Source organism: Labeo rohita, chromosome 18 (assembly GCF_022985175.1).
Source record: "Labeo rohita strain BAU-BD-2019 chromosome 18, IGBB_LRoh.1.0, whole genome shotgun sequence".
Lineage (NCBI taxonomy): Eukaryota > Metazoa > Chordata > Actinopteri > Cypriniformes > Cyprinidae > Labeo > Labeo rohita.
The window spans coordinates 15016627-15088715 of record NC_066886.1 but is presented as its reverse complement, the minus strand read 5'-3'; the positions used below and the strand labels follow the sequence as shown (position 1 = coordinate 15088715).

The 72089-nt window shown below is 36.3% G+C and overlaps 2 long non-coding RNA genes across 2 annotated transcripts; one reads left to right on the top strand and one right to left on the bottom strand.

Annotated features, from left to right (window-relative positions):
* The first annotated feature begins 28044 nt into the window (after positions 1-28044).
* On the top strand, positions 28045-32535 carry LOC127180386 (uncharacterized). Its single transcript, XR_007829633.1, has 3 exons — positions 28045-28254; positions 30136-30285; positions 30903-32535. It is a non-coding gene; the product is annotated as an uncharacterized LOC127180386 (long non-coding RNA).
* LOC127180387 (uncharacterized) lies at positions 30995-46323 on the bottom strand. Its single transcript, XR_007829634.1, has 3 exons — positions 46180-46323; positions 42820-42917; positions 30995-31086 (listed from the first exon to the last, which is right to left on the bottom strand). It is a non-coding gene; the product is annotated as an uncharacterized LOC127180387 (long non-coding RNA).
* Positions 46324-72089: the final 25766 nt, after the last annotated feature.

Sequence of the window (72089 nt, the reverse complement as noted above, 5' to 3'; positions counted from 1 at the left end):
GCTTTGAGATAGGCTATCATATGCTCGCTTGTGTTGTTCGTATGATGAGCTCGACGAAGGAAGAGCCAGCAATTGGTTTCCATAGCGACCTCCAAAGAGCAGCGATAATAAGCAAAGCATAGACCCCCACTCCCTTAGAAAAAAAAAAAAAAAGACAATTTAACGTCTGTGTTGTTCCTTCACGTCACTTGAGTATCAACATATTTCTGTTTCATTATATTTATTGCCCCTCATAAGATTTGCTGAATATAGAGGGGGACCTGTCCATAATTCCAGCCCTCAGATTTATATCAGTTTATATGAGAGAAACTCTCGTCACGATCTTAGCGTTTTGGCTTTTCAAATAATGAGGTACTTTGGAGAACTTTTGTCTGACGCCATCTATATATTTGCTGCAAATTGCGTGGAATGTTCTGTAACTGAGCAATTAAACAACAATTTAACGTGGCTTAGTCTAGTACATAAGCTATTTTCTTTTATTTTCACAAGTGTTTTAAGCAAATGCTTGTATTTTCGATAATTTTAATATTAATAGCTATTAGGCCTACATGTTTTAACAAAACCGCCAAATTCATGATCGGGTCAGTCTTGACTTTTAATTTGTTTAAAATATATCATTCTAAAACTGAGCCATAAAAATACTGGTACTGGTTACTTAAAACATACCATGCTTCATTGCGATGTATGTGCATTTTTGCCTGTCCGTCTGTCTTTGTTATTTTGAATAAAGTGCTTTAAAATAGACTTGCTGCTCTCGGCTCGGTGGGTTCCTCTCTCTAAATGTTAGAAAATTGTGCCATCTACCCGCTATTCACAGAACTGTCACTTCCAGGACCTCCCGAGACCTTGAGCCAACTTTAACACAAAGGGAGAGACTGAGGGGGTTGGTGAGATGCTTCGAAGTGTAGTCTGTTCAGTCTGGGCTAAAACAAGCATTAAATCAATAACATTAAGCTTGATATATTATTTTAGTATAACTTATGGACCAAACTAAGGGGAGGGATTACATCACTGCACGGGCTATACAAACCATTAGGCATCCCATCCCCCATTATGGTTTTTAAAAACATTTTTCCCAAAACATTTTCTGTTCTGCTCCATTCATACAATAATGTGTCAAATCCCTGAGGGTGAAGAAAGTTCTGCTATTTTTATTATTAGGCTACCAAGTCAGATCACAACATAATAACGCAGATAACATTAAAAGTATAAAACACAATAACGCTGATACAATCATTTTTTATGTTACTCAAGCTGTTTATAATCCTAATAATATTTCCGTTTTGTCATACATACGTCATCTTCAATGAAACATCACAAAGTCTATGATAAAGTTTTTTTTCTTCCATCGGTTTGTTTGGAGCAAAGGAGCAGGTCACATACTGATCTTTAGCACAGTTTCAAATAGACGGGTTAATTCTTGATTCATTCATTAGCATTCCCAGTGCACGGGTTCCTCTCAGACATCTGTCTAGTATACCACACGTCTTTACAATGACTTCCATTCACTGTTTCTTGAGAAAAACACACATCCTGAGCATTCTACATTTTGGTTACCTTCTTGCGCCAAACATTTGGTAGGTTTTTAGATAATGATTGTGTACTAACCTCCAAGTATTTCGTCCACGTTAAAGCAACGTTAAGTTAACAACTCGGGTAAGTGAAATAGGCCTACCGTAGAAAGGGAGAACATAGGTTAACATTAAAGAAAAAAAGGGACAGGGTGCTTACAATTTACTTTACACATGCATAGCCTATGTATCGTTGATTTTTTTTTTCTTTTTTTAACTCAACATATATTTTTTAAATAGTGTACCGTCTTTGTATTGATAAGGTAGTGTCATTAATAATCGGCAACTTAACTAACAACTTGAACCCAACGACTTACATTCTGAGTTCAGTCGCAAGATTTATCTTTTGTCTGAAGCGCCCATATGTACCATCGCTTCAAGTCGATAACATCCTGTTTATTTTCTGACTGAGAAATGCAAGGATTTAAAGACTTGGACATATAAGGGTATAGAGGAAAACATTAGCGAACAACGTCAACAAAATTTGATACCTGTGTAAAGCGGCCTTCTACCGACTGCACACGCTGTGTCTGCCGCTAGAGTAAAACGCTGGTCTGAGTCAGTGAACTCACTTTACTGAGCAAGAGAAAGGAACCAATAGGAGGAGAGAGAAAGATCTGAAGCGCAAACGTAAAGACAGTCATAATACCATCTAAACTAATATGCAGAACTTGGATTTTAGTAAATGCAAACCTGTTCTTACACTGGTTAGGAAATAATTAACGATAATCAGTTTTAAAAGGAAATTACTTTTACAGAGAGAACTTTTTGAAAGCTAGAACTGCATTTAGTATGTTTATATTTATAAATCGCACTTGCTGACGAATGCAAGTTTTTGGAAAGCGTGGAAAGCGTTCGAAGATATGATTTAAAAAAACAAAAAATAGGATGTGGGGTCAGATTATAATAATGATCTAACATTTTTCTTTGTGGTAACATCACAAATTTCAGAGTGATCAGATTAAAAAATACTGCTAGTGCTGCTACTTTATTATTAATATTATTATTATTATTATTATTACTGGTGGTGTTATTGATATCGTTATGGAGAAAATAATTTTCATGATTGATACTATTTTTCAGTGTGTGTGTATTTGTTTTGTAATATTTTGATGTTAAGCGTCTCAGTAGTATTAACCCCCTGAGTATACGAATAACAAGTGTAAATTCTTGTAGCTTAATATATAAAAGTGTTTGCATCTACTGAACAGACACCCGTTTACAAAACGAAAACAGGCTTTCCCTTAGTTTCTGACAACTATGAAATGTGCTCTTTAAAAAATGTTCGAGATGAAAAGCGTTGTGATCAAACAAAGAAACGGGGAATCATCATAGAATAAACCGTGCTAGTTCACTGCTGAAATGACGTTACTTATCATTTAATGAATGACTGATTAATTAAATATTATTGTATATTTTTATTGCTGCTTTTGGGGTATCATTCACTGTGTTATTTAAAGATGTGTAACACACATACGGGATTTTACGTACGACACCTCTCACGTACACGTGCTTTATTAGGTTAGAACACGGTAACTCAACCGTCAAAATGTATTTCTAAGATAAGTGTTTCAACACGATGAAAATATCAAATCCCCTTAACACAGGAGTGTAAAAAGACACCGAGCGACGAAGGCCTTGGATATCTTTGTCCTCGACCGCTGACTGTTATTCTTTCTTCTCCATCTCTCCGTAAAGAGCCATGGCTTTCTCTTAGAAGTGCTAAGTACAGTTTGAAAATCAAATGCACCGAAAACTTGGCTATCACGACGTCTTTTCAAACACAACTGACAAACGCATGTTTTTGCTCTGATTTTAAAATTGACGTTAATTACACAAGTTGTGAACTCACCTTTGAATATAAGTTAAGTGATTAGACAGATCAGATTCAAAATCCACAGCATTTGAACAATATAAATAAATTGATAAATTAAAAAAAAGAAATCAAAATAAGTATACGTTTTTTTTATTATTAATATTACTTCGTTTTTAAATTTATATAGGGCATCCTTAAAACAAAATAGCATAATCTTTCCTCCATCAAATTAGCAGCTGGAAACAGGAGATGTTCCCCTATATATCTTGAATTTTGTGCGGCAGCATCAGTTTGAGATGTACACCTAAACATCTGAACACTGAGTGCACAGTGATAGCCTACTTAGAAAGACACAGACCCCGACACCCGCGCCATCGCTTTCATGATAGCGGGCGATGTCAGTTCTGGAGACACATGCTCCCTGTTTCTTTTTTCAAGATCATTAGCGGCCCCCTCCAGCTACAATCCTTGCATGGATTGAACAATAAGACACGGGTGCATTAAATTCTCAAGCACTGCTGCCAGTCATGCTGAGAGAGGTAAGCATGTTGTCGACTTCAGTATAGGGATGCTTTAAAAAAGAAAATACAGCTCAAATAGTGCAGGGAAAATAAAATGAAGGGAAATATAGAGATTTATTTGTACGTAAGAAAAAAAACACACTAATATATACTAATATGTATTAATTTAGAGAGCAAGCTCTGCAAATTTAGGTTTGAACTGGGTTTCGCTTTGCTGTGTGCATCAAAAACCCAAGCAACAGAGGTTAATCAGACATGTTTTTTTCCACAGAGGGTGCTGTTTTACATTTAAAAGCAAGATGGCGCTATTTTGTTCATCTGTCAAAAGAGAGGTTCCTTTACTACCCGCTGGTTTTGTCACACATGTCTAAGTTATCAGACATTGTCAGTTTTATTGGTTAACGTTGATATCACAGTAATCAGAAATGTATTAAGTATCAGGCAAAATATCAAGGTTTATTTATTTATTTATTTTTTTCAAGATTCTGTTTGTAACTCATGCGTATTGCATTTGAGTCTGAAAACTATACGTGTACCACAAATAAATAAAAAATCTGTAAATTTTATAGATATTTTGTAAATTGTTGTTTGTAATTTATAATAAATCAGTTTATTTAAGGTATTAAAATGTACTTGAAATGTGATACTGTAAACATAGCAATGGCTTTTACATACATCGCTAAAGTCTCTTACTTAAAGACTATTGCCTTCCTTTTCAATTCATGTACATTTATTTATTTATTGCATATGCTATTTACATTTTTGTTTTGCTGACTTTTTTTTTTTTCATGCTTCTTCGGTTTCCCATGTGTTTGTACATTCGGTTAACTTGATGTTTAATGTTGCATTTTTCCTCATTATTTTGTTTTTCAAAAATACATTTGGTTTTGTAAGATAATTCACATGAATTGTGGGATTTTGGAGAAGGAATGCGTGCTGTTTATTATAGTGATATAATAAACAGTATCATGTGTGACAATTGGATGACTTGGATTTTATTGGGAATCTGATAAAACATTTTGAAAAAAAAAACACTGTAGATAATAAAACAACAAAAACAACTTAGGAATAAAGAACTGTAACGTTTTTATACAGACGTGGAAACTTTATAAATGTACGGTTGATACCCTATAATAATTCTCGATTATAATAAATGTATTATTATTATTATTATTAATATTATTTATTCAAGTTTCAAAAATGTTATGAACATTTTAATACTCAAACTTAGTAAACCTGTTTAATTTTTTGTTAAATCTTTTCCTTTTGACTACAGCACACAATAATTCGGTCATTTAAATTTAAATTAAAGTATAATTGAATTTCAGTATATATTTACTGAAACTAACTCAAACGTAATTGTGTCATAGCGTCAGGCGTCCATGCGGACAGGTTTAGAAACAAAGGTACACAATTTACAAGCAAGCAGATTTCTAAATATGATTGACCTCCACGATCGACCCACTGAACTCGTTTTTTTCTTAGCTGTCTTCTCACGTCCACTAACAACTGCAAGTATTTTTATATAATGTATTTACAACTGATCGTTTGTTTTTTATAAATAATTTTAATTCTTATTTTATTACACATTTTTATTAACAATTGATAAATATTGTAATTTGTAATGTTTCTGAAATTGATAGATTATAATTATAATTATTGTTATATTATATTATTATTACATTAGTGTAACTTAGTTTTGCCCTTCTTTTTCTCCGTTGTATGTACAAAATTATTACCGGAGATTTTATATATAAACTCTAATAATAATTATCATAATAATAATAATCATAAGTATTATTATTATTATTATACTATCAGTACTATATGCTTTAATCAGACAAGCAATATCATGCTGCTTTTACGCATTTTAACACAATAGTAGACATGTTAGTTGAGACAGAGAATCTGGGTCTGTCTTGAGAATTTTAGACCGAATCTTCAATCTCGTTCCTTTATGTCTTGCCCAGTTCTCTGAACTTTATCGCTAAATGTAAACAGTTTGTCAGTTTGGAAATAATCTTCTTTACTTTTTTATTAGTATAAAAATTCAATCTCCCAAGCTTAGATTAGGCAGATGAGATTTTTTTTTCATTCCTTGTCACTGGTTGGGCCAGACTTCGGAGGACAATAATGTGGCAATTGTGGATGCTATGTGACCCATAAAATTTGAGGGTGGCTATTCTGGCTTTGGTATATAATTATGCAAAACACTTTGTATAAAGACTTGCCATCCGATCTAATGATAGGGCCTACAGTCTCATTTCAAAAGAGGGAGGGTCCCACAACATATTCACCCTTAAAAACAGGGAGGGAAACCTGCATTCTGATAATTCAAGGTATACTACAAACTAACAGCAATAATCAAGTCACTGTGTACTTCGTTTGTATGAAGGTATAAGTGCAGTTGTTTCAGTAATTACAATAATAGAAGAAACCAAAAACACAATACAATTGCTTTTTAATTATGTAACGAACACTAAATATTCAACACACCAAAAACTTGAGATGTTTTTTTATACCCAAAACAGGAGGCAGTTGCAAACGCATTGTGTCTTATACTATTTTGCTGTTAAATGAAAAGCAACCACATAATAGTGAAATAAACGAAATAATAGATTATTGTTTATATTAATATTATCATATAATATATGTATCCCACATGAACCCCAAGCTCTTCTTTTCAGCAATTCAAAGACAACTTCAAAAATTAGTGTCGGCTTTCCTGCAAACCACAATCCAAACACCACCTTTACTTGCGTTGAAGGTTCTGTTAAAATTATCTTGTGTCCCAAACCAGTTAGAAATACGTTATTAAGCAAAACTAAAGTGCATCTTTTTGGGAGCTGTCAGGTCCAAGGGTGCTGAACTAAGGCCTAAAGTTTCGTTTGCTTCTCCAGGGATTTACCTCCGCAACACGAAAATACTTATCTTGTTGCTGAAAGCAAAAAAAAAAAAAAAAAAAAAAAAAAACTGAATGTAATAGATTTTTTTTCATTTATTTATTTATCTATTTATTTATTTAGGAAAAACAAGGTTTCGGACATTCGGATTTTTACAAGGGCCCTCTGCATTCGCATTCTCACTACAGTGACTATTCATTTAGGGAAACGTTTGTTGCATTTGTAGATTATCTGGGTTGAAGCATTAGCACACAAAAATAGCTACTTTTCATACTTTTACGCAACATGCAGTATGTGATTGTTACAGATTTGAAGCAGATTTTAATTCACCATTGGAGGAAATAGAGGAGGAGGAAGAAACAGTCGGAGACGTTTATTTACACAAATTTAATTTATTTATTCCTCCCTTTCCTTCCTTTCTTCCTTTCTTCATTCATCCAACAGAAAACTTGTTTAATCACGCTTCAGTGAGATTTTAAGCATACATTTATTGCACAATTATATTCATCAAAGTATGCCTACATACAATTTTAGATTATTCTGTTTTGGAATTCAGGCCTATCGTGTTATGCAGACCGGTAAGTATCCTTTTAAGGCCGATTTTTTTTTTTTTTTTTTTTTTTCAACCCTTTTGATTCTCAGAAATAGCATACCTTAGTTTTCAGTTATACTGATGTAAAAACATCAGTATTTTTTGTCCGTTTGTTTCGGATACACCAAGGCAAGGAAAACCTGCTTTCAAATGGCACTTACCTTAAAATAATAATAATAGTACTTTGATAACGATGCTTTTGGAGTTTTTTGAAAGTTACGTATGGTATATTCAAAGCTTCGTGAAACCGGACCTTAGTAACCTGTTCAAAATTTGTCATGAGGACGTGTAGTAATAATTATTAGTTTTATTACAAGTAATTATTATTTGTGCTGTCTACATGGTATTTTATGTGTATGCACATTTAAACACTTGTGCTGACCGGCAGAGGTGTGAATCTGAGAGCTTTTCTACCAAATGAAGTGGCGGCAGAGAGAGAAATAAAGAGATGTGCAGCTGTCAGGGGTCAGGCGAGCTGAGATTGCTTCCAGAGATCCTTTGAAAAAATCACACGTTTGAAGGCTTAGTGCTGTGCTGCCTTCGCATTTCAAGCTCAGATCAGTGAAATAAAGGAGAGAAAAAGAGAGGGGGAGAGAAAGAGAGAGAGGCAGACCGAGAGAATAAGACAGATATCCGCTAAAGAATTCATGATGAACAGAGGATTGGTCTGGAAAGAGACATTTTGGGAAACGAGAGAGGATCCGTGTTTTGCTCAATAGAGAACAGAGATGATCATTTTTACTATTACAAGCAATGTAGCCTGTAACACAATTAAAGGAGCGCTGTTTAATTATGCTGAGCCTCAGTGAGTCTGTGTGGGTGTTTGAAGAGTGTGAAAAGTATAGAGCACAAAAATAAGCGCTGAATGCTATCTAATTAACTATAAATGACGAAATAATTTATCACATGCACTTACACGCAACACTGGACAACTCACGACAGTGAATTTGTGCACACCCCTTTCCAAAAGTGCATACTATGCATGATTTTTTTTTTTTTAAATAATGATTATTATTATTCTGTCTCACTTATTGTTTGCCACTGGGACAATCAAATAAAGGTCAACGTCACAAAAACATGTACGTTGTAATTTGAGCCGCAATTTACGTAATTTATTAATCGAAATCAAATATAGTCTGGTTATGACTGATAACTGGCATACAGATTACTTGGAGGTATTTTGCCTTATATCATTATACCGGAATTAGAAAATACTAGAAGGAACAGAGCACATATATGCAATTTATAGCTGGAAATTTACTACGCTCACAGTAAGTGAAAATACAGACCAACAAAAAAACAAAAAACGAATTAACACTCCAGGTTTGATTTATGACCCTCTTCTGCTTTTATACAGGTCGTTCTGCAATCTATCGGGGGAAAAGCCAACAAATGAAAGCATTTTGTTTCTACTATCATTTTCTGGAGAGAGAAAAAAAAAGTCTTTGCTCTGTAATTTACCTGGGAGACTATTTACTGTATTATCTGTAGTATATGTACTGTATTATATGATCAACGACAACAATAATAGGAATGATACTATTAAATAATATTTATTTATTTATTTAGCACTCATTCATTCGTTTGCTGAACTAATAAATAAAAATTAATCATTTGTAATGGAAAGAATATTTCGGAAAAAGTGGGGGGGAAATACCTGCGCAAGTGGGAGAAGTTTACAGTTTTACAATTACAATTTTATAGCTGTTTAGTGATTTGCTTTAAAGTTGTAACGCATTTTTTTAATCATCGCTTAACAAAGATTTCCCGAAATGTTTTTCTTTCTCCCGTGTGAATACGTGATAGACAGGGTAAGATTTAAAAATGGTCCATTGACACCGCGCTCTTATTTTCATGCTCAACGTTAAGTCCTCAATGACTTCATGACACCTTCCCACATATGGTCGTCGCACAACATGCCACTAGCTTTGCTCCTTGGGCTGTGCCATTGGTTGACAAGTCTATTAAGGGGATGACAGGCGTAGAAGCCCATTTACACCATAGGTCTCCTACCCAGACCTATACTGACACATGTGAAGATGTAGACATAGACCTTGACCCCTGTCAAAGCTCTTGTGCACGACTTACTTTTGATATTTTGATAACATCAGAGAGCCTTCTGCAGGGCCAGCCTGAGCATGTCTATATCTTTTGTGCCCATGTTGAATGGGTGGCTGTGTTCCACTGTTCTTTAAGATGTCGTCCAGATCAGTTCTAACACACATCAGTGTACTTTGAATGATGTGAAATTGGCACCTCTTGTTATTGTAGATGACAATACTGATATGAATATTCACTCCGGAGAAGCCATTTCTTTCTTTTCATTTTCCCACACAACCTCCCCCCCCTTCTAAGCCTCAAGCAGTCCTACCATATCTCCCATTAAAACAGTGACAGGTGCCATTAGTTTATGTTTTGCATGTTTTTGTTCTGTCCTGTGGTTTGGTGGAGATGTGGAACATGTAAATCCCCCAACATAGATTTGTAATCATTACAGTCTTTGGACATCCACACATTCATGGTTGCTGCTTCACTTTCCACCTTGACAAGGAGAAAAGACTAAGAGAATAAGTTATTTTTCTTCATGACCATTTTTTTGATTAAGTTATTTTGGACATTAAACAAACCAGATGATAATGGACAGCTGCTGAGATTGATAGGTAGAAGGTAGAATTTTTTTTTTAACTTTAAGCAAGATGTTACTAATGGATTTTACACTAAATTGTAAATAAATAGTTAAAAGACTTTCAATAACAACTCTGCTCTTCTAATAAGCTCTCAAGTCTCTTCCCAGTCCTGTAATAGACTGACAAATAAATATAGGAGAAGAAAGAAAACAAAAATGGTATTTAAACCTTTGTGTTCACTGTGATATTCATCTGGGGGGAAAAACGTTTGTCAACGCAAAATAATGGAAAATATCGTGCTATTTGCAATATTTGAGTGCCATATAAAGTTAAAGACTAAACGAGTGGTTAATTCTGTCATCATTAACTCACCTTCATTAATTCCAAACATGCAAGACTTTCTTTCTCCTGTGGAAAAAAGAAGATATTTTGAAAAATATTAATTTCCCTGTCCATACACTTAAAGTTGAAGAGGTCCAAACGTACAAAATCAATTAAAACATTTTTAACAGTGCCAAAAAAAAAAAAAAAAAAAAAACACTCCTTAGCCTATATTTAATGACCTGAAGACTGATATGTTCAGAAAAGTAAGTTTATTAGGCACCTGATACTGTTATATAAAAAGAAATTTGCAAACTTTTTAATTAGGGAATTACTTTTGTACTCTGAAGTTGGAATGAGATGCCTCTGCCTCTTTCTTGGGACTGCCTGGAGTTGTTCCATCAGCCCAAACACGGAGACCCCTTGCAGACAGTATGTGTTGTGCAGCTCTGATCTGGGCTATGACAGGGTACTCTAACAATATTAGTCTGTCGAACATGCTGGCCGAGCTGCCACTTTCAATTTGCCCGTGACCTCTTGGCCAAAAAATGGGGGAGAAGTGGCAGAATGCAGGACTGAAAGCTGGTATTATTTGTCTGACAGCTTCACTCATCTGGAAGTAATGCAAAATGCAATTCATATTTACACTCCATGACCTTGTGCTAGAGGAACAGAGCTATCTACATGCAGACCAATGAAGCAGAGTGCAGTGGAGTGCAGATCATTCCTCAAAATAAATTTGTCAGAATGTTCTTTTCCTTATCATTATCACAAACTGAAGTTACACAAAAGGGCTTCGACTGATGTGCTGGGTTGCGAACATTTAGGTCAGTGCATGTCATTACAGTGGCAGGAAAAGGAACTGACAAACCATCTTAAACACCAGGACTTCCACCTGCAACTCCAACAAACATTTATTGTCACAAATTAATGTGTTTCTGTTATCCAGTACAACTGTAAAACTGAAGAATAGAAATCTGGAAGTAATGGAAGTCATTTTACATCAAAAAAACAAGTACAATGTACTTGTAGTGTTCATGTGGGATACGGATAAGATTAGGGACAGGTTTGGTGGTATAGGTAGGTGCAATGTAAAAACATGTATGCACACAATTATTAATGTAAATGTAAGTACATAGTACTTAAGGCCACCAGTAGAAAGTGGGGCTAATTTTTTGTTTGTTTGTTTCATATTTGTGACTCTGAACCACAAAACCAGTCTTAAGTAGCATGGGTATATTTGTAACAATAGCCAAAAATACATTGTATGGGTCAAAATTATTGATTTTTCTTTTATTGCAAAAATCATTAGGATGTTAAGTAAAGATCATGTTCCACAAAAATATTTTGTAAATTTCCTACCATAAATAAATCAGAACTTAATTTTTGATTAGTAATATGCATTAAGAACTTCATCTGGACAACTTTAAAAGTGATTTTGTCAAGAATTTTTTGCACCCTCAGATTGCAGATTTTCAAATAAACATTGTCCTAACCTAACAAACTATACATTAATGGAAAGCTTATTTATTCAGCTTTTAAATTTCTCTATGTTGCTTAAGTTCCTTAAAACCACATTTCAAAGTGCACCTGAGACCTAAACCAAACCATTCTGTCAAAAAGTTCACAAATATTATTTAAATAAATCATCGCTTTAGAATTATAAGGCATTCTATAATTATCTGCATTCTGAGCACTTCTGAGATATTGAGTTTCAAAGTTTTTGCGTTCCATAGACTTCTGTAGATAGAACCATTTTTGTTTTCTAATAAAAGGCTAAAAATCTACACAGCTTAGGAAAGAAACATTGCATAATGTAAATAAGTTGTCACTGAATAAGAATATGTAAATAACTAAATTTATTGCCTTAAGGCAATGAATTACATTTGTTTATTGTACATTTTAAGTAATGTAAGTACTGTATGTGTTGAGGACATCAAATGGAAAAAAAAAAAAAACATTTTAAGCTCCAGCACATTTCAAGGTCAGTATTTATTTTATTTTTAAAAAGCTGTTTTGTTTTTTAATAGAATAGATGCATTCGAAGTTAAATTAAATGCATCTATAACATGAATAGCAACATAGAAATAATATCTTCACAATACTGAGGAAAAGTGTAATTTTATTCTCATGAGACACAGGGTTTTTCAGCAACTTTTAAAACAATGATGGCATAACTGTTCCAGTGCCTTAAGTAAGCATTTACTAGACAGAATATATTATTTGCAGCTAGACTTATTTTTTTTTCTAATGGAAACATTCTATTATTGTTATTTACATGGTAATAAGAAATAAAACTGCATATATTTACTTATTTAAATCCACAGGCCTTGTCCCCTGCCTGCCCTTATAATCCCCTGGCATGTGTCTGTGACATCACATGGCTACTGGCTCCAAGTTCCCGTCCCCCTGCAACTGTCGTTAACTCTACGAACAAATGAAAAATGACTGGGAGACTCATTGGCTCCCACCAATGACCTTGGGTATTATTAGAATGACCTCTCTTTGGCTTGACCAAAAAACCTTTTGATATCATTGCTGGAAGTGCACGAAATGATGGCCTCGCTGCCGTTGGGAAAACCAGAGCAATACGTGGAGGGGGAAGGGAAGAAAAGACCGGCTGAGCGCTTGGTGTTGTGTAAAAGTATATCTCTTTCTCCAGTTGCCGCCGCATAAATACTTAATTAGGGGACACAACCTGAGTTATTGTGCTCACCATCGTCTTGACCCTCTTTAACGACGACAAGCAATATTTTGGTTTTACATTGCAATGGGATGAGAGGAAATGTTACAGAGCAAAAGCACTTTCGTTGATCTGGATTTGTGTCACAGCCAGTGGCTTGACAGTACTTTGACTGTACAGTGGTCAAGTGCAGCAGGGGGAGGCGCATCGGTACACCGGTTCGAGCTAAAAGAGGAGATGTGGTTATATTGGAATGGCAGTGTCGAGAAAAAACAGGAAGCTAGAGCCCATGTTTCACAGCCTCTGTGTGGCGCAGGTCCAGGAGGAATCACTGCAGGTCACTGACGGTGGGTGGAAGTCCTGCCCACGCAGCAGCACGTGCACAGATGTTTTACAGCCTTGTGATACAGCAGACATATCAAAATATGTGAAAAAAAAAGGATGAGGCGTGATAAGTGCCAATGGTTATTTGAAGCCTGTACTTTCTAGGATCAAGATTATTCATTTCTTTCTAACAAGAATGTTATAAATGATTACATTAGAAAATATTACAAATTTAAAGAAAGAAAAAAGAGAAAGGGAAAAGGCTCAAGAAGAAGATATTTTAAATCAGAGGGGGTAGCTAGCAGGAGGGTCCTACAATTGTAATGACATTATTTCTTTTTAAGTGCTCGGGATATTTCAATCAGGCAGGGTGCAATTTGTTTCTCTTCAGATCTTTAAAAGACATGGGCAATGTGTTAAGATGATGAGAATCGTAAAGCAAACTGATTATTGTAAGCCTAAACACAGGTTATGGCAATAAACTACATCTTTTTGAAAAGTAAAAATATGCATCTGTACTCTTTTAGAAAAAAAAAAAAAAAAAAGCTGTCACTGGGACAGTACCCAGTACTCATTTGTACCTAAAGTGTACAGATAGATAGACAGATAGATAGATAGATAGACAGATCGACAGAGTTAAATGTTTCTTATGTGGAAGCAAAGGCACGGTGATGATTCTGTCTTTGAGGTGAAATGGAAGAGTACAGGGAGAAAGAGAACGACTGATATATGAGGTTGTCCCTTGTCCCCACTTCTGTCATTTGGAAATAAATCTGATGCCCTTTGGACTTTAACTCCGTACAAAAAGGGCAGTTTATTACAGGCTATGACGAGCAGACGAGAGACAGGAGCATTGGGAAAATGACAAGTGGAATGAGAAACGCTGGATGTTTAGGAGAGAGACCGGAGAGGGCTGGAGATTACTTCAAATGATAGCTATAAGCGTGGGATTCTTTGATGTAATCAGTTCTCTAAGTCCAAGGGCTTTCCATCATCACAATCTTCAAGCGCAGATTGGGAGATGTTGGGGCCCCTATACATGAGCTATCGCGTTTAGGAACTCGATTTTAGAAGCCCATCACTGCTCGTTCTTATATCGATCAAAAATGAGATATCCCAGCAGAATATTTTATGTTCACGGGCATGACTGGCGAGTTTGAGATATTTAGTGGTTATAGATAGTTTCATATTACTCTCTGTGTTGCAATCTGTAGTGTTCACGTTCGTGCATTGAAACGCACTTATAAAAAGAAGTCAATAGGTGCACCAAAGCTTGCAAGTCAAAGTCCGTCTTGTTTGGTTTATTAAGGGGCTGAAGGTACTTAAAAAGACAATTAATCCGACATGCATAAAACAAATTAGTTGCTAATAGTCACATTTTATTTATATGAATATTTCTTTGTAGGCAGAACAAAATTCAGTACCATTTTATTTATTTTTAAGGCAATGACAGTATGATTTGAATTACTCTGACACAAAGTAATATTTATATGAATTCCTTTATATGAATATTTATGTAAACGTTTGTTACATTTTAGCACACACGATTAAATGTTTTCTCCCCCAGGTTTGGTACCGTACCACATTTTGATTTCACGTATCATTTTCACGGTGTCAGAATGTGTGCAGCATCCATTTTACGTGGATGTGCTTTTACCAGGGACAAACTTCACGTTTTCATCACATGATCATCGCAGTGTAATAGTCATTTAAACAGGTCACACGCTGTCAGACAGGTGGCTGCATCCCCCTCAGGGAGAGTGTTTCTCTACACTGCAGGTGGATCGCACACCTCTGAAAGGGCCAATAAGGTTATTTTCCTGTAGAAGAATTTACTATGGCATTTTACATTAAAACGTAGATCTAAAATATTAGATCTCCTGTCTGATCGTCAATATTTAGAAATTATTAGTTTTATATTATGCATTATTTTCCCTCTAACACCCTTAAAAACGGCCTCTTAAATTACTTCTATCTTCATCAAGAATATTCGGTGACACTTTAGAATAGGTAACACTTACTATCAAGTATGACTTTTCCGTCAATAAATTCCCAATTCGCTGCTTATTAATAGTTAGTAAGGTAGTTGTTAAGTTTAGGATTAGGGGTGTAGAATAAGGTCATGTAGAACATGGCATTAATATGTGCTTAATTAGTTCTGATAAATTGCTAATATTCTATTAATATGCATGCTAATAAGCAACTAGTTAAGAGACCGTAAAATAAAGTGTTACCGAAAAGTCTTGTTATCAAACTTTTTTTTTGAGACCTTATGTGGCTTTTTGGAGAATTAAAAAAGTTTTCACATTTTATGTTAATCACATCCGTTCCCGGGTTCTTTAAAGCACATACATACTTTTTTATTTAAGGGATAAGACAATAAAAAGTTTTTCTCTGCAGAAAAGTTCTCTTAAGACGTCTGATTGATCTTTTTTAGTTCTAATTGGGACCTTTTCCCCTTCCCTCATGAAAGTTCATCGGATTTATCGCTTGTCTAGTTATTTATTTGAACGTTTCTTTTAAAATATGCAATTTAAACATTTTGTCTCTCTAAACCCATCTAGTTCTCAAATTAAAGACCAGACACATGATTTATATTTGGGGGTGGCTCGTGAAACCGTCGGAATAAGTTTAAAGGGCAAAATGATCAGATTGGCTGCATGTATGTTTTCCCACCTCTTTACCTCCCTCTCTCCTTTCTTCATGCTTCCCAATTTGTCCTTTATTGAACCTTTGTCTTCAGTGCATCTGCTCGCAGTTAATTAAAATTTGAAGGGGTCACTGTTCTGACTTCAGGCTGCTTGCCGCCCTCCTTCCAGCAGCTTTCACATGAGCAAACTTCACAGGTGTAACACTGTGGCTAACAGCTGTTCAGGGACACTTACAGCACCTTTAAGTACAAGAGAGGAACACTAATGCTTCCCTTCTCTCTGGCAACAATTCAGACTGCCCTCAACCTCTGCCAGCATGACTGAGTGTACTCTCCATCTCACTATTTTGCCTTGTTCGTGGCTTTCTCTTGCTCATTTAAAATACGGGATGTTACACCAGAAAATTAGAAGGAAAGGGTAATTCAAAAATTCATTTTCACAAACGAACATAATAGTCTTGTACGCGAAAAAAAATCCTCCCTTTTACAGTTTCACCATAAAAGCGGCGTTTACTGCCAGCAATACATTCCATTAGCATCATCTTTTAGTTTTTTTTTTTTTTCTTTTTTTTTTCCATCTGCGACATTGGCGCGTATTGAAACACATTTTTCGTCTGTACGTCTGCTTTTAAACCATGTGTCTCAAACTTTGATATAATATTATCGTAATTATCTGCTACAAATTAAAGTAATTTAATCCACCACTTATCTAGTGAGCATCAATTTAGGTTGATAATCAGATTTACTCAAAATAATTTTTATGCAATTTCCGAACACCAGTCCCCATCCTCTTTTTAATTAAACAGAAAATATAGAAGTAATAGGCCAGATGACGATATTTTATTTAATAATGATAATACTAATAATTATTAGACGTATTAGTATAGTTTATTTGTTATTTTTGCGTAATAAGACAGTTATAGCAATAGCTTTTTGTTATGACATAAATTAGCATAGATAATTTTGTCGATATTATGAAATACCAAAAATGGCTAAATGTCTGAGCTGAGGATCACACTGCCATAGATACATTTTATTACTTCTGCATGCTAGTACATTTTAAAATTGGTTTTTGTGCTCTAATTAACAGACGCAGACAAGCGTCCTTTCCCCTCTCATCTGTGCAAACGATAATTTCCCTTTAACGGTTGTTTAGATTTTGTATGATTTTGCGCTTAGATCAAACTCGTTTTTTAAAAAATCTTAAATATTGTGGTTTTCAAAACCTTACCTGTCTGAAACAAATAATGTAATAATGCGAAATAGCAAATGACTAAGTAGTTAGTGATATGTAATTAAGACTACTTTACATGATGGAAAAAAAGCAAAACTTGAATAAACTTATTTTTAAAATGTAACTATGTATGTTTTCATTATATAAACCATAATCATCATTACCACCAGCACCATCATCGTCATCATCTCAGCTATCAACATCATCACATTATCATAATTATAATCACAGCTTGTCTGGTCTTAATCTATGTTGAAGATTGCCTCCTTAGACTCATTTCTCGTCATTAACTCTTTATTTACCACATTTTATTACCTCATCAGAAGTCATTCATTTTGATATGTGCAGATGATCCACAACATAATATTCACCAGGACACACAAAGATGTAGAGGGGGAGTCGTTAAAGTGCCCTGAAAATGATGGTGTGTAGCTGCCACCGCCATGCCAAAACCATAGTAATTGAATCATCCCTCCAATTCTGTTTGATAGAGCAGTCAGAAATTGGTCTGGATAACAGAGGCAGCTTTGAAAGCAGTGATGGATACTATTGTCCAATTTTGACCCTCTATTAACACGGCTTCTCAGCATCTGGATCTTTTCACCCCCTCCCACCACCAAGGCAGAAGGGCCAACCAATTTCTGTCAACACACCCAGCTCCACCGCTCTTATCCTTTCTCGACCCAGCTTTACCCCACCATCGCAGGAAGGAAAAGGCATGTAACGTCCTTTCCCCTCTCTGTCCTGCAAACGATTATTTCCCCTTAACGGTTAATCAGATTTGATCTGTTTCACTGTGCAGTTTTTCCATTTTGGAATGATAATGTAGTTGAATTTTCAACTAAATTCATTTGTGTGTCCCGCTCTTGTTTATTCGTAATTAGAAAAAAATGAAGCAAAAGGGTTAAAATAAAAGAAAACAGAACAGAAGATTTTTCCTTATCCATGACCACCAAACAAATATTCTTCGCATCATTTAATTGGAGATGAAAGCGCTGTAAAGAGAATGAGTGGGGAGGGAAAAAAGAGAAGGATGACCTTCTGGGTGACAGACATAGGTTGGAGGGTGGCATTTTATTGTGAGCCTCTCACTGAAAAGGAAGAAAAGGAGAGGACCAGTCAATTTAACGCAAGGACCAAGAGAGCAAGAGGGTTGCTAAGAGACGGGAGATGCTGCACAACTTCCATCGGGAGGCAGGCTCTGACCTTATGCAAATGCGGCTCCCCAAATCTTTTGTGGCAAAGGCAGCAAATTCCCCTTGCCGTGTCACCAATACCTGGCATCAAGCCTTCCCTTTCAGGCCATTCTCTCACCAGAGAAAAGAGACCGGCACAGTTGAAAAAGAAGATGATGAGCCTCTCTGACAGACAGTAAGAAAACATGCTTTTGTGATGTTTTGCTGTTGGTTTTTAATGTGGGAATAGGGTGTGCATGGGAAATTTACAATACTCGCGTTCTGCACATTAGGTGCGCGGCATACGAAGCTTTCACAATGAACACATGCCTCCAAATGTCAGCTAGCCCCTAAGCCCCAGTAAGCGACATGTCCAAGGCTAAAAGCACCCACTCCCATTACATTCTCAAATTGCATCTCTTCAAGCTCTCTAAAAGCTCTATGAAGGCACATTAATGTATCCAAGCAATCAGACATGTGCCAGGCTTAGGCAGGCATGCAATAATTTGTGGCATGTTATTAGATCATATCAGAGCAGAGAAAGGGGGAGTATGCAGAGTATTCATATAATTACCCGTATATGGACCGAGAGTGGATGTCTGCCTCGTAGTCGCTTCTGAATTATATGAATGCGTAATGCGCTTTAGTCTCAGACTATAAAATAAATAGAATTTTTCTCTCTAGGCAGAGATGCCATTTCCATATGAAATACTGAGCTCAGCAACAGCTAAAATAAAGGTTGGAAATGAAAAAAAAAAGACACATCTAAAGGCATCTGGAGACAGTTACGTGCCAAACTGTTATACCTGCTATCCAATAGCTACTATTCAGTCGGTCTAGCTCAAACCAGCAGCTAATATAAAAGGTCATTATCTATCTTGATTACTTTTTTCTTGCTCAGATGAATATTCCAGGTTCAGTACAAGTCAAGCTCAGCTGGCAGCATTTATAACATAATGCGGATTACCACAAAAATAATTTCAACCCCCTTTGTTTTCTTTAAAAAACAAAAATCACACTGTAAACAGCACACACTGTAAAACCCAATAAGTTAAGGTAATATTTCAGTATTCAATATTATAAATACAATATTTATTAGTACTGTAAACGTCCTTTGAGTCCACAAAAAGAGAAAATTTCAAAATATTAAAGTAAGCTATAAACTGACTTAATTTCAAAATTTACTCTTCTTTAACAGTTGAAAGCAAAGCATGCTTGAAACATAAATAAGCTCTAACTAACTGAGTTCTGCTAAATATAATCACATATTGAGTTTACATAACTTTTGACAATTAAGAACAATGAACTTTGAAATATTGTTTCATTCAGTAAAACTGACTGTTGCATTTTGCAATTTTAAGGATTTAACAGCAGAAATTTGAAGATTATAATTTTACAATTATTATTAAGATGTAGAGTTCTCATTTGTGTGGGGATTTTAGAGGATTGTCATGATGACAAAGTTATTAGATAAACCTAACTAAGTGATTTTACATTTACAAGTTGGCCATTCGCTATGTATCCATATACACTACCAGTCAAAAGTTTTTGAACAGTAAGATTTTTTATGTTTTTGTAAGACGTCTCTTCTGCTCACCAAGCCTGCATTTATTTGATCCAAAGCATAGCAAAAACAGTAAAATTCTGAAATATTTTTACTATTTAAAATAACTGTTTTCTATTTGAATATATTTTAAAATGTAATTTATTCCTGTGATCAAAGCTAAATTTTCAGCATCATTACTCCAGTCTGCAGTGTCACATGATCCTTTAGAAATCATTCTAATATGCAGATTTGCTGTTCAAGAAACATTTTATTATTAATTATTATTATTGTTGTTGTTGTTGTTATCAATATTTAAAACAGTTGACTACATTTTTTTCAGGATTCTTAGATTCAAAGATCAGCATTTATCTGAAAAAAAAAAAGCTTTTGTAACATTATACACTACCATTCAAAAACTTGGTGTCATTATTATTATTATTATTATTATTATTATTTTTTATTTTATTTTTTATTTTATTTTATTATTATTTTTTTTTTTTTTGCAAAGAAATGATAGATTTTTTTTTTTTTTTGCAAAAATACTTTAAATTGATCAAAAGTGATAATAAAGACATTTATAATGTTACAAACATTTCTATTTCAGGTAAATGCTGTTCTTCTGAACTTTCCATTCATTAAAGAAACCTGAAGAAAATCTACTTGCTGTTTTCAACATAATAATAATGATAAATGTTTTTTGAGCAGCAAATTAGAATATTAGAATGATTTCTGAAGGATCATGTGACTGGAGTAATGATGCTAAAAAATCAGCATTAAAATCACAGGAATAAACTACATTTTAAAATATATTCAAATAGAAAACAAATATTTGAAATAGTAAAAATATTTTAATTTTCGACTGTTTTTGCTGTAATTTGGATCAAATAAATGCAGGGTTGGTGAGCAGAAGAGACTTCTTTAAAAACCATTAATATCTTACTGTTTAAAAACCTTCGACTGGTATTTTTTGATTTGATTTGATTTGATTTGATTAGATTTTTTAAAAAAAAATGTGGTAATAAAATACTGTTGACTATACATTTGTTTTGTTTTATTTTATTAAAGGAGAGATGAGTCAAAAAAAAAAATATATATATATATATATATATATATATATATTGTGGTAATAAAATACTGTTGACTGAGCTTAACTTTATATTGAACCAAGAACATTACTGTAATTTCATTCACATCATTATTTTTGTAAACAATACTTGGTAATATCAGATGGTTCATATTTTCATATAAGCTGCCCTGAACGTTTAATAAACAAGCATCAAATGCAATTAGCAAGAGACTGCTGATTACTTTGCCTTGACACAAACATACTAACATGCGATACATCTGTGTCTGCCCTCAGGCCGACAACTCTCTCTTTCTCTTTGTGTGTCTGTGCTTTCTCTACAGCTTTCTTGCTATCTCTGCCCAATCTCCACTGGGCATTGTTACATCAGTCTTCATAATCTGTTTGAGCAGTAGCATTGAGGTTCAGGGGTTACCTCTGACACTTGTCTCTCCAACAGGCAAACAAGCAACACCACATCTACCTGCTAAGACCTTGAAAACCAACAAGGCCCCAGAGACGACTGAAGACAGCTGACAATGGAGGAGGCTGAGTCTGAGAAACATCTTCACGAGGAAAGGCTGATACTGTACTGCATGTTATTGTATGAAATGCAATGTTCACACTAGGTACCAGAGTTCCAAGAGCAAGGGAGGAAAGAGAAAGTGAAAGAGGAAAACAGAGAAACAGCGCGAGATTGGAGGAGAGCTTGTAAAATAATGACAGCCAGAGGGCCAGAGGGGTTACAACCTTTTGAGAAGGCTGTATCGGGTTGTATCAGGTTATCTGAAGTGGTCACTGATAATGCCTTTCACACATGCTTCGTTTGATACCTTTTGCTGGCTGAGAGAGTGGCTTAATCAATACCTGCAGTGGATCAGTGCTCTGGGGTTACTATATGGCCAGCTCGCCACCGGCTCAGCAACATTCAAGAGCCAGCTAATTGAGCTTTGTCATTTCACCAGGTCAACCTGAAAATAGCACATCCATTCATCAACCTTTATCTGTGGCAGAGACCTATCTTTCCACAGCTGTTCTCTCTGCATCTGCTTCTTTCTACCGTGATGTTTCATCGATCTCATCATACATCACTCCCGCCATCAAAGGAATTATTGGGCTGAATCTTCAAATGACTTCTCCAACTCCAGTGTCAAATCATCCTGTAATGATGTGTTTGTCCATTCAAAAGCCGCAAATAAGCATGTGTACCGAGGAGGAGATTTAAAAGAGATGTGTAATTTACTTTCAACAGGCCTACATTAAAATTGTGGACATTTCCCTCTGAAAAGGGAAAAATTCTCTGAGCACTTCAGAATAAATTCACAACTAATAGATAGATAGATAGATATACAGATAGACAGATTTTGAGGTAAATGTGTTCAAAAATCTAAAAATCTGTGTGTAACTAAGGAATGTTTTTCTGCAATAAAGCACACTTTTTTTGGGTGTTATTCCATAAAATTGAGTTTTTATGTATACAACTGTTCACAACTGTGCTAGCTAACCATGTGCTGATTAACATCTTTGAGGAAGGTTCAAAAGTATCTAAAGATTCAAAAGACCGAAACAGTCACAACCGAAACATTTAGTGAATGTTCGGTAGTGACATCATTGTTTTTTCGGTGTTATTCCATAAAATGTAGTTTTTATGTGTACATGTGTTCAAAACTGTGCAAGCTAAATATGTGCTGATTACCATCTTTGAGCTGGGCTCAAAAGTACCTAAAATTTTCACTGCTGAAACAGTCACTACCAAAACATTTGGTGAAGTTTTGGTAGTGACGTCATTGTTTTTTGGGTGTTATTCTATAAAACTGAGTTTTTATGTGTATACAACTGCTCAGAACTGTGCTAGCTAACCATGTGCTGATTAACATCTTTGAGGAAGGTTCAAAAGTATCTAAAGACTCAAAAGACCGAAACAGTCACAACCAAAACATTTAGTGAACGTTCGGTAGTGACATCATTGTTTTTTCGGTGTTATTCCATAAAATGTAGTTTTTATGTGTACATATGTTCAAAACTGTGCAAGCTAAATATGTGCTGAATTCCATCTTTGAACTGGGCTCAAAAGTATCTCAAATTTTCACTACTGAAACAGTCACTACCAAAACATTTGGTGAAGTTGCAGTAGTGACGTCATTGTTTTTTGGGTGTTATTCCATAAAACTGAGTTTTTATATGCATACAACTGCTCAGAACTGTGCTAGCTAACCATGTGCTGATTAGCATCTTTAAGGTAGGCTCAAAAATATCTAAAATTGTCACTACTGGAACAGTCATGACCAAAACGTCATCAATGTCAGAATTATTTCGGTAGTGACAAAAGGGAACACATAATCCTTTATTTGGAGAATATAAACAACATTTTACTACAGTTATGCAAATATTTAGTATTTAAACATGTTTTATTATTGTTTTAGTATGTGAGTTAAAATTCTGTAATGTGATACGGTCACTAACAAAACATTAGCCTACTGTCATTACCGAAAATGTGCAGTCACGACCGAGACGTGGGATGTTTTGTCAAAAATAAAGAGTACTGAATTATCAGCTAAAATGTTGTGATAGTGTTTGGTTCAGTGTATATTCAAACTAATAAATCCTTAACTTTGAAATCAGTATGATCAACTTGCCTTTTACAAAGAAAAAATGGACTCAAAATCTCACAAATCACACTTAATTTTTTTTTTTTTTAATTATAATTGTTATTGATTTATCTTTGAAAATGTTTTGATAAAAAAGCAAAAATATATATTTACATAGTAGGTGTCAACAAAATCTTAATAGGTCAGTATAACCCTTCGTATTAAATTATACATTGCTTTGTTTCGGTAGTGACAAATTTGGGGAGAGGAAAAATATTCCAAAACTTTCTGAAAATGTAATATGAGAATAAACAGCACAGTTACTAGAACTGTGTACCTTGGATATTATACGATTTGCATACATACAAAATTTGTGGAAAAAGACAAGAAAAATGTCAAAACTCTGACTTAGAACTACTACTAACTACTCCTTAGAATACAGAGCATTTTAATAATGTAGTGATGTTATACATAAATTTGTGTTAGGGGAAAAACCCTCCAACAATATTTTATTAATGTTTAAACTAGGGCTTGCAAACGATTAATCAATACAAAATAAAAGTTTGAGTTTGCCTAATATATGTGTGTGTACTGCGTGTAATTATTATGTATATATAAATACAAGCACATTTATATATATATATATATATATATATATATATATATATAAGAAATATTTACAAGTATATGTATATATACATTAATTTGTGTGTATTTATATATAAATATTAATTACACACAGTACACACACACATATTAGGCAAACTCAAACTTTTATTTTGTATGCGATTAATCCTGATGAATCGTTTGCCAGTCCTAGTTTAAACATCAGAACTAAAACAGGAACAAACACCAATCATGCCAAAAAAAAAGAAAGTAAAACACTGTGAAATATATACTCATAAACAGTAGTAATAATGCTTGTAATATTTTAACTTTGATATTGTTGTCTGTTTTTTGTGTGTGTGAAGTATTATTAGCTTTGCAAACAACAGGTCAGTCCTCTACAGCACAGCTCCACTTGACTGGACAATCCAGGCTGAAAGCAAACCAGAAAATGAAATATAGTCATTCTGAGTGTATCTTCTTTAGATCAATTGCCCATGATCACAGTAATCCATATTTTCGGTTTACACAGCTATATTTTTCTTTTACCTATTGGCATTTGGGGTGTGTGTGTATGGAGGGGGATCATCTGAAGCTAACTCCGTCAGTCCTGCTCACAGTGGGCAAGGCAGTGTAATAGCGCTTCTCTGATTCCACAATGATATCATATAATCTAGTGCATTCACTTACACTGTCATATTTATTTAACCTGCTGAGGGGACAGAGCAGGGGGGTACAGTGTCCCTGCTGCTAGGAGCACACACATTACACATTGCCGTTGTGTATTGCCATTGATTACCCCCACCCCGTCGCTCACAGACCATAATTTAACACAGCAGGCACAGGACTTAATACTTTGAATTCAAACATCATCTATACTTCAAGAGACACAAAAACAATTGACACTTAGAAAAAGTGCAGCACCTTTCTTAATGGAATCTGAGGCTGGTCGCTCCCCTTCTTTCTTGCTTCATGCCTTATTTCCCATTTCATCCAAGCTTGTGCCGCCACACTTCTGTAAAGCAAACAAGGCTTCTGTGGGAGGCTGCCGTATTTTTGTGAAGCTCTGCTTCTATAGTGAGATGCTCAGTGATGCCAACACATAATAGTCAATAAGGAGCAAATGTTAAAAAGAGGTCATGTTTGTACTGACACCTGCCTCAAGCAGCTAATGATAATAACATAGAGATCAGCAATAATCACACAGTAGGTGAAATAGATGGCGCTAACATTTGCTTCAATTTACATTTGTAATTTATGAGGATGAGCATTTTATGAGTATTTATATATTTATTTTTTAATTGATTTTTTATCAGGTGATGCAAACACTCTTCCAAATTTTTTGGTTAGCTGCTGGTTAGCTTTTAATAGATTTAGCAGACAGTCAGACAGTGGGCATAAATTGTACACAAAGGTCAAATGAATCAGTGCTCTTGGTCTAAACAGTAGCACTGACTGACAAGTTTAGCTGGAATCAAGAATGATTCAAAATATTTATGTACATATAATTTCTTTTCTAATACAGAAAAATAAAGGCATTCACATTATCTTATCCAAACATCACAACAGTCACCTTTTCATTATTTTGCTTATCATTCCTTGCAAACTGTCTGACTGATACGACAAACTAGAAAGCAGAAATTCTATAAAGGGTGCATGAGAGATCAACTCGCTTTTCATTTTCAGTTCAATCCCAGACGCCAATGTTTTGTTGATCATTAACAGGCTCTCTATCAGTGAGATAAAAACACAAGAGAGTACAAAATTTGCCACTTAAGTTCAGTTGCTGCATATCAATGTCCATGAAAAAGAACCTGGGTCATGTTTGACCACTGGCAGCAGCTATTTGCTTTTCACTATCGCCAGTGGGAGTAATGTGTTGGCAAGAGAGTGTTTCGTTCTGAAAACACAGCCAAGGGCATTTTGGATAACCTCTGACACTGCTAGTCAAAGGAAAGGGAAAGGCTTGACATAGCAAGCAGCTTGAAATTATACAAATATTTGAAAAGGTGAACTGCGCTTGCAGAATGGCATGCAAAGGCATTTTAGCGTGCAAAACCAAAGCCTCTGCAAGTTTTAATTGTCTTTGGTGTATTTATGCATGTGATTTTTAAATGTGAGCATAGTTTAAGGTTAGCGTAATGTATAGCAGTCATTGACACATCCAGTGGCTGATGTGGTCCAGTATTCATGCACTCTGAAAGGGAAATCTGTGATTAATCGTCGCTTTTTTTTAATTAGCTCATGGAAAGATCACACAAAATGCTGCAGAATGTTCAAATAGGGGCCCCTCCATGTGGTGCCCACAAATTCAGGCAACGATCAAACCTGCATGTTTGAAACAAAGTGATTTGAAGTCAGGCTAGCCCTGCTATGTGGATCCTTTTTTTCCTAAAGCTGAAATGAGCATCAGTGGGGATTAATATGCATTAATTAAATTGACTGCGTTGCCTTTAATGAGGAGGAAAGGATTTGATGTTAATGCTGGTGATCTCATAGAGGCTTCAATCCACTTAATTAACTGTGTTTTCTCAACAAACCAAAATAATCAATGAAAAAGATATTTCATTACTACTAACTTATTAGCACCAGTCTCGGAGCCACATGTTATTAAAATAATATGGTCTTCAGAAGGAGGTTCATTTATTGAAATAACTTTATTAGTCTTCTTATCCCATCAAGCTGTCCTTCTAGTAGTCCTAAAGATTATGTTACTGACCTTCGATTCTGATAAGTGAGAAACTTTTTTTTTTTTCTATATATATATAATTTAAAGTTCCTGTATAATTGCATAGACATGCTGGATACAAGCTTTTCCTAGTCCCATGTTATCCTCCATTAGCAGTAGGTCAAAAAAACTTGAATGAATGAAATGAAATTAAATGAAATTCTGTTCCAAACCCATAAGACCTTAGTTCGTCTTCAGAACACAAATTAAGATGTTTTTGATGAAATCTGAGAGCTCTCTGATCCGCCATAGACAGTAAGTGTCCTCCCAAGTCCTCCCTTGGACCACAAAACCAGTCTTAAGTCGCTGGGGTATATTTGTAGCAATAGCCAAAAAAACATTGTATGGGTCAAAATTATTGATTTTTGTTTTATGGCAAAAATCATTAGGATATTAAGTAAAGATCATGTTCCATAAGACATTTTGTAAAATTCCTACTGTAAATATATCAAAACTTAATTTTTGATTAGTAACATGCATTGCTAAGAGCTTCATTTGACAAATTTAAAGGTGATTTTCTCAATATTTAGATTTTTTTGCACCCTCAGATTCCAGATTATCAAATAGTTGTATCTCGGCCACATATTGGTCTATTATAGCAAACCATACATCAATGGAAAGCTTATTTATTCAGCTTTCAGCTGATGTTTAAACCTCAATTTGGAAAAATTGACCCTTATGATTGGTTTTGTGGTCCAGGGTCACATATGAGTCATTTATTTGTGTATATGGAACCACACAGATGGAGATATTGTAGTGGGTCAAGTCAAAAATAGCCTATAAATAGTTACATTAGTTTTTTTTACAAAAAAAAAAAAAAAAAAAAAAAACTATTCAAGAATATGAGTTCTTCCATACAGTTAACACAGAATGGGCGCACCGTAACAGTTGGTTTAACCCTTTACCCCTGCTATGGGCTACAATAACTAGATACACCGGCCAATTAAAAGAAGTTTTCTAACGAAATGTACTTTTTTAAAAGCAACATATAAATCTTAGGTAGGCTACTGTATGTGTATGTTCCAGTGGCAGATTGTTTGGAACGACTTTTTAAAGTGTCCGTTGTACTTCAGGAGTGTCAGTCACATGACAAATTCTCCCGGAAATTAATATGAATTCAGAATAACGCAGCGTCAAGTGAAGTTGAGTTACCCAGGATGATGCGATTTGAAATCGGCTGTTACTCCTACTGAGCACTCGCAAATCAGAACAAGCATACACTGTAGGCTAAATATATTATTTCAGCCTTAAAAAGATTGGGAGTAAGCACTAGAGACCTCCGTGATTAACACCTGCCTGCATCCAGGTAACATAATGTCACTTTGTTGACTATTCTCTCATTGTCATTGTGTATATTCTTTAAGCTTAATGTTATTCTTCTTGAATTTTACCGCTAATCCTTTGTTTTTTTTATTGCTCATTGATACCTCGTTAACTTGCATTAACATTATCTAGCAACCAAGCACAAATAAACTGTAGGTCAGGTTTCCTGAAAGTGGAACATTTTTGCCAAGTCTGTTTACACCAAAAAACGATAATTATTGAACTATGACGGTATTGTGCTTATTTAAAGCACATGGTGCTGTAAACACTTGATTATTGCCAATGCTTATTATAGTTCCTAATATATATATATATATATATATATATATGTGTGTGTGTGTGTGTGTGTGTGTGTGTGTATATATATGTATATGTATATATATGTGTATATATATATATATATATATATATATATAGTTAGAACGATTTTTAAAACACTATGGTGGTAATAGAGTTTGGTGTTTGCTGAGGACCTTTATTGTTTTTGGTGTGAATAAAACTACATTATTTATATTATAGCTACTCTCTGTAGCACACATATCTTTAATATAAAGGAACGGTTCTATATCAATATTGGTGAATATTTGCACACTAATTTGTTCTAACATTTATGAGGGAGAAATGAAAACAAGCTGTTCGTACAGTTTACAGCAGCACATCACACGGTGGATGGCAGTGCTCATACTTGCCTGCTTGCCTCCAGACTGTGCTTAATCATGCACAACCAGTGACCTGTTTTTATTCATGAGTAAATGGTTATGATTATAGTAACTGTTGGGGGATACGGGAAGTTCCAGAGCTGACTTTGAACAGGAACTAACTGCGCTGAAACTAATGACTAAATTAGTTTCAGGCATGTAGTCCAGGTGAGCATAATTACAGAGATAAATGGGCCAGGTAAGTGACAGTGGCTTATGGCATACTGCCATGGGACAGGGCATTTGTTGTGGAAGTCCCAGTGTAGCTACGCCCCATATACTCTAGAAGCACACACGCTTCCTCTGAGATAAGCAGAGAAGGTAATTATGAAAAGTCTGGACCACACCGATGGACCTTGTCACCTCAGCCTGCCCCACATCAGTTCTTGGGGTTACTTGCTGTCACATACATTCATCATAAGGATAACGGGATGGCTTTTTTATTTATTTAGTTTTCAGGTTAAAGGCTCCTCTCTACTATATTCTCAACTTCTCAACTCTTATCTTTCCCATAGACAAGCTCCCATAGACAAAACATTATGATGAAGGTATTTTTTTTAAAGGAAAACAAATACACATAAGTACCATTAAATCTATCTATCTATCTATCTATCTATCTATCTATCTATTTTTATCAAATGTACAAAAGTTAAAAAACATAACCTTTTAAGATTCAGCTGTACTTTCTTTGAAAAAAAAAAATGGTAACAAGGTTAGTTTTGACAGATTGAGATGTTTGGTTGCGTTTCACCTAAAACATCAGATGGATTGCACACTTTGACAGATGTAAAAGGTGTTTCTACCACCCACTCTCTGCCTCCTCTCTCAGCACTTCACTACACAGTGTCACTAATAAAAGAATGGAAAAAAAAATACAGTCCTGTCAGAATTAATTTAATACATTTCAGTTACTAACTTTAAGGTTACAAACCTTTTCTGTCTTCGTTTTCAGCCGACACGACACATGACATCTAATTGATGTTTAATAGATTTTGGTTTAAATTTTGCATTGTTCATTACACTGCATTTGTTGTTTACTGAAGCAATTTATTCAGCTTATCCATATTAACCTTCACACATGCAAACACACAATTGCTTTTTTAAACATTTCATATTTCTCCTCAGTGTTTTTCCTGCTCTTTCATAAAATTTTGGTCATATTTCAGAGAGCGCCTTGGGCAAGTGCCGAGCTGCAGGATGAGAAATGGTGCACCTGTGTGCTGTCTAAAGATAGGCTAGCAGTGGAGGGCCAGGGAGCAGACTCCAGAGGACCCATCCGTCTCAATCGAAGGCTGCAGCTGACACCTTACAAAGAGGTACAATTAATAAGGACATTATCCGTCGGCAGGCAACAATGGGGGCCTGACGCACAGACACTAACCCCTGGAGGTCTGGAGAGTAAGGGGAGGGATGGCAGGCCTGCAGGCCTTTAGAACAAGGCTCATTAGGAGCAATTTCTCCACAACATGAAATACTATCCCATAATAGAGCCATCTTTTCAAACCATTATCAGCTTCTCTGTTTGGATTGGGTCATTTTCAAGGATCAATCATACGTTTGTCAGGGGCTGCTGAAACATGTTTCTTGTTGGAAGGAAAAAAAATGTCTATAGACAATGTCCCCCCATTTCTTTTTGTGATAAAATGTGTGTCCTTGAATCAATTTTTTATTAAGTTCCTATTATAACACAAGGGTAAACTGAGGTTTTGTGTGTTTTCAAGCCATTTTTAATTCTAAGAACAAAAAAAAAATCTGCAATAAAAAAAATGTACAATGACTTCACTTAAAAAGTATTTTTTAATCTTATTTAAATTATGTTAGCACTTTTCAAAAGAGCAAAAAGGAAGTTGCAGTATTTATGTTAAGCCACAGAATATATTTTAAATAAAAAGCACCTTTGACATGCATTTTAACAACAGTTGACTTTATTTAGGAACTAATATCACTGGTTCAAAATGATGCCATGCCATCGTTCCTGATAAGAGAAGACCGGCAGTCCAACACGCTTGACATTTTCAGTGATCTTGAAGGTTGCTGGTCACTGGACAGTGGACAAATGCTGAACTGTCATGGTCTTGGGTCAGATGTAGATTGCACCATCAGAGGAGGTCCCCCAGCTGGAAAAGATAAACAGAGGAGTAAATTGGATGTGGGCTCATAAGGTTTTTTGTTCCGTTTTGCATTTTAAAATTGTGTGAACTGCAGAAAACAGAGTATTTGATGCAATTGTGAATTCTTCTATTTTTAGGACTAAATCATTCTCCACAAACAAAACACTTACTATTATACCCAGCAGTGCAGCATGGTAAATTAAGGCTGTGTCAGTCCTGAGTGCTTTTAGTGAGGTGCGTAAGTGTATATTAAATGAACCAAAGCCTAATCTGTGCTTAACTCTTCCCCAGTTATTTGGAAAGTCAAGAGTTCCTTTGCCTATTATCGGTTTTATTTTATGGTACATTCCATGGGGATGGATTGAGCTTGGTTATGGATTAACAGTGCGATCAATGGTTAGATTTGAGTCTGGCTGAGGAAAATGAATTGGAAATGCTGTCAAACCTTTATCGACCCACCCCTAAGACTCGCTTTTATTGCAGGCAGAATAATATTGTGATGAGTAGCTAATCTTCCATTTTAAACACAACCTTCACCCCTCACATTCTCACAGGACTCGTTCTGCTTTATTTATTGTGATTATTCCTATTTCTAATTACATTTTACATAGTCAACCTATGCATGCTTTAAATGGCATAATATAAAACTTGAGAAATTTTTTCAGGAATATATATTTTGCGAAATCGTAGGTGCTTGTAAGTATGTTAATTTAAGTTATTATTAATAGTATCTTTTTTGAAATCTAAATACATTAAAGGTCAAAGTAACAACTTGCATGAATGTAGGGAAATTAAAATTGAATTAGGTTTGAATTGCCTTCTGAGAAATATTGTAATGGAAAATTGTATCAAATTGTATCACTTCACCTTGATGCTGTTGAGTTTGGTTGGTATTTTATTTCATTTTTTTTTTTACACATCTGAAAGTCAGTGCTGCCTGAAAATAGGCACTAGAATAATTATCACCGCTGACCTGTTGTTTTCATTATCATCATGAATAATACTTGCGAATAAGCTGTTTTGGATAAAAGGTATGTGAGGAAGTTGCCATCAAACTCTCGTTTTTCATGTGGTTCGCTTTTTGTTGAATATGCATTTAATTGATATATTAAGCAATGCATCACTGTTCAGTTTAGGTTCCCATTTTTCTAGTATAACAAGAAAGTTGTGATTGAAAAAATAATAAAAGAAAAGACAATATGGTGTAATTATTTGAATATTTGTGGTCTTTTTTTTCCCATCATGATAAAAACCGATCTTGGTTCTAATTTTTTTCTCCACTTTCCATCTCATATTATTGTACAAAATCACAATGATTTCCTCCATTAAATGCCACAAATTACAGAGTGAGAGAAAGGGCCAGGAAGGTGGATCCCATTCATTTCATGTTTCATTTTCTGCATTGTATTCCAAAGTCTCTCCTCACATGCCTGCTCCTGCTCTTCATTACTGAAGTAGAACAGTGATTAACAGCAATTTACAGTATAATTATGTGAAACAAAAGGAAAAAACGACTCACTTTGCAGAAGTACAAAACAAGTGTGAAATATGGCTTACCCAGTCAATAGCAAGATGCCTTTAGCAAAAATAAATGTGTGTTTCTTGCTAAAGTTTTTCCCAACTTATAAAGAATCTTCTATGGAAATATAAAGGGACAACAATAAATGAACTGGATGTTTTTCCTATTGGAGAATCCTATTTTAATACATTTGATCTGTACTATGGATCTGTTCTGCCATGAGCGTAACGATGTCTTCTTCTTTTTTTGAAGCTGTTGGTGCCAATAATACCTTGGAGGTCTTGAGGAAATCATGGTCGTAGGCAAGCTAGCGAAAGTACTAAAGGGCTCCTCCTCTTAGTAGCTCTTATCTTCAGTGAACTCTTTAAAATGGAAGGTCCTCCATGGAGACTGGGTCAATATCCTGAGGGCTGGCACAGCAGAGAGGACTATTGATCTCTCCGTATCTGTTTCCAGTGCTCTACCTCAGCTCACATGATACATGCCACAATTCCTGCCCTTGTTCCTATCAAAGGGCCCTTCTGCAGGGCTACAAAGACGGCCGTGGCTTTCCGCCCAACATGGGGCGATTTTGAAGTTGTTTGGTGACATAATACTGTAACTGATCATATGGGGGCCTTTGTAACCTTGTGGCGAAACAGAGACGCAGATTGCCAGCAAGCCCTGTCAATCAGAGGGAGAGAAGAGATGGCGGTGAGGTGCGAAGCCTTTACGAAAATGAAAGGGAGAGGGAAAAAAAGCAAATCAGGTTAACTGGTGATCAACCAAATGTCTCGGACTCTAATGAGGCCTTAGTTGCCCATGGCAATGCGTAGTTCAGGAAAAGGGTCTTTCTCCTTTCCTTGTGCACTGCTTTGATCATGTTTGCTTTTCCACTGCTGGGATTCTCATTGTTGTTTTTAATTACTTCTCCGCCAAATGGCACAGATGAAAGATAGGTGTCTGTAATTAATAACATTTACATAAATTAGCATCACTAACAAGTCTCATTAGTAGCTTCTGGCTTTTGTTTTGACTGAAGTCTCATGTCACCTTCTTATATAAGCACTAAGTATAGAGAACAATATCAGAAAGGGGGCATAATTCACTTGATCTCCGCCATATTTTTGGTTACTTCAGTGGAGGTAATTAAATCCACCGCACATTCCAATGATTAGGGTCAACCTGTGGAAATATGCTGACTGCTTTATTACGCCATAATAGAATCGGCCAACTCTATTCAATTAGTCAGTTCAGAGAGATACTTTGTGGTCGCGAACATGCAGTTTTCAGTCAGGCTCAAATGGCTGATCAAAGACGCGTGCAGCTTGCCGTTTGGCTGCGTATAATGAGGGTCAGGACAATGTGCTTTATCTGCGGTTGCTATGCAGGAGACTCTTAAACGCGCCATTTTAGTCTTTTGATATTGGTCAGCATGATAATGACGGGAGAAATTTGCTCCCATTACAATCAATATCTATACGGCGCAAATGAAAGAGAGGAAAAAGCTTTCTTTCAGGTGGACCTGTCACCCTGATAATGACGGAAAAGCCCACAGGTTTGTCTTCGGTGCGGTGGAAGTCATGCCTGAAATGGTAGATTACTTTTATGTAGTACCTCCACAAAGGCTTCACATATGCGGCATGGCAAATGGAGCAGACCCCGGGCTCGGTAATGACTCCCGAATGCCGCTCGCTGCCTGCGCTCGTATGCTTTATAATGATGCATTATGTCTCCTTCGCACAGCGAAACCATTTTTTCCCCTCCCTCTTTATCTTTTAAGTGTGCTGGGGCCCGAAAAAAAATGCATATTTACGTCTGCCGTGGTAAATAGACTTTATATAAGCCGCATTTGTTGTGATGTTTGCTTGCGCGCACCAACACGTCTCCTGCCTCGGATAAAGAGCCCCGCACACACATACACTCTGTAACAATGTGCTTCAGCTGAGTAGATCAATAATGCACTCTTTTTCTGATGTCGGTACCAAGCGCTCTGTGATTAGTTTGACAGAAAATGACTCCCTAATCAGTGAAATGTATTCTGTTTTGGTGGCTAAATGAGGGTGTTTACACTCATCCCCGTGCAGGTCAGGGAAACTCCACACTTTGCTGCTTTGAGACAGAGCACTATAATCTGTGCCAAAAGGACAGGCTGTCATTACATGCGAATGGAGTAATAGACTGACATTGATGCTATGCCGAACAATTGGTTTTCCGGCATCAGTCAGGTGGGCTGCCGACTAAATGATGAGGGAGAAGAGGCGAAGTGTTTGTGTGTGTATGTGTGTGAGAGAAAGACTGTCAGAGGGATCGGAGAGCAGGAAAGCCTGTCTTGTCTTTGTGATGGAGTCTCGCTCAGCATGGGAGATCTGACTCCGTGCCAGTCTTTGACTGCTTATGTAACGCTATAATAGTATCGCTTTTTGTGTGTGCATGTGTGTGACTTTTTTTTGGAGTGCTTTAACTGTTTGTGAAGATGCGTATATCATTAAGCCACTGTACCTCTCTTAACAGTGCCATTATGTGCAACGAAAGTGCTGATATTAATTTTGTTCATTTAAAACAATTATCCTCTCCATATTTTAATAGACATTCTCAGCGGCTTGTCAAATGGAGACATCTGTACCATAATGAAGCCTTTCTCTCGCTATCATTGTCTCTATTCCGCCTCTGTTCTTATGACACTCTAGTTTCTAACAAAGGCCTCTGGATCACGCAAACTGTGACGTCTTGCGCATTTGAATCGAAATAGAGACATCACTGTCCATAATCCTGTGGATGACAAGTGCGTGACAAGAGTCCAAAGGTCAATGGCTGTCAAAGTCCGGTCATTTTTCCTGGGATTTGTCCTCTTCTATTCAAGTGAAAATCGCGATAGCGCTTTGTCTGCAGCACTATGCCGGAAACAGGCAGAACAAGAGAGGCCCGGCTCTGAGCCCTCAGTGCTAAATTTTCACCTGTCAGTGCGCTGGCCTGGTTAGAAGAGGGCAGGGGAAAGGCTTCGACTGGCCAATAGTTGGGGTCAAGGACGGACCAGGCGCTGCCACTCCCCAGCCACATCATCTTTGTATGACAGCACCACCCTAAGGTTGAAGTTCAGTCGGGCTTTTTCAGTGACACAGAGCTTAACGTCAAACACAAGATTAAAGCAGGGGTGTTGCATCTTGGCAGAGCCCAAATGAAAATATCAAGCGCTAAGCCCTTCTCCGTGTCGAGCGGAGCCAAGGGGACAGGTAGCTAATATTAGAGAGAGGAGAGGAGACGGCCTAGTTAGCAGCGACTGCCTGCTGCTTTCCGAGTGCTCAGTCCTGGTCAAAAGGCCACCCGGGCTTTGCTGCTGCTTTATTGGTAAAATATATTACAGTTGAGGCCAGCCGAACTGCCTTATTAGAAGGTGGGGGTGTGAAAGAGATGCCCCTTTGACTTATTTTCAGAGCACCGCGCATATCTTCATATTACTGAATAAATTACTATAAGTCAGGATTGTACTACTCTGCCTTTTAATATCTCAGGCTTTATGAGGAGTCAATAATTGGTCCGTTTAAACAAACATTACCTCGACGACGAACAAATTTTATTTCAGTAATGGAAGGGAAGACTCTAAACTTGAAACGTACTATAAAATAAAAACATGTTGTAATCAACCTGCATTATGAGCTTCAGCCACTTGGTTAGAAAAGGAAAAGAAAAGGAAAAAAGGAGTATAATCAGCTTCCAACGTTAAGGAATTGTCTTGCTGGCTCTGGTTTTTAGATCAAATTGCTATTGGCGTTTAGTGCAAACAAAAGCGGTGAGCTGAATATCTTTAACAGTCTGTTTTTAACAGGCTTCATGCATGTGGGATGAGGAGAGCAGAGGAGAAGTCACTGAAGCTCATTAACTGCGCACAGTGCAGTCGAAGGCCATCACTCAGACCGGTGAGCAGTCACTTGACCATAAATATCTGTGGAATGTAAATAAAGATATTTTCAAATCGCCTGATTTGTGTTCCAGTGTTAACTATAAACAGAGATTTCACTGATTGACATATTATTTTAAATGTGCACTTTAGTATGTGCATATAAAACATTACATTCTGTTATTTATTTGTATAATTAGATTTAATTACAGAGGAATATTTATAAGTCTTCTAGTTTTTTCTCATAAAAAGTCTCTGAATAAAGTCATTAGCGTGAACACTTAGCGAGGGAAAGATGTGATATAGCTGCTGGAACTAAAAGGCTGGACGGCAAATATTTCTGAAGCCTTTAATCAGGTTCAAACCTCTGATATCTCATCATTGTCTGTTACCAGATGTTGCTGCTTTTCTGCTGTGACATATGCTCCAGTCAGGCTGCACAACCCCTCTGGTAACGAAGAATGAAGAATTATGCAAGAGGCCATGTTGCCCTAGTGCATCACCTTCACCGCCTTCCCATGAGTGACAGTGACTTCAAAGAGAACAGGGTGCCTGTATCCAAAAAAAAGGAAAAACATGAAATAACAGCTCTACCAGAACCGCTCACAGATTCATCTTTTAGAAATGGATCAGTATGTGCGCACACCCCCTGCTTATCATGCTCTCCTCAAAACCATCGCCCGAGGCTTCCTGCAAATCAGACTACTCTTTTCCCTTTTTTTTTTTTTTTTATATGGCTCCATTTGAAATAGTGTGACTTTAAAGAAGCTAAGCTGAGACAGGCTGATTTGACAAGACAGCTCATATGCCAGAAACTCTGCAGAAATGTGCAACATTGCTTCAGAGATATGGCTCTCCACACCCTCAAATATGTGTATACCTTAGAGCCAATTTGGCCTGATTAATGGAAAGTTCTGGTAGAGAAGTTGTTAAGCTTTAAAAGACAAAACAGTCCCTCAGGGGCACAAAGTACTATATATAATTTTAAATTCATAGTATGCACATAGGAAACTATGAGTTTAAAAATCGTCATTGTTTGTCAATGTGGCACGGGTGTATTTGTAGCAATAGCCAACAAAATTATCTTTCTTTTATGCCAAAAATCATTAGGTTATTAAGTAAATATCATGTTCCATGAAGATATTTTGTACATTTCCTACCATAACTTAATTTTTGACTTGTAATATGCATTGCTAAGAACTTCATTTGGACAACTATAAAGGTCATTTTCTCAATTTTTTTATTTTTTTATTTTTTTTGCACCCTCAGATTCCAGATTTTCAAATAGTTATGTCTCGGCCAAATATTGTCCTATCCTAACAAACCATACATCAACTGAAAGCTTATTTATTCATCTTTCAGATGAAAAAAAAGACCATTGTGCCTGTTTTTTTGGTTTAGGGTCACATATTTCAAAAATAATTTGAAAAAAAATTAAATTTAACAATTAAACAAGCTGTCATTGAATGACTTGCTTAGTCTTTCCCGTTATAGCTGCACAAGCCTCCGAAGCTTCAGACCTCTAAGAGGTTTGAGAAGCTTAAAAGAGGCTTAGCTGCCCTTCTCATCACCCCTATACTCCATAGCTGTTAAAAACCTCAAAGAGAAAACACTCTTGTATATATTTCATTTGCTCCAAACACTTCATCATTCGCATTTGAAATTGAATTATGAATCAAAAATTATTAGTGAACTCAAGCGTTCGAGAGAATGTCAGTGAGCAAATTAGAGAAAAGAAAAAACAGTCTAATTAATGTGACATTCAGCCTATTGCATGTTTCATGAAGAGAGAGGATCATTTATAGGTTCTGGTGTGGTTTATATGAATATGCAATTGAAAATGCAAAGTGAGAAAGCCGTAATGGAAGTAAATCTATTTCACTCACGCAGTTTTCTAAAAATTCAGCTATACTTCTGCTGACCCATGAAAAGACGTTCGTTATTATTTCTTAAGTAGCTGATTTGGCCCTGTTTGGGAGTATGCAATTACTTGTGATGAGAATTTTTTTGGAGACAGAGGCTGATCCTGACGGCTTTTCTCTAATCCCTCCCCTGGATGCAGGCTTAACTAAACAGCAAGTTTGTCACAAGCTCAAACAGCAACTCAGTGTTGCACTGGATACTTCATTCAGCTTAAGCCAACTTATCAAGCACATTCAAAGCACATTCATTGAGCCATGTGGACGGGTCTTTTCTCCAGATCTATTAAATAACACTCTTATCTGTATTTAGCATATGCCGTGTATGTCTGCATTGGCGGCTTTAGGCAGATTCACACTCCAAACACCTCGAGCCATCCTCGAGCTGAAGCGACAGATAACATTCGGAAACTTCCTTGGTTTAACATCTCAATAACTTCGTTCCACTTCCGAGCAGTTTATTTATTTATTAGCTTCTCAGTGTCGGTGAATTCCATATAATTTGCGTTGTTACTTTTCCAGATGGGTGTATTTATTTTGAAAGCAAAATGGTGCTATTTGGTGCTCTCGTTCCTTTGCCATTCAGTCTATTCAGAAACCGGGGAACATGATAATGTACAGTAAGTGGCAGGCTGAAATGGAAAATTGCATGCTGGTGGATGTCAGTGTAATGCATAGCGTTGCATTCCAAACATGCAGGCTTAATATAGTAAATTCTGCTTTACAAAGCATTTCTTAATAAAAACAAATTCTAGTAGATGGACTGATCAGAACAATGCAAAATATGGCACTAAATGAGCACACCCACAAGTTTAACAAATTTATTTGCAAACAACCCATGAAATGTAAACTGTGCCATGATTTGCTAAACCCAACTCCTACTGGAAACAAAAAAGCAACAATATGTTGCAAAGCATTCGGAATACTTATTCAAGAACTCAAAACATTTAGCGAAATACAATAAATGCAGTTAATAATGAAGCACAACAAAAGCTGGAAAGCATCCAGGAGGACGCCTGCAGATGCACCATGGTGGAAAATCATTCAGAGAGAGATGTGTTCAAGCTGAAGTGCTGAGGTTGGGAGTTTAAAACAGAGTGCTGCCCTGCACATTTTCATAATCAGTTTACTGGGCCCCCCATTCGGTCAGACACTGGCCCCATCCTTTGCATCAGTCCATTTGTCACCACACAATGTTTGGCACAGCACCATCTTATTCACAAGCTAATAAAAACGCAATTAGTCTGCTAATATCTTTATAATTTGATTTGATTGCACGGTATATCATTTTTTCCCGTTTTTAATATAAATATTTAGGTTATAACATCATTGATGGATGGAGAGGAGAGTACCGTATCTTTTCAAATCTAAAGAACCTGCTTCAGATGCAGTTTCATGGACAGCGGCGGTAAGCACCGTAAGAGAAGCAACTCACAACAGTTTAACACATCTAAAATGTGTTCATTTTTTACATTTTCGCCTTTAAGAATTAAAACTTTAAACGTATCTAATTATTTTACAATTATGTTCAGCATGTAGATACGACGCAAACTCTGAAGACATGAAAAGTAAATATCTTAAATTCCATACAGTGAAGTTCTGCCTAAAACCCGCGTTTTGTTGGTATTTATTTATTTATTTATTTCCTCCAAAACGCGAAATCTTACACCATTTATTTTGGAGATCTGACGCGGTTGTTGGTTAAAGGTTCATTGTTAACGAACCTTAATCATCATGCTAAAATGTTTTATTTGATGTGAAATTATTGCCGTCATCAAAAGAATTATCAAAACAGAGAGGTAATTATGTATTTGAACTAGTAATTTGAGCTTTGTTAGAAAGGCAGTATTTTAACCCTGAGTAATTCTTTAATCATGTAAAATTTTCTCTATTCTAGGATGTTTTTTTTACTACATACATACCATAGATTGGTGTAGCTTTAAACTATATTTTTTATTGTCTATATAATTGTTTGCGTTCATAATATTGCCTAGAATTTCCGAATTTGTGTCTCCCCATCCAGACTTTTTACCTCTGTGATGAATGTATAATATGTATTTAAACCAGGGAAATTATATAAAAATGCTTTGGACCTTTTTTCTTCTTAAAAGTATTATTTTAAGTTATTTTGTTTTTAATATGTTATTATTAGTAGTAGTTGTTGTATTATTAATTGGTATTATTATTATTATTATTACTAAGCATTGTTGTTCCCAGTACTGCTGTCATTATGGTCACGTTGCTCATTTTATAAAACGCTTTTGTTTTGAATAACAAAAAAAAGAAAGAAAGAAAAATAAAATAATAAGATTTTAATTTGATAGAAATGAGAAGTGTACGGTGGGCGCTTCTGTGTGCAGGGACAGCAGGATGACAGTTTAAAGATCTGAAATTTTAAGTCCAAGGCTGATCCAACTTTTTTTTTTTTTTTATTCAAAAAAAAAAAAAAAAAAAAAAGGTAGTATCAAACGTCATTACCATCACACGCAACATCAAACATCCGCATCATCAAACATTAGGTTACGCCAAAATCCAATGTCACAACAATCATATGATTATTCCAGCACACGTGATGAAACCTATTTTGTTTTGTTTGATTTTTATTTTCCAAATTACAAGCAGCCAGAAGTGCCTCTATTTAAAGAATCACTCAGCTGCGCACAAGAGATAACCAACATCCGTTGGCTATTTATGTCTTTAAGTTCACGTGGGCTGAATAAATAGGTTACGTTCACACATTGAGACAGTCTTGCAAAATTAGAGGTCGTAAAAATACAGGCAAGCAGGCTATGTTTATTTAGAGGGAAATAAAATGAACATGATATTATCACAGCAAGAAAACAAACGCAGTCTGCACGGAGCAAATAAAATGTCTCTTCACACTCACACAACAGACAGTTTTAGCTCCATGGTTACGATTTTTCCGCTATTTTGATAAACAAATTGTCACTGAAATCACATGTGTTTATTTGCATATTACGTATAGCTAAAGTGCGTAAATCATTATTTTGCAGAGTCAGTCGTTTAACGGGTTAAACTGTTCTCAAATGTTTTTATTTTAAAAACGAAAAGTAATTATTTTAGACATATTCCGAAGCGCGCAAAAATAAATGTAGAAATCCCGCGGCTTCCATTTATATTTGCCAGGATATAAGATTATTTTACTCTGCCGTTGAAGTGTGCTGAGAAAAGACGCCTGTAATTCCTCTCTCTGTTTGATATTAGCACAAGGGCTTTGCTTCTAGAGCCTCTGTAAAGGAGCAGTGTGCAACTCCTGCTGCACTGAGCACTGAGCCCCGAGACTCCAAGAACAGCATCCTCCTCTCATACCTGTTGAGAAGTCTTTCATCCTTAATGGGCTCATTAGCCACATTGTTAATTGAGTGCTATTCAGGGCAACATCAAAGCAAAAAAAGAAGAGTATGCAGCTCCTTTATTTATTTTTGGCAAATAAGAGACCCAACAGGGCTCTAAATGCAGCTTTCGTGGGGGGTATATGCTGAAGGAGGCTTATTAGTTTTGCACTGCATTGTGCGCCATTATGTTTAAAACATTAAGCACAATAATATTTTCTCTTCTGATGGCATGCGTTTCAGTTGCATTTTTGCTGCTTTGAAGAACGTCTCTTGTGTCCTTTGTCACAAAGCAGAGAGGGTGGCTCCTCATGAGGGCATTTCTACAACAAAGTGTCAGGAGAGGCTGCTTGTGTGTGAAATAATAAGCTGGACAGGTTTTTAAATTATTAGTATTATAAACATAAATCAAGAAAATTTTTTTTTTTCAAATATTTAATGTCTGTATGCACAAATGTAACTTATATCTAACATGCTTATCGAATAAAAAAAATGTAAGTGTATTAAATTGTTTAAAATAATTATTATATGCATAATAATAATATTAATTTGACTATCAAACTAAAGAACAAATACATTCATGATAGACATCAAAACATGTTGTTGTTTTTCTCTCCTAGTTGCCTTTTTCTTCCATCAGCTCAGTGTTCTCCCTCATGGTGCAATATTAGGTGGTAATAGGATAGGAAAATTGAAGCTAACTCATTGAAATTAAATTTATCAGCATGTGTTCAGAGGTAATAAGCTGTCAGTTATAAAATGAAGATCTGTATTTAGATATATGATAGGGAAGAATAATGAATAGGCAAAATAGATGAAGCTGTTTTGCAGCTAAATTAGTTATTTAGGAGCAACAGACCAAGAGCAGATTTGTGATAATGACAGTGATTATTGCGTTTTTATTTTATTTTTTTTGCAGACGTTAGATATATGGACTCAAAGGGCTTTTCTGAGCAGTGAAAGAGTTAAGCGTTTTCACAAGTAACATGTTGATAAAAGACATGGAATTGTGAAAAACATCAAACTTTTTAATGAAGGAAACCTAATGAGTATCAAGAGTAGTGTGCTTACATGGAAGGCTGATCAAACTGGAACCCTGTGAACCAGAGAGTGTGTTGCAAAAGGAGCTTGCTGACTTCCTTCCCCGGGGGGAGGCTGCCTGGCTTTTACTAGAAAGCACAGGGGGGAAAAGTTAATTTGCACAGCCATGTGTTCAGTTCTACAACTCAATAATCTACCTCCTCCTGAACCCCTTTTTTTGTAGTATAAGAATAATAATAGTAGTAGTAACAACAATAATCCTGTTTAAAAAGGAAATAAAATAAAGAAATATTGAAGTAACGGTTACATTTTTAAAGGCTTTGTCAAAAAGAACTAATTTCGGTCTCGGCTGAAATTCCCTAAAATAAAGTTGAGCGCAGTTCATACTTTCCTTTCTTTATTTTTGCCCCTCCAGGATCAATGAGCCAAAAACATGAAAAATTGAAAACCGATAAATAATACATCACTGATTAAGTGATGAATGATTTATTAGTATCCTGGAGACTTTGTTGTGCTGATGTTAAAAATTCTCATTACCTAAGTGCCCAAAATGAAATGAATTTCAAATTGTTGCTGCATATGAATTTTGTAAGCCTTTACATTATTGATAAACAGAGATGATTGTTGTCAGAGCCAGCTCTTACGATGATAACAGGTTGTCATGGTTTATTTTAGATTATTGTGCCACCTGCTTAGTTGTCATGACAGCTTCTCAAATTCTAAGATTTGACATCAAAAGTAAATTCAAATCTATTACCGTGGAGGAAGTTTAAAGGAATAAAATAGATCAAATAATGTAAGACACAAGACTGGAAATACCTATCCACCTGATATGTCAGGATAATGAAAAGAAGTGACACCGCCCACCCGTACAATTTTGTAAATATTCATGATGTTATAATATTATTGTAGGGATGATTGATATTTGGACTGATTAATCTTAGACAGGAATGTTGAATAATTAAAGCAAAAAGTCAGAATGTTGAACTTCAACTGCGAGATTTCAACATCATACCTTAAATTAAACGCATAAAAAAGTTGCATAATTATATGTTTTATTATTATAATTAAACATCATCTTTCACTTCATTATCTGCGAGGTTAACCTCACTAATATTCTTTGTATTATCAGCTTTTAAAATGTAGATGTTCCAAATATAGTAATGTTATACAGATTGTTCACAATTGTTCTAATAAGCATGTATTTTAATCATGCTAATTTGAACATTTTTCATGCTTTTTCGTTTAGTCAAAATTGAAATGCATTGAAATGCTGTTTTTTATATTTATGTTTTTGGATGGAATGGTAATTTTTAATAAGTGTTTAACCGAGATGAATAGAGGTCTTTTCCTAAAATTTTGGGGAAAATCTCTTCTTTAGAACTAAGAATAGCATCACACTGGCATCCAAGTGGGTGCACAGAAACCCAGTTTTAATATAAATCTCACATTCAGAGGGGGAGATAGAGCAGATACCTTCTTTCTTCTGACCCACTCTGTGTAAACAGGCAATGACATGAAGAAAAGTATATTAAAAAAAACCCAGCGTGGCTGCTGGACTGGCGTCTGATGCCTGTCAAATCATTAAATAGGAGAGGTGGCGTTATCAATTGCAGGGGATCAGCGATAGTGATGGCACATGGTTGGGATGCGGTATGTCTTCCGTGGGGGCACTCTAGGGGCCTTTTGTGAATTTATAAAGCGAGATAAAATCGGCTTCATATTTCGCCACCAAATCGCTTGATGAAAGCCGGCTAGGAAAGAGAATTGCGTGGCGGGAGCTTTGTCACCAGTCTCATTGGCTCCAAGGGTTGATGATGAGAAGAGGACAAAAAATGAGTGAAAAGGTAATGAGAAAAAGCCAAGCAGCGGGTTTGCTCTATTTAATAAGTCATCACACCGCTATCTCATTACCTGCAGTGTGTCCGGTGAGAATGGCGAAGCGTTGGAGTGTACGCTCACAAACTTTTGTCTGTTTTGGGATAATGTTATCTCCACCGAATATCTCTCGTAAAGCTCGAGCTGCTAGACAGGAGCCCCACTTTTCCTTTGCACTGACACTCTCTCTGATATTAATAATCTTGACAAAGTCTGTTACAAAAAAAAAAAAAAAAGTCGTCTTTTTTTTCCCCTCCAACAGGAATGTGTGATTGCAATTAAGATAGGAGTCCTAACACAATGTGGAAATTAGTGGAATCTGGGTTTCGGATAATTACATACAGAGCTTAGCTTTAAAATACTCTCCTTCAATCAAATGAAAACAAACGATCTGGCAGACACGAGGATAAAAAGCAAGATTGTCCTGTCCTCGGGATACAGGCAATGCTACTTGGCACTATCATTTCTTTCTGCATTTCATATGAGTTCATCTCATAACTCATCAAACAATTTGTGCTGTCTGCACGCAGCCTTTATTCTCTTTCCTCAGGTTTTATTCTGCATCTAAACTGCACACACCAGAAACACAGCAGCCTGAAGGCAATTGGGTTTTAATGTTAGAGATGATGAATGAGAAGAAGCTGATTTTCTGGCAGCCGGATCACTGCGAGAGGACTCCTGGCTCACATTTGATGTGGGCAGTTAAAACAGAAAAGAAATAAATGAGATGTAATAAGAAAAAATCTTGAAGCAATAGCTGAGACAGCCCGAGTCTATTATTCAGACGACGCACACAAAACCAGTCTTTGTGATCTGACAGTCGCGAACGCAAACGTGAAAAAAAATTACCTGCTAATTTACTCTGTTGCGACGTATGCATAAAATATCTGTACTATTACCACGTCTTATCATGCAAACTCACAGACTTCGGGGTGGCGGGTTTCTCACTAGTGGCTGACACAGATGCACGCTAGAACAGATAGCGCGGTCACATGCTCCTATCAGCAAGCCCTCACTCAGAGGGGATTTTTGGAGCGTGTGGAGTTTTTAACATGGAAATTGGCTTTGAACCCCATCTGCACAGGTCGGCACATCTTTGGGCGAGGCACTGCTACTGCTGACAGGGAAAATGAACCATCAATTCCTTATAATATGGCCTGATTATCATCCTACTTACCCCCTGCAAATTCCAACTTAGAGCAATTCACTGCCATCAAGGAAACGGTGTAACCCCAGAAAAGACGTGACCCCTTCAATTGATGCGCTTTTTAACCAATAGGAGACATATAGTGTATCTGTAGGAATTTTTCCAACTTAAATAAATAGCTTTAACACAAAGATGTTTATCGAGAATGCATTTTCAGTTACAACGTCATCGTTTTTAGTTTTTTTTAATATATATTTTTGATTTGTTTTACACCTAATAAGCGGATTACAAAAGACATTAAACACTGCGACGACAAAGCCACAAGTTAACCAAAAAAAAAATGGAGAATTCAAAACAGCTCCTACCTTTGTAGCCCTGTTGTTTTCATCAAATTATCTAGGACTAGTCTAGGACTAGGCTTCACTACCTCCCCCCCTCGAAAAAGTGGAGGGAAAAACTAGCTGACTGTGATTTTTAACTGCGTTAGCACTCAGCCTAAAGAGCAAAGTTTCAATGTGTGAAATGTGAGTGATCAGCAACTTTTGCGGCGGGACCCGGTTAAGTCCGGCGTGGGATGTCTTTATTGGAAGGGGATTTGTTTTGTTGTTTCCTTGGGCCTGTCCAGCCCGCTGGTGTCCCTTTCACCCGGCCAGGCAGCTGGGTCCCGACCCCTCAGATCTGCCCCTCAAACGGGGCTTCTTTCAGGCCCCCGCTGGGTCCTCCCTGTCTCCTCCCTTCAGCAACATCCCATTCACCCCAGAGATAACTTTATTCATCTCGCGGATCATTGTATCCAGTTGAATGAGGGAACTATGCAGACACTCTAGTGAATTGAACAAGTCTGTGGGGATCGGGGAAGGCCGGGGGGGTTGTGCGAGCGGGGGGGTGTGGGGTATTTCATGTCTTAATGTCTTCATTTAGAGCGAGCCGAAAAAACGTCACGTCTCACTTGTAGCTGTGACCCAACTGTTTTGCTTGACAGAGAAAAAGGGAGATGGAAAAAACCCCAACATTTTGCTGGCTACTTGTCGCTATTGAGTAACACTTGACTGAAAGCATGTTGTAAACTTTTTCTTTTTATAAAATATCGAACGCTCACTTGCCATTATCACCGCCGAGGATGATACGGATAGCTGTGAACGCCGGCTTTCCCTCCGCCTGTGTGAAATTCGGCTGCATTCCTCTCTTATTTTGTCATCAGAGAGTTTGAGCGGAGGTGTCTCAACTGTGTTTGATTTGCCTGCTGTGAGGCTGGCAGGGACAGTTGGGCTTATTCTCTCGCCCGCCTCCGCCCAAGCCACCCAGACCACCCTGCTCTTCTCTCATCATTCATATTCAAGCCAAGGCCTCTTGACAAGTCCGCTGATCTCACTCAATGTTTTGTGATATAGACAATACTTTTTTTTTCTCCCTCGCTCTCCCTTTCTCACTCTCTATCTCTCTCTCCAACTTCTCTCTCTCTTTCTCAGAAAAAAATCTGAAACCATCACACTCCTCCAGGCATGGCAGTGTGATTGTAGTGAGGTAGCAGTGCAGGATTACTCCCCTCTGTGAGCTCCCTGCTAACAGCAGTGGCTGCCTCCCTCCCAGCCCCCGTAAAAGACAGTCTAATGAGGCAGATAAGCAGATGCCAACAGACTCCACACTATGTCCCACTGCTACTTTCCACACACCAACCTAATGATTTATCATCTATAAGCCAACAAGCAAAAAAAAAAATCTTTGGAACAGTGCGGACAACCTGCAGAAAGTTTGCAATTAGTTTTTAAATGTATATGTTAAAAAATTTAAATAGTAATAATAAAACAAACATATGCACAAAAGCTCATTTTACTTTACAGTTAAAATAAAATAAGGTTACAAAACCACTGATATTTCCAAAAATGTAAGTATTCGGGCAAGAGTTTGCAACGGCTTCATCAGCTGGGGGATTTGGACTAACGCAAAAGAGAGAAGTTTATACATTAGCGCTGTAGTTGCAAAACACTGTTGATATTCAAATGATTATTGTGCAAAATCTGGGATAAGCTTCAGTGTGAGAGCCCCTCTAAGTGCCTACAACTATTGCTAATTCCCCTAACCATTGTGTGTGTCACAAAGGCCTTAATCCTGTTTCACTTTTGCAGAAGCTTGGGCTATTTTCCCTCTCATAAACCAACAACACTCCCCCTGGCCAGGCCTGAGAGGCTCAGAGAAAAGGCGCTATGTGTGTATACTTCAAGGCTTTTTCTGTGTTACTTGGCCGGTGCTCTGCATAAACTTTTAAGTGGTCCCAGTAGGCCTGAAACACCTCTCTGCAAAAATAATAAGCCATCGTACAGCGACAGCAAATAATCTTAAGCAAACTGAAACCTTATTATATATTAGAATATATTACTACTACAAAGTGAGTTGATTTGAAATGTTTTTTCTTTTTGGCAGTTCACCGATGGGCCTCCTAATGCACATTGTAAATCCTTTAATACATTATTTATAACTTGAAGGTCCAGAATCAAAGATACAGAATTAGGGCAAGATTCAATCAGAACGCTTTGTGGTTTCGCACAGAAAGCATCTCCTTTGCAAAGAAAAGCAACACCATCATTTCTTCCTTGCAATTCATCGTAAAAAATAAAATGAAAAAATATACAGAGGTGAAACATCCAAGGCCAGCGCTCGTCTCCGTATCAAAGAACGAACGCGTACAAGAATAAACAAAGTGTCAATGTAGATGACAGGGTCATCTATTATGTTTGTCATATTCAAAAATAAGAAGTGACTTAGTGAAACCTAAACACACATTCAAACATATTTCCTCATAACCCACAAATGCTATGTCAAGGGCATTTTACCTCATCCTGTAAATATTTTTTAAACATCTTATATGAGCAGAACAACAAAAAAACTCTCTTAAGCAGAGATGCATGAGAGGTCTTTAGCGCAGCCCTCAAAGTTCACACCGTACCGTTTGTGGGAGTATTTAATAGACAGTCGTGTATAAAGGCTGTCACGCTGTGCCAAACCCATCCTCTAATAAGTACATGATGGCTTTATTCGATATGTGTGTCGTGCGGCGTGTGAGAGCGTGTGCCAGCGTGTGGCTTGTGTTCACTCGTGTTACAGGTGTGTGAGATTGCGGTCCACTTGTTTTTCGAAAAGAAGGGGAGAGTTGGGCCTCATTGTTCCATAAACAGACATCAGCTGGAAACTGACAAATGTGGGATTAGCCTGTACTTATAATCAGCTAATAGCTCACTATGTGTTCCTGTCAATCAAGCCTGAACAGTGCACAGTGTGGGTGCAGCAGATTTAACCAGCAGAAACATGGCTACTGTACACTTTATTGTTATTTCACAAGGGTAAAGGGACACTTAGTTCTCATGCTATATGACCTGCGCTTCAAGAGCCTTATGGACCATGTCAAAGGATTTTGCATGCATAATTTTATTTTTATAAAATCCATTTCGTTATGGTTTTCAAATGTTTTCTCAGCAGGCTGGCTGGAGAAATGCTAAAGTAATTCATTTGTTTATTTATTTCTCCCAACATATGATGTATTTCTATCCTTTTGATTCATACTAGCTGGTCAGGTAATTGAAGTTTACAAATAGTAAGTGGATTCAACTTGTATGACAGATATTAATCTAATTTAAGTCGTGAGTCGTCAGGCTGCGGTGATTGAGTTTCTATCAGTTGCTTTGTCTAATTGCTGCTGCAACTCATAAAAGCACTAAATTGAAAAACTGTTATAATGTGGCTGAAATGAATTCTGAATGTAGATGATCACAGATTGTAATTGACCGCTGTTCACCTGCCTATTTAGTGTGGTTAGAAATTGAATTTGGTGATGGTGTCTTCCAGCAGGGAGCTGCGTGTGTCAGATCCTCACTTCATAATATCTCTGAAAAGTAGATGGATTAATGATGTCGAACCCAAAGTAAAAGATAATGCAATCATAATACCATCCACAATATATGCCGGTTTTGCAGTTAAACATTTGATAAAAAAATTACCATTTTAATAAGTGTGCTTTTATTAAACACTGTATCAGGGAAGATTTGCTCCATTTTATGAGCATGAGGAAAGTAGAAAAATAATTACGCATTTTAATACGAGTATACAACAAGTAAGTGAATTAATTTCCTGCAGGTACAAAAGAGTTTTTCAGGCATTTAGTCAGTATAAATATATGTTTGAAGTTGTGATTTATTAAATACTTAAGGATTGGTGGTGTCGACCTTGTGAAATGATTACTGAGATGCTTAATAGGCATCATACAGTGCACTCATAAAGGTTACGGGGAGCACTGGTGCAGTGAGCGTCTTTCAACATTTGATTCCGTTTCATTTCAAAATTAAAATAAATTTGTACATTTTTGTGGGGCTTAAAAAGAAATAAAGAATAATTTTAAAAATCTATGTGGGTGGTAGTTGTAGATTTTTTATTATTATTATTATTATTATTATTATTGTTATTATTTATTCAGTAATAAACCTTTGTCATTATCTCTTTTTTTTGTTTCTTAAAAAAATAAATAATTAATCAGTTTTGTTAAAAAAAAAAAAAGTAGTAAAGTATATTGTTAAAACCATAAAATTCGTGTGAAATGTATGACAAAACCATAAAGCAGGAAATAACTGAGAGGATCTCTTTGAGCTATCATGTATTTTTACAGATTTTGATAAACAGACATATGTGACCCTGAACCACAAAATTAGTCTTAAGTAGCACAGGTATATTTGTCGCAATAGCCAAAAATACATCATATGGGTCAGAATTATTGATTTTTCTTTTATGCCAAAAATCATTAGGATATTAAGTAAAGATCATGTTCCATGAAGATATTTTGTAAATTTCCTAGTGTAAATATATCAAAACTTAATTTTTGTTTAGTAATATGCATTGCTATTATCAACTTTAAAGGTGATTTTCTAAGTATTTTGATATTTTTTTGCACCCTCAGATTCCAGATTTTCAAATAGTTGTATCTCAGACAAATATTGTCCTATCCTAACAAACTATACATCAATGGAAAGCGTATTTATTCAAAAATCTACCCTTATGACTGGTTTTGTGGTCCAGGGTCACATATTGTATTCAGGTAAAATAGGGTAATGCTAATATAAAAATATTTGTTAAAAAAAAATGAACAAATCAGTAACCCTTAATGAACAATGCTTAGTTAATTAATAGTTAATAGTAATTTCAGCATTTACTAATGTGTTATTAAAATCAAAAGTTGTTTGTTAACGTTAGTTAATGCAATGTGAACTAACAATGAACTGTATTTTTATTAACTAACATTAACAAAGATTAATAAAAACTAATGTATAAAATAAATGTATTGTTCATTATTTGTTGAAAATAACAAATTTTCACCTCATTGTACGTGTTACTAATAGTTTGAATTTCTTTCAACATTATTGAACATAATTAATAATTACAATTTAAAATATATTCTGTAAGGTGCACATAAATATGTTTTTTTTTTTTTGCTAATTTTAGTCCAAGCAATGAATTCTTACCTAAATCTCATTCCTTATCTGTGTGATAAAGGGAAGATTTCTACAAAAATTGTAAAGTTAAATCTGCCAGTGATATTAACACAATGCCCTGTTTGTAATAATTAATAACATCTTAAAAGCTTTTTGTGCGTTTAATACAAATATGGATGCCATTATAAGATTTCTGCTGGATTCTTGTTGATAAACCGGCCCATCTTTGTGTTTATGGAAATGCAGCATTTTCAATTGAAGCGGGAGGGAAAAGCACTTCCTCTGTCACACAAAGGCCCCTTGCTAAGCCCCAACAACTTATTAGATTTATTAAGGTCTTATCAAGTGTGATATGCTCGAGGACCCAGGTGGCCATAAAAATGATTCTCTTATCAGGTGTTCATTGGAAGTGGAATTAGGATGGGGGGGCTGTAGTTAAGAACTTATTCATACAGGAGTTTAATTATTATTAAAAGAATGGCAGCACAATAGCTGGCACTGGCCCCCGTTGCACTCGGAATCTTAACCCCCAGGAAAGGGCTGGCATATCTCAGACCCACACAGGCTTAATCTGAGCCACGCTGGGTCCGAGAGGGGTGAGTTGCACTGTTAATTCCATATTGAAGGTGGGCACGTGTTGAGAGGAGCTGAGACAGGTAGCGGGTGCCAGGGGAGTCAGCCTCATGCCCTACCAGCGATTGCCAGGCGAGGTGTTAATTGGGAAGGTGCAATGGTGGATTGATGTTGGGCGTCCCATTGCAGGAGAGAGCGTGCGTGGTCTCCGACTCTCCCACAAGTCGTTGCTCTCATCTTAAACAGCCTTATTATGCTGCTAAGGCATGTTGTTACGTGTTATACACCCCATACTGATTTCCCTTCTAATAGTGCTATGGCAGGTTGTGATCCTATATAATGGCATATTTCAATTTGTGCATCTGTGATGCACAACTCTGATTATGTTTGGATTTTTGTGCACCTAGGTTTGTCGCTTAGCCGAACAATATATACAAAGTCATTCACTGCAGCGTCCTTCGTTGCGTGACCGCATTGCGTTATTTATCATTTATTTCATTTCATTTGTTACATTCTAATATTTTTAATGTCACAACATACATGTACTCTAGTCCGGGTACATGTCCATCTTCAACCATTTGAATATGAATGCACCCTCCCGGGTACAGCAAAAGCCGCTCTCTTCAGAATTCACACAACCTTCAATTTAACCTCAGAACCATTATGTTCAATGGGGAACGGCCTCACCATTGTCGAAAATGCAGCATCCTGTTCAGCAAAAGGATTTAATTAAGCCCAACACATTCCAAAAGAAAGTAATTTTGGGACACAATCATGTGTCTCGAAAAGATAATTCCTCTTAATGGAGGGCTTTGAATACGTTGACTGGAGCCCAAACTGGACCTTAGCATGATATGTATTTTTTTTTTTTCACGTGCATGTGTGTGTGTGCAACAGACGACGTTCACAGCGATTAAATCCTGGCAATACAGAATCCAGTCACATTTTGTAATTTTACTGTGCACAAATTCCAAAAAGTAGCACCTTTACAAACACTCTTGCTTTAAAAGTGACTTTTCTTATTTGCTTTCCATCGATGTATGGTTTGGTAGGATAGGGTATTGAGAAAATCGCCTTTAAAGTTGTCCAAATGAAGTTCTTAGCAATGCATATTACTAATCAAAAATTAAGTTCTAATATATTCGCGGTAGGAAATTTACCAAATGTCTTCATGGAACATGATCTTTACTTAATATCCTAATGATTTCTGGCATAAAAGAAAAATTGATTATTTTGACCTATAGTATGTATTTTTGGCTATTGATACAAATATACCCGTGCTACTTTATCTGGTTTTGTTGTGCAGGGTCACATTTGTTCTCCAGTGGTTTGACTTCTGATATTTCTTTCCAGGGACGTCCACGGTGCATCTACCGTTGGTCTGGACCTCAAAGTGTGCCTTATGAATTAGGTCTGCACACAGCTGTCACCCAGGGTGTTGATATCTTAATCAACACAAGGAGGGACCCATGATTCATTTGGGGGTGTGAGGCTGCATTTATGCCTGGGAAGTAGGAGCTGTAGGGTGAGGTAGGACGTGTTGGGTCAGCCTGAACAGCAAGGAGGGACTTTGGGGGAGCACTCCCCCCTTTGTGCCATGTGCTGTGGAGACATAATGAATTACATTATAATTATAATACAGGCTGGACGCAAAAGGGACAAAACAGATATTTGAGCAGGGGGTGGAGAGGGTTGTTCCACTGAGACTTCGGCCTCAGAGCGCGGTCATTCACACTCTTTAACGCGATTGCACACTAGCTTTTGCCGGTATGAATGGGCTTTATCTCGTAGTATGCATAGCACTTCAGCTTTTTTAATGCGAATGCATTGGGATGATTGTTGCACAGATTACTAGTTGTTTTTTAAGTCTTCATATTTTTTGGAACAGAAAAATACTAGTAGTACATCTGTGAGTATTTAGCATGGATATGGCTGGTAAATTAGTATTCTGTGCATTGATGCTTGCTTATTGTGAATGACAAGACAATCCTGACCCCATCAACACCGAACCAGACATGTGCAGAAAAACGTCAACTAAAATAGAAATCCATCCTGATGCATGTAATACACAAGTGTGTGCATATATGATTCAGGGAGGATTGATTGGTGTGTGTGTGTGGCGGACGGGCTGCGTCTACACAGGGCGATGTTGGTCAGAGTACCGGTAGCATGGGCGATGAAGCTTGGGGGTGTCGTCTGTGGGGGGAGGGATGGTTGCTGGAGCAATAGAGAGAGAGGCCGAGGGGAGGGACGCTGGCAGTGACTGAGAAGATGAGGATTTGACAGTGAGGTGACAGAGAGTTCAAACAAAATGAGGCTTGTAGATTAGCAGCGCTCCCCTCTGTGACAGGTGTCATCTCTGGGGGCAGTCTGTCACTCTGCCTGCTGCCACTCTTTATATAATACGAGGAGGGAGAGCAGGGAAAAGGAGGCAAGAGAGCGTGGAGTGCGCGGAAGGGTGGCGCCAGTCTCACCTCGCTGAGCACATCCTGCCGGAGTCTCCCTGCCAGTCATACCGATTAAAGCCCAGGTGGTACAGGGAAGCACCAGCATATAAACATATACACATGCACATGGATACACAAGCCCAGCCAAAGGCAAAATATTCTATTAGGACCCATGACGCATCCATTTGCTTTCATGTAAATCGTGCCTTTGGGAGGGCTAATGCTTGTACAAAAGTTTAGCCTCCAGTTGTTATGCTTAGAGCTAACACAGAAAATTAGGTTTTCATTTACTTTGGTTTATGTTTAAGATAGTTGATTAAAAAATATTGGTAACACTTTAGAATAGGGAATACGTATTCACTATGAACTAAGAGTATTCCTTCAATAAACTCCTAATTTGCTGCTCATTAATAGTTGTTAAGTTTAGGTATGGGGTGGATTAAGGAATCTAAAATATGGTCATGCAGAATAAGGCTTTAATATGTGGTTTATAAGTACTAATAAACAGCTAGTAAACTAGTAATATGCATGCTAATAAGCAACTAGTTAATAGTGAGAATTGGACCTTAAAATAAAGTGTTACTAAAATATTTTATTCAGTCACAGAATAAGTGAAACGTGATGTATAAGAACTCTGATATGATATAACATGCCTAGTATTGCGTTAATCTATTATAATAAAATAACATAATGTAATATAATATAATGTAGCTTTCAGTTGTTTTGCTTATAGCTAACACTTATTTGTTTAGTTTTGTATTTTTAAAATATTTTTGGAAGGAAGATGAAAAAATAGGTTTTCATTTATTTTATTTGTTTATTTTATTTTGTTTACTTTTATGTTTAAAAATATTTAATTCAATTACAGAATAAGTAAAATGTGATATAAGAAATATGATATGATTTACCATTCCTAGTATTGCATTCTTGTAATATAATATAATATAGTATAATATACCTTTGGTAAAACTTAAAAATAATTGTTTTACTTTTCAAAATTATTAATAATATAATAATAAAATAATAATACAAATAAATAATAAAAAAGATATTAACAAACACAATAAATCAGTGATTCGTAACAGATCAGTGATTTAATTATTTTTTAAATAAATTATGTATAAATGATGACTTAACAGGTAGGTGATATATCATGTATCATATCATATCATATGGTAAATTTGGTAAAACTGAAATAAATGTTCGTTAATAATAATTTATTAACAAACACAATGAATTATGTTAGACTTAACAGATTAGTGATTTAATTATTTTTTTAATTTATGAACATTCATATATTTTTCTTGTATACGCATTTTAACAATAATATTGTAATAACAGTTCATACTGTGCAAATGCATGTTAAATAATTAATAACTAAATATACAATGTTATAATGATTACTAATGTAATTAATAAAAGGTATGATAATGTATTTCCCTATATTAAATATCAACTATTTTCCACGGTTTAAAAATGCATTTATTTATTTCTTGATTTTATTTTCTATCTATCTGTAATTGTTTGTTACTAATTTGGTCATACTGAGGGAATAAAAAAAATGTATAAACCATTTTCACTTAGAAATTGCTAAAAAAATTCACCGTTAATTACAAAGAAACCCAAATAACACATTGAACTAAATATTACATTTTTAAGTAGAAAGACAAAAATATTTGCTTGTAAGAAGCACTCCACCTTTGTTTTGTTTACAACGTATTTTTTTATAGTAACTTTTAATGCAAACTTTAATTATTTGGCTGAATATAGAAGAATGGGAGTTTTTTTTTTTTTTTTTTTTTGTCTCCACAAGAGGGAAAAAGAAGAAGAAGTATGAGAAATACTGGCCCAGACTTACGCTGAGAGACAAACATAGTGAATGGAGACTCGGTTAGGGGGCCGCTGGCCTGTCTGTGGCCTTTGCCCATGGCTGTGGCACAAGAGGGTATTAAGATGAGCTGGGGGAATCTGCTCTGCCTGACTACTCGACTCACAGACTCACTGACTGCACTACCTGCCCAAAGCCTGCAGCCATCTGGCCCCCAGATTGAGCAGAGCTGCACTCAGCAAGCGCCGCTGCCTCCCCTCTGGGTTAGGCAGTCAGCAGAGGGTCTGCTCCTTCTCTCTGGAGCTCGTGGAGAACGTCCTCGCACACACACACACACACACACACACAAGTAGTGAAATCCAGTTGACGTAAAGGGCGTTCGCGCTTCAAGGGGGTTTGCAGTTTGGGTGTGCAGACCAGACCACAACTAGTTACAACCTCGGAGGACAAAGAAAGCTCTGTGAGTGTGTGGGCAAGTGCTAGCAGTGGTGACAAATATAGATCTAATTAGTATTCTACTGTTTGTCTTTTGGACAGATGAGGGATGCCCCCTATTGACTCTGTCAGGGGAGCCAGAGCAGAGGGGAGTGAGGAGATGCGCATGGTACGGCGTAGACTGCAAATTACGTTGTAAGTCATGCCAAGTTCATACCTCACGATCCGAGTAATAAGCACAATGCGGGCAAGCGGATCTCGCAGATTGTATGGACAATGGCAGCTTGCAATATGTTATTGTGCTGAAACATTACAATGTTTTGCACAACACTGCAATACCCAATAGAGTGTGAGGGTTGTGCGTATTCCCTCTGCGGGGATAAAAGGAGACACAACGCTCCGTTTGTGCCGGGCAGCAGATTCAGTGTTTCCAGTGCGAGTGCTGAGTGAAAGATAAGAGCAGAATGAGACGAGCACCGAGACGCTCTTTTCATCACAACCCGCTAAACAGCATGGCTTGATGACATTTTGACTGCAGCGAGGCTGGTTAACTTTTTTGTTTAACTAGCCAGGCCAAATTTTGCAAAGCAAGTATTTTTTTTTTAGATCGGTTCAAATCAGGTCAGCACTATATATGCGTTAATGGAATTTTCCTTTAAATGTGATTTTAGATTCTAGATTTCCATAATCGTATTGACAAGATTAAAAACAAATATCACTTATTGTAGAATCTGAAGGGGAAAAAACACCTTTTGTTATACTATATGGAGCAGAGATTTTTACAGAAGTATAAATGAACATAAATCATGTCTCTTTGTGTCTCATGCTTATTTATCTTCTCTGAAAAGACACTGACATAAATAAACTCACTCCTCTCAGTCCACAGATCTGTGAAAAACTCCAGCTTTTTTATTAGCATCAATGATTAAGGGTACAGTATTTGCCAACATAATAGTGAGATTTGTCTGACAGACCAAAAAAAAAAAAAAAATATATATATATATATATATATATATATATATATATATATATAAAAAAAATTGTTGGCACATAAAAAAAAAAGAAAGTCACATTGTTCCTGTTTGTGCTGATTACTGCAAGAACCTTAAAAAGTCAATTAAACCTGTAAAATTATAATAATAAAAATAAAATTACAAAAATAATAGTAATATTAATAATACATGTCTAGCTGTAAAAGAAAATATTCTTGTTTTTTTTATAATAGCATAGTAACAACAACAGTTACCGCAATAATAACTTATTACTATACAACAATAATGACTAGTAGTAGTAGTAGTAGTAGTATTTTTTAGTTTTAATAAAACATTCTTTTCAGTTTTACAGGTTTTATTTACTTTTTAAGCTAAAATAAAACATAGAAAATTGCTATTTTATTATGTTATTATAATTTTTATTATCATTTAATTTACAGGTTTCAAGTAAATGCAACCTGTCAAATTGTAGTAGTAGTAGTAGTAGTAGTAATAGTAATAATAATAATAATAATAATAATAACATTAATAATAATAATAATAATAAAGTAATAAAAATGTAGTAACAACAACAGTAATTACTGTGATAACAACTATTACTATACAACAATAATATCTTACTATTATTATTATTATTATTATTATTATTATTATTATTTAGTTTTAATAAAACTAATAATAATAATAATAAAATTAGATGTCTAGTTGTGTAGATTTTTTATAATAACATAGTAACAACAACAATTACTGCAATAATAACTATTACCATGCAACAATAATAAATATTACTATTATTGTTTGTTATTGTTTCTTTTTTTTAACAAAACATTAGTTTCCGTTTTACAGGTTTCTTTTACTTTTTAAGCTAAAATAATGAAAAAGTTTTATTATTACTATGTTATTATAGTGTAATTACTATGTTATCATTTAATTTTACTGGTTTCACTTTAATGAAACCTGTCAAATTGGAATAGTAGTGGTAATAATAATAATAATAATAATAATAATAATAACATTTAGTATTATTATTGGCATTAATTTTATTTTGTTTTAATAAAACAACTACTACTGCTACTACTACTAATAATAATAATTGTAATTATTTTTAATAAAATATTTTTTTCTCAGTTTGACAGGTTTCTTTTACTTTTTAAAGCTAAAATAAAACTTGGCAAATGTATATTTTATTGTTACTATGTTATTATTACATTGTAATCTAATATAATAAATTATGTATTGTTTTTAAGTTTGGGATGATATGATATTCTATTTAATTATTCAAATGTCTTGTCATTATTATTTAATTTTATTAAAACATTCTTTTCAGTTTTACAGGTTTCATTTACTTTTTTAAGCTAAAATAAAACTTAGAAAATTACTATTTTATTATAACATTAATATTCTAATATAATAAGTCATATATTGTTTTAAAGTTTGGGATAATATGATATTCTGTTTAATTATTCAAATGAGTATCTTTTCAGAAATTACTTCTTTTCATTTTTATTTACAATTTCAATTGTTATTTGGCTAATAAATGTAGAAAACAAAGAACTTTGAAAACTGGATTTCTAGCAATTGTATTGTATGTGTTGAATATTTTAGGATGCATACATTTTTGTGTGTTCACAAACCGTGATCTCAAACAATTTCCCAAAATCTCTTCTGTGGTCACTCATATTTCTTTTAACAATAATATCCATCTGCCATATTTCCTCCGAGTCCCCCCCATACATTTTATCACTCTCACCTCAGTTTTCCTCACATATGCACATACACACACACTTTAACTTTTCCATTAAACTTAAATCTGCCCTGAAAGGGATTAGAGTGAAGTTTTCAGAGAGAAAGCGTTCTTCCTACATTATCAGCGTGAGATGAAGATGTGCGAGTACGAGCGAGTGTGTGTCCCTTTATCAGAGGGGCTTTATGTGAGGCTTAGGCAGTAGTAGCTCCAGACAGTGAGGGTCTATATGTTCTCCTCTCCCAGCAGCATAATCACTCATGAGTGGCACCTCATTTCACAGCCTCTAATGGCATGACATTCGGAGCACACCGGGGTACCAAGCACGGAAGCTTTCTCTGTTTTTTTTTTTTTTTTTTTTTTTTTTTTTCGCTTTCGGGTGGGGGATGATTGGGGGGCCGGAAAGCAAGCCGATAGCTTATGAGAGGTGCTGTGCTGATCACAAAATTTGAATATCTTTTAGCTTCTCAATTATTGGTGAAGTCAGTATAACATATCTTTTAACTGTCATTTATCACAGATTGATTGTTTAGCATCACCTTTTTTTCCCTTCATGTATCTCTTTCTCTCTTTGATGCCCAGCACCCCTCCCAATGCAATAATGCGATAAGCACGCGTGAATGTTTGCTGTTACATGAGCATTGCTGCAAGCACTCTGCAGCTTCCTGTGATGTTTGATAGTGTTGCACAGCCATCTGAACCAAAGTTATCTTAACTAGCTCTGTGATAGACACTACAGCCCTCCAGGATTCCTCTAGTGAGGAATGTGTGTGTGTGTGTGTGTCATGTGCCAAGCCCCAGGCCCTAGTCAGTCAGCCAGGCAGGTAGCATGACTGTATAATTGTGCCGTGACACTCTGAACCCCTGGCTGATACATAAGCATGTTAATTTTCTGATAGCGGGAGCGCCGGGCAGTCGGACTGCGAGTTATGATGGGTGTAATTTGTGGCTCCTGCAGCATTGTGAAAAGACCAGGGTCATGGGCTGGATAAATACAAATGGAAATTGATGTGGGGCTCATTTCTGCTTGACCAGCCTGTCTGGGGAGCCTGTGAGAGAGGCAGGAAGGACATCTTGGTGTGGCTGTCACGCACCCCTTTTACACACCTTCTGATATCTGAAGAAAAATGTTAAATGGGGAAAAAGAACCAAAGAGTGTAGCAGAGGAATCTGTGGCATCTGATGGCATTTACTCGGCAGTGTTTAAAGGGATATTTCACTCAAGAATAAAAATTCTGTCATCATTTACTCACCCTCATGTATGATTCTTTTTTTTTTCTCTCTCCTCGTTTCATTCTGTATTTTGTTTTGTTGTTTCGTTGCTGTTGTTTGTGTGTGTTTGGGGGGGGGGATACCTTTTTTTGTTTTGTGTTGGTTTGTTGTTGTTTTTTATTTTTGTTTTGTGCTATTTCCTTGTTTGTTTTGTTGTGTTTCTTTTTGTTTGATGTTTTTTTTTGTCTTTTTTTTGTTGTTTTTTGTACTTTTTCTTGTTTTTTGTTGTTGTTTTTTTGTTTTGTTTTGTGCTATTTCCTTGTTTGTTTTGTTTTTCTTCTTTCTTGTTTTGTTTTGTGTTTTTGTGCTTTTGCCTGTTTTGTTTTGTAACTGAAAATACAAATTTTAAATGACTCTTGAAATGTTTTGTTTTTTGTTCTTGTTCTTGTTTTAATTTTTGTTTTGTGCTATTTACTTTTGTTGTGTTGTGTTTCTTCTTTTTTGTCTTTTGTTTTGTTGTTTGTTTTGTACTTTTTTTTTTTTTTTTGTTGTTTATTTTTGTTTTGTGTTATTTCCTTGTTTGTTCTGTTTTGTTGTTTCTTCTTTTTTGTTTTGTTGTGTTTTTGTGTTTTTTTATTTATTTTTTTTGTAAGTGAACATAAAATATTTTTAAATTACTCTTGAAATGTTGTTTTCGTTTTGTTTTTGTTTTTGTTTTTGTTTTGTTTTGTTTTGTTCTGGAACCCAAATTAAATTATTTTGAAATTGAAATTGAATTTTTTTTTTTTTTTTTTTTTTTTTTGCTTTTGTTTTGTTGAACCCAAATTTGTTTTAGAACCCAAATGTAATCATTTTTCAAATGTCTCTTGAAATTTTTAAAAGTTATGCTTTGTTGTTTTGTTTTGTTTTGTTTTGTAACCCAAATTAAATTATTTTGAAAGGTATCTTGAAATGTTTTATTAGTAACACTTTACAATAAGGTGTCATTTGTTAACATTACTTAATGTATTAACTAACAAGAATGAACAATGAACAATTACTATTTATTAATCTTTGTTAATGTTGGTTAATAAAAATACAGGTGTTCATTGTTTATTCATGTCAGTTCACAGTGCATTAACTAAAGTTAACAAACATTGTGAACTTGTGATTTTAATAATTGCATTAGTAAATGCTGAAATTAACTTTAACTACAATTTAATAAATGCTGTAGAAGTATTGCTCATTCTTAGCTCATGTTAACTAATAAAACCTTATTGTAAAGTGTTACCATTTTGTTTTGTTTTTGAAATGTGTTTTTTGATTTGTTTTGTTTTCAGAGGGGGATAATGTAAAAAAAAGTCATACTTTTAAAGAAGAATAAAGTTCATACAGGTTTAGAATGATGTGAATTTTCATTTTTGAATGAATCTCTTTAGGCTGATTTTTTTTTTTTTTTTTTTTTTTTTTTTTCTGACGTTTGTTTTAATTAGTAAACTTAGCTTTTTTAAACTTTCACACTTATAAATTGCATGAACATTTGTTGCATTACCTGTCTTTGTTCTATTTTAATGGAGCTTTATGTTGTTTAAGTTAGATATACCATATGTTATCTCCAAGTACAAAACTAAAAAATACGGAAGAAAAATATGACCTTTGCGATGCACCCGTTTTGAAAGGCAAGACACATATTGCAAATATTAGATGTTTTTCTCCCTGCTGTTTTTTTTCTCTGTGTCGCCGTTATGTGGCTTCGTCTCGTTCCAGTCAGAGAAGGCCAGAAATGAACAGCTGCTGATTTGTGTGAGGTCACATGAGTGACATCTTCATTTTGAGGAGAAACATCACTGAATAGAAGCCTGTGTGTTTTGCGAGTGTGTGTGCGTGTGCATACATAGATGAAGATATGCGAGTCTGTGTGCGTTGCCCTTACTCATAGGTGTGTGTGTGTATTCTCTAAAAAAGCCCGGAGAGGACCGTCCCGGCTGAAACACTGTCACAGCTCGCCTGACTGGCAGTTCAAGAGCTCTTCATTAGAATCCCGCTGGGTCTACGGCAAAGAAAAACAATGTGGTTGGCCCAGGACCTGTAACCTTCCCATTTAATCACCGCTTCAAACTGCATTGTCTCTCCCCACCGTGGGAGCTGGTTTCCAAGGCTCTGCTGAGACTCCTAGGCAAACAACCTCCTATCTGACCGGGCTAACACGTCTCTTTCTGTGTCACACTGGCACACAAGGAGCTTTAGGTCTCTTTACAGCTCGATCAGCACACATTTTATTACCAACACATGCCGTAACGCATATAGCATCGCTTGTTTAAGGAAATATCAGACGCTGAATTAATGTGGTGTGTATTTACACAAACAGATGCTTTTGACAAACAAATGAAGCTTGCCAGAAGTGGCAAACAGTACATATATTATTTTCTGTAATTTGTGTTTGTAGATTTGCACAGCATTTTCCTGTGTTTGCCATTAAACTGGCGGTTTATGTTTTATGCATCATGTTTTCACAAATATGATGCGTGATCATATCACACAGTGTATATTTAATGCAATTAATTAAAGTACTGTGTCTTTTTTTTTTTTTTTTTTTTATAGGTGAATTTTAGCTTTATTATTAACAGTCTATTCTCTAGATATGTTTCCAATAAATGTTGCATTAATCAGAAATTAACATGCCAATGCACTTCGGCTGCTTTGAGAAATATAAGACAAAAAAGTGAGAGCGAGGGAGACACAGACAGAAAGAATGACAGCGAGAAGCCCTCACATGATCACAAAGATAACATCTACAGGACATCTTCTAAAACGGAAAGCTTTTTTCCCCGAGACATTGCGACTCGTATCATTCGCTCTGTCTCTGTCAAGTATATAAAGAGAAAATACAGTACCGTTTTAATCAACCACTGAGACCTGAACAAAAGGCAAATGAATCCTGCAGTCTGAGTTCCAGAGCTGCTCCGCTGACCTCTTCCCTCGGCAGCCGTGCTGCATACTGCAAATGAGGCAGGCACCCGGGGATTCCAGCTCACCTCACCTCTGACTGGCATTGTGGGTTTTTTGCACTATTATTAAAAAATAATAACACATCTCAGCAATTGCCTGGAGTTATTTACCTCAATAGCACTGGGGACAATTATAAATGGATATCAAGCTATGGCATGTTTCCTGGAATGATTTCTCTCTCTTTTTTTTTTTTTTTTTTTCTGCACGTTCACATTCCTAATATTTTAAATACTACATTTCTCATTTTATCTGTTGATTTAAAAATAATCTCGCATGTAATTCATTGCATATTTCAGGACAAAATCTAAAAGGTGTGTTTCATGCAACTGTGAATGTAAATCATTTTCCAGTTATGAATTAGAAATGTATATAATGCTATTTAAGACACTGTATGAGCTTAAGAATTAATTCAGCTCTTTATGGTTTAGTTGAAGCTTCATAATTAGTTGCAATCAGGATCAAACTCCTGTAAGGAAAAAAAAAATCATCCTCCACATTTTCTTGCTTTAATCTTTAGATAGAATAAATTACTTTGTCTAACTTCTGTCAATAATATGCTGCCTTATACATGAAATCAGTGAAGAAAAAAAAAAATCTTTATATTAGTTGCGGAGAAACTTCATAATGACCACATATTATAACTGACAGGCATGTCAGAGGGTCTAGTGAGCAGCTTTGCTGTTTTATGAGTTCAGTGAGTCTTTTGTGGGTCAACTCAAATATTTCTGCCTTACAATCACAACAACCACCACCACATGCTTGATGGGTCATTGATGTGTGCGTATACTTACTGAAGTATATAAAATGTAATCTAATTTTTAGTTTCAATTTATAAGAAATGCATATTAAAAGTAAACGTATGCATACACTTATATTTTAATTAAAAAAAAGTAAATTTGACATTTAACTACAATTATCTGCCGCCGTATAGCTTGTTTAGACTTATTTAGCATGATGGACGTACAGAAAAAGAACTGTAGAAGTGACTGGATAAACGATGACTGGACAAACGAAGGCATGAATGAATAAATGAATAAAGGAATGAAGGAATGAATGGCTAGGAATCTTCACATTATGTGTTTTTTGATGTCCTATGATAATATAATTATACTATCCACACATCTGAGAGGAGAGGTTGATTTGTCTTGCTGTGAGCTAACACACTTAATTGCAGTATGCAAATGAGAGCAATTACAAAGCTTTTAGGTAAAGAGATGACAGCTGAGGTTGAAAGAGGAAGAGGCCTCACCCAAACAGTTGTCATGGTAACAATATGGAGTAACCTTACAGTCAAATAATTATACATGGGGGAGGCAAGCTGATAAAACCTAAGGATAGTTGAGATTTGGTAATGCACATGCATAAAGACATCTGCCACATAGAATGAATTTAACAGGCTCTTTACGTTCTTTTTTGCAGTGATAATGGCTGAACTTTTTTGTACTTTCTTTTCATTGACTTACAGTAGCATGTCATAAAACCATTCAGGCACAAATAACATACGTCCAGCAATACTCTAATAAACCATTTACATAATTGCTGTTAACGGCTTTGGCTGTGGAAACTTATAAGAGTAGAAAGAGTAGTTATTCTGATTGCACTGTGAATAAATTGTCATCATTGTCATTGCATTAACATCTTATCATCGATCCATCATGAGCGTCGCAATTTCTGTGACAATAAATCAATTCTCGCACAGCGCAAATGACCAATCGGCTCTCGAACGAGCAGAGCATGATTGGGACTCAAGTACACTGTTTGAAATCATTTTGGGCGCAACGAAAAAACAATCGTTGCCTGGAACTGGCACAAGGGTTGCGTTTTCTTCTCCTCTCTTTGTTTACGGCAAAATGAAGGGGTGCGACACGGCGCTGAATGCCGCTAGCATACCTAATAAAAATTGTAGTCACAAATTGATATTTTCTATGGCAATTTATTTTACAATTACTCTTGCGGAGGCTTTCATGAATTAAATATGAGTTCTGTCTGGGAATTAGATGTTATAAAGGTAAATTACAAGAGGCAGGCTGTAATTGAGGTGGCTGCAACATGGGCCTACTGAACTAATCCCTGGCTGGGTCATGTGATAGTCTGTCCTCCAATGGCGAGAGGCTTTTTTGCCACAAAGCCTGAGCAGCTGAGAAAATTGATTTCTCATCTGAGCGCTATTTGATAGCTTTTGAAATCAGAAATTGAAATTAACTAACCTACGCCCTGTCATTACAAAAGAGCAAATTAAAATTGCAACAGTGTTTCCTATTGGCAGTGTACGCCTGCCAAGGTAAATTTCTAAATAGATTTTAAGATGCTCCGCTTGCACGCCTGGCTTACTCCCTCACACACAAACACACACACACACACGGAGAGAGAGAATCGCTTTATCTTTACACGCAAACAACACGCGCCACATACACACCTGTGCTACGCACAGAGGATCTTTTCATCGAAAACTGCAGATCACTGGCAGGTTATACTTGATATTGTAATGCTACGCCGCGACAGAAATCCCAGAATTTACATGACACTGAAATTAATTCACCAGTGAGTGAAATATGCATGACGTCTTTGATCTCTAAATAAAAACAGTTTTTTGAAGAACGGCTCGGCGACTTTTCAAATTTATTTTCACCGGGAGGGGCTTCGGTGTTCACATTACACATTTATAGTCAAGAGGTTATTTTTTAATACATTAATTTGACTAATTAATTTACAAACCACGCCGATCTTTAATAGTTCAGCTCGGCGGATAAATATTCAACCGCCCTCGTGGTCTTTGAAGCAGTGAGCAACAGTTACTCTTCCTTCCCAAACAAAGACAAATCCAGCACTTCAGCCAAACGCAGCGCTTTTTAAAAATCAAAAACGGCTCCTTTTCTCGTTCAAGCAGGTGCTTGACCTTCTCGATCCATTGTCTGGCGCGATCCGAGGAGCGGGGAAACTTCGGCGAGGTGGCGGAAGAGTTGTCAGCGCGCAGTGGGAGAAAGTAAAAAGTGGATGTTTGTTTGACAAAAGACATGGAGGAACAGATGTTAACGCAGGTGGACACACAGATCAATAAGCGGTGCTGAGCGGAGAGCTAGTTACCTGAGCTCGAGCTACTTGTAGCAGATGTTAAACAGACTGATGCCTGAGTAGGCAGATCAATGGACAGCCAGCAGATGGAGGAGAACGGGCCTGTGAGCGAAAAGGAAGGGAGAAGCGCTCGGTACGCGAGTCCTCGGTGACAGGCAGATGGGCTCACATCCACAAAGAAAAGTTTACTCTCACCGCCGCAAGTAAACAATGGGCTTCCGCAGAGGAAACTTTCCGCCATCTGTGGCTAAGCTATGTTAAATGCCCAAATCTCTGTGTACCGTCGCAATTTGTCTGTAATCGTTCTTAAATTGCATTAAGCCCAGTGCTGTCACTGTTAGACATTGTAGAAAAATGTTCTGCCCCAACTGATTACTTTTCCTGTCAGTCACGCTAAAGAGGAAGCGCTTTATTAGGCCGGAGGAAGTGCGACTCGGCCCCCTGTCCGAGCTTTGCTAACTTTGCTCATTAACTGTGCTAACAGGTTTGAGTCAGGTTGTGAGGGAACGTTCAGTCCCTCTTGAGTCCTATTAGTGTCTTAAAGCCAGCGTCTGAGACAGGCGGCGGACATGATTATGACTTTGCACTTCATCGCGTTATCGCCGCCGTCTCTTGACCATTAGCTACCTGAGTGAACTGGATGTTTTGCTCAGCAATTATATCACATTGCTGAAGTGAGAAAATCCCACTTACTGCTTTCTTGTGCCTGCGAGTACGGGTGCGAGGTAGAATTTGCGAGAGGTTGCGTGGGCGAGTAATTTTATTCTTTCACACCTTTCAAAGCAGTGGTATTCTATTACATTAACAAGTGGAGAGCATTCATTGGCTGAAAGGAGTGTGTATGTGTGGCGACATTTCAATATGGATTTTTTTTTGTTGCGCTAATTAGCTCAAAATTTGCAGTGTTTGACATCCGCTGAAGATCAACATCTTTCAGTATGTGTTTTTAATTTTTCGTTGTCTGTGCAAAGCACAAATGCCACACGACGAGCGCGAGGAAGAGAACAAGCACGCTAACTCCCTGACAACCCGTCCCAGCGGCCTTGCTGTCCGAGGAGCGACTTGAACCGGGCGATAACCCGATAGACATTATCTTGTCTTCTCCGGGTCTCTGGGAAGCCTGTGCAACACTCTTCGCTGGTTAGGCGTTTCTGCAAACCCCCCCAGAGCCCTAACCTTCCCGTCTCTCTCTCCCCTCGGCCCCCGCCGCTCAGACACACCGAGGTGGAAGATCTGACAGTAGCCTGTTGCTTATTTATGGTCCTGCATGTTTTATGTCTGCGCGAGATATGACGGCCGTGACACGGTGCTGATTTCAATCAGCCTGCCACTCGGCAGACGGAGTGACAGCAGGCAAAATTGAGAAGATGGGAGCGGGCGAGGGAGAAATAATCTTCGGAATCGTCATTGTCTCGGTTCGGGCTTTGGCCTTGTCTCCGGGCTCGGATTTCTCCAGCCTCTTTTAATGAAAATGTTTCATTCACATCTCAAATGAAGGTGCCTGCTGCCTCCACAGCCGACGAATTCAATAGAGAGGAATAAAAAGCGGAGAGAGGAGCGAACGGGGGGAGATAGAGTACGAGAGAAATGCGCTTTTGTCAGAGTGAGGAGGCTAGAGGAGAAGGTGACCCCTGAGCCAAAGGTGCTGACATTGCATCAATCCCTTTAGGGTAGAGGCCTGCTAGACCAAGCTCCGCTGAAGATTACCTCCAAACATCTGAGGGATGACGGCTCTATCTATTACGCACGTTCCATACACACACATTCTAGACCCTGAACTGATCTTTAAATTAAGTCTGAGATTGTTGCGTACAACGAGGGGCCCTGACGCAGGCGGATCTGTTTCAAAGGCTTTAAGGGACAGCTCTGTGTATTCCTGAGACCAAATTAAGAAGCATCTCCTCCCTCCTATTCTCCTTACGATAGGAAGCAAATTTATGCCATCCGTAATCACAATGAAGCTCTCTCCTGTCATATGGAGGCTCATACACACTTATCCTGCTAAGATTCTCCCACGCGGCTTATACGCACTTACATTTAGAGTTTGCGCTTAAGTTTTAACGCCAGATCTGAACAGTGGTTTGTGTGATTTTAATTATTTTAAATGAGTTAATATTTTGATTTGTATTTCAGTTTAGAAAGAAAAATCTAAGGGTGCAAAAAAAAAAAAAAAATCTAAATATTGAGAAAATCGCCTCTAAAGTTGTCCAAATGAAGTTCTTAGCAATGCATATTACTAATCAAAAATTAAGTTTCAATATATATTTATGGTAGAAAATTTACAAAATGATCTTTACTTAATATCCTAATGATTTTTGACCCATGCAGTGTATTTTTGGCTATTGCTACAAATATACCCATGCGACTTATGACTGGTTTTGTGGTCCAGGGTCACATATCTGAACATGGACCACAAAACCAGTCATAAGGGTCAGTTTTTTGAATATGAGATTGATACGTCATCTGAAAGCTAAATAAATAAGCTTTCCATTGATGTATGGCTTGTTAGGATAGAACAATTTTTGGAAAATCTGAAATCTGAGGGTGCAAAAAAATAAAATATTGAGAAAATTGCCTTTAAAGTTGTCCAAATGAAGTTCTTAGCGATTCATATTACTAATAAAAAATTAAGTTTTTATATATTTACGGTAGGAAATTTACAAAATATCTTCATGGAACATGATCTTTACTTAATACCCTAATGATTTTTGGCATAAAAGAAAAAGCTTTTTGGGTATTGCTACAAATATACATTTGGTACTTAAGACTGGTTTTGTGGTCCAGTGTCACATATAATGTTAAACAAAGCAAAAAAATGAACAAATATATTGAGTTATTATATTATTAATGCAGTGTTTTAGCATAAATGGTCCTTTCTTGCTTTACAGAACAATATGAAAATTTTTCCTTGTTTGTTTCATTCCATTTCCAGATGAACGAGATTTTCATCCTGGGTCATTATACAAGTTGTTTTTAATTCCAATCTACTGCATTTTTTTAACGTTCAAACTCGCTAATGCTTCTATTACAGACTGGAACAGAGAATTAATTAGCTGTCATTGGATCAGTTCAATTTCCTTCTGCTAATAGCGAATGTTGACAGGTGTCTCACATTTCATCTGTTTGGTTTCTAGCTACACTTCATGTTAAAATGGATAATTGATCCATCAAAAAAAAAGTCTCACAACAGGCATTAAATGCCTCCAGACAACAGTAGTGAACATGCAGAAAATCGAATTTAACCCTGTGCTGACTGCGGTACTCCCTCCGGCTGTCAATCAAGCATCTCGCTCCCTGGCAGGCCTGTTTCTATGTTGTTAAATAATCAGAGCGAGAGAAAGAGAAAGAAAATGAAACATGAAAGAAAAAAGCAGTCTCAGAGGAACTGTCATGAGAAAGGAGAAATGCCATGGGGGGTGAAGAATGCCTGCGGTCGGCCAGCTTTTCACATTGTAATTTCAGTTCCCCGGGACTGACTGGTGGTAGCGGCTGAGTGAGCGAAGGCCTAGGAGTCACGGCGATGCCTGACCCTGCCATATACACACGCTCGGAGAGATGTCAGCCCCGCAGCTCCCTGGGATCACCCCACTGCCAGCCACTTTGAAAGCGGCTGCCAATTCAGCTTTAAGTCGTGGCTGAATGGACACGGAGGAGAAGGGGAGTGGACAGCAGCAAAAACAGGTTGCAAAGGGAAAAGAATTTGCTTTCAAAATTTATTTGGCCTATGACCCTCCGAGTCCACCCTCTCGCCCCTTCGCTTTGAATGCGAGCATATTTTTTTTGATTGGGTTTGGGTTGAGCGACTCAGAAAGAGGTGAGGGTGGGACGTTTGGGAGGGGGTGGATGAGGAGGGGGCCTGTCACTATACATATATTAATAATCTGACGGCTTCATCTGCTTTTGAGGGGCAGGCATGACAGCTTCACAATAGCTGGAGCTGTAGCCTTCCTCCAACACGCATGGCCTTCCTGTCTGAACAACGCAGGCAGTGTATTAAGACATCACACGGCCGTGAAGTATTGACTTAACACCCGAGTGCGACCCGAACGGCAGGAGTCCTTTCTGAATCGCTTATTTAAAATAATTTAAAAGCTAGAAAATCAAGACGTCACATGTTACTATGTGATAGTGAGAAGATTGTGCTTACCAAGATACTCTTTTCAGAAAAATATTGTAAGCAATTTGAGAGTGGCTGCTTGATCTTTGAGCTTGAGCTGTCAGTCAAGTAAATATCAAACATTTGGTGTAGGATTTACTTTGAAATAAACTGATAGTGAATTTCATAAACACTAAGAAACGGTAAGTAACACACTGAATTAAGGCTAGAAAAACAAGACTTACTTTATCATGTGATAGTGAGAGGAGTGTGACTAGAAATTATTCTTTTAAGAAAAAAATCTAAGATACAGTAGTAAATGTATTTACTGTTTGCACTTAGAAATTGATAGTAAATTTCGTAAAGAATTACAAAGAAATGGCAAGTAACACAAAAAGGATGTCACACGAAACCATGTGATAGTGAAAGGATTGTGGTTACCAAAATATATATATGTATTTTTTTTCAAATTTGAGAGTGACTGCTTGATTTTTGAGCTTGAGCTGCCAATCAAGATCCAATGGTAAATACTATTTTCTCTCATGGTAAATATCAAACATTTGGTCTAGGATTTACTTTGAAACAATTTTCACTCAGAAATTACTAGTAAATTTCAGAAATAATCAGGATTTGCTATTGAATTTCTTAAATAATTACAAAGAAATGGCAAGTAACACACTGAATTAAAGCTAGAAAATCAAGGCGTCACATTACCATATTATATAGTGAGAAAAATTTAATTTCCGGAAAAAATAAATATAAAAATATATAAATAATTAAATTAATTCTACGCAATTTGATAGTGACTGCACAACTGCCAATCAAGAGCCAATGGAAAATATCAAATATCTGACATTAAGAGGACTATGCTTACAAAAATATTCTTTACAAAAAAAAAAAAAAAAATAATAATAATAATAATAATAATTAAAAAATAATTTCTAAGAAGTTTGAGAGTGACTTTACTGCTGCCAAACAAGATCCAATGGAAAATATCAAATATTTGTTAAAGAGTTTACTTTGAAACTATTTTTAATATGAAATTGCTAGTAATTTTTATAAATCGTTACAAAGAAATGGCAAGTAACACATTGGACAAAAAAATGTTGCTGTGTGATATTGAGAGGAGTATGCATACAAAAATATTTTTGCAGAGAAAAAATATATAATTAAATAAATAAATTCTAAGCAATTAGAGGGTGACTGCACAGCTCCAATGGAAAATATTTGGTGAAAAACTCTGAAACTAGGATCAGGATTTGCTATTAAATTTCTCAAATAATTGCAAAGAAATGGCAAGTAACACACTGAATTAAAGCTAGAAAATCAAGACATCACATTGCCATATTAAAGTGAGAAGATTGTGTTTAGAAAAGTATTCTTTTCAGAGGAAAGAAAAAAAAAATAATACATA